The sequence below is a fragment of the Dryobates pubescens genome, chromosome 1 (genome assembly GCF_014839835.1).
Source record: "Dryobates pubescens isolate bDryPub1 chromosome 1, bDryPub1.pri, whole genome shotgun sequence".
In the NCBI taxonomy this organism is placed as follows: domain Eukaryota; kingdom Metazoa; phylum Chordata; class Aves; order Piciformes; family Picidae; genus Dryobates; species Dryobates pubescens.
In genome coordinates this window covers 64,918,294-64,989,830 of record NC_071612.1, presented here as the reverse complement: position 1 = coordinate 64,989,830, position 71,537 = coordinate 64,918,294, and the positions used below count along the sequence as shown (strand labels likewise).

Below are 71,537 nucleotides of genomic sequence, written 5' to 3'. Positions count from 1 at the left end.
ATTTCCAGTTTTCTGCACTTCATTTCTAATTTATATTAACCAATCTCCCTCCCCTTCCACACTGCTTTTACTTCTTTGTTCCTAATGATCAGCTCTTATGAAGCAGCCCTTTTCCTGAGGGCAGAATTGCAGTTCTTTGCCATGCAACGCGCTCTTCTTAATTATTAGGCTACCTAATTCCAATATTTTCTTTTCTAGAAGGTACTATCCAAGTTTCACTTGAAAAAGCATTTTACCCTGGGTAAATGATATGTTACATAATTAGTTGGGAGAGTCTTCTTTTTATTTAGCTTTCTCTTCAGTGAAATCACACAGGTACTACCAACTTCCAATCCAGCTCTGAAATCCTTTGCTCCCAGATGTACTGGGTCTGTTCAAACACTAATCAATGATTTCTTGAAGGCCATGCAGCACATACATTCTTCCACTCAGTGAGGCTGCACCTGCTGATTTGCATAACCATCATGCACTTTATCTTTTCTGGATGCAGATTCTGGGACCCCAGTTGTGCAATGTGGCAGCAGGGACTAACACGTACCTTCACCCACACCGCCAAGTGAGAACATTTTTTCTCTCCTTGGCATGCAAAGCTTCTCCCTGCTGCTTCAACTGGATGCTAGGCTTAGAGTTAGACCTTACAAAAGTGCTCCCAAAATAGACATTGAAGAAAGGGAAGCAAAGTGTCATGGCTAGAAAATAGCAGAGAGACAAAGTAGGAGCCTGAATTCTGCAGTGTGCTGATCATGATGCAGGGCAGGGATTGAGACATCACTGCCCTGGGAGACTCCAGCAAGGACAAAAAGAAAGGCAAGGGAAGAAGTTATCGCAGAATGTTAGGGGCTAGAAGGGACCTTGAAGATCATCCAGTCCAACCCCCCCTGCCAGAGCAGGGTTACCTATACCAGGTCACATAGGAAGGCATCCAGGCAGGTTTTGAGTATCTCCAGAGAGGGAGACTCCACACCACCTCTGGGCAGCCTGTTCCAGTGTTCTGTCACCCTCACAACGCAAAAGAATTTCTTCATGTTTACATGGAACTTCCTATGCTTCAAATTCCACCCATTGCCCCTGTCATTGGGCATCACCTAGAAGAGCCTGACTCCATCCTCTGGGCACTCACCCTTTACATATTTACAAACATGAATGAGGTCACCCCTTAGTCTCCTTTTCTCCAAGCTAAAGAGACCTATTTCCCTCAGTCTCATAAGGGCAATGTGAAAGGAGTAGAAGTATCTTACTGAGTATCTTTTGTGGGGGGCAGAAGCCTCCTAGGTGGAATCCAGAGGAGAAAAATAAAAATGGAAAAGGATCAAATGAACTACTGCATTTATTGAAAAGCTTTTAACTTCGAGAACCACAGATATCTCATGACACACAACAAGGAACTGTTGCTTTCAACTTTCAATTGTTTGGTCTAAGGGCTCCCTCCTGGTACCTTCACTGAGCAAAGTCTTCTCTGAGTGACCAGCCCTAACTGCACAAGATATCTCCAGCAGGCTAAAGTCAGACCCATCAACCCTTCTGCCCAAGAACCTGGGGATGTTACTGTGGGAACCCTTCTGGGCCTAAACAAGACAGGTACTTGCCCGTGTCACTTGCTAATATTCCTAAGTCAGAGTATTAAATTATTTTACAAAGTAGTTCTTTAAAGAACTGCATATTCTGGTCTTAGAGAAAGGTACAAAGAGGTAGAAAACCCCCTAGGATTGGGATTTCACTGGACTGTGGTAATGGTTGCAATAAGCAGTGTGAGCAATCTGGCAGTGTAGGCCTAGAGCCTGACACGGTGGTAGGCTGTGTCCAGCATGGGTGCAGAAGTAGCCAGCAGCATAGCAGAGTAGTGCTGTGCCTGCAGTGTGTAACCACAGCAGGACAGCGGCAGCTATAAACACAGAGAGCTATCTCAGAATAACAGGACACCCCCCTGCATCAACAGTCTTGCCTGTTATTACTGGTTTAACCAATAATCAATAGTAATAGTGTGTGGTCACTCGCGAGGGGCCAATGAAGCCATGCCAGCAATGCCCTCCGAGCTGATGTAAGTTTTCTTACTGTGCACTTTCCTCCATGCCTTTCTTACTAGCCTGTCAGCTCTACTGTCTGCTCTGTACCATGCTTTCACCATAGGCCTGAGACATAGGCCTGCAATACTGAAGCAATAAAGGACAATACTAGATCATATTGATCAGATGTATTGACTCCATTCTCTGTCATCACTAAATCTGGCGCCCAACGTGGGGCACCAGATTTAGACAGATTTGGCGACGACGGAGGTTCTTGGAATCAATACGGCTGACCAATATGATCGGGTATTGATCCTTTATTGGTCCAGTATTGCAGCCTATGGCTCAGGCCTATGGTGAAAGCATGGCACAGTAAAGCATGGAAGGAAAGGAGATAGGACAGGCAGGAAAGGAAGAAGAAGAAGTGCGTAGCAAGGAAACTGCTACAATTTATATAACCTTGGTATGCCTTGTTGGCATGGACTCATTGGTTCCCTATGAGTGACCACACATCACACTATTGTAGATTATTGGTCCAACTATGGATGACACGTGAGGTTTGTTGATGCAGGTGCATGTCCTGTTGTCCCGAGATAACTTACTATGTTTCTAGCTACCAGCGCCTTGTTTTAGTTACATGCTGCAGGCACAGCACCATTTGGTACACTGCTAGCTGGCTCTGCACTTATGCTGAGCATGGCCTACCACCATGTCAGGCTCTAGGCCTGCACTGCCAGGTTGCTCACACCGCTCGTAGCTGGTGTTCCCACACTGGACAAAATAGCGGTTGGATCTTAAAGAACTCCAGGTACTTGGTGTGTTCAGAACCAACCACACTTTGGCACTTACTGGTTAGTGTCTGTCAGCAACTGACTTAGTCTTATCTCAAAAGTCCTGTGTAAGACCCAGACAGAAACATTTCTCAACTGGATGGACCTGCTGCAAGGCAAGAAGTACTTTCCCAAAGTGAAGAGGCAAAGAGATCATCTCTATATGTTTAAGAACACATATGCCAGTGATTCCTAAACTGTGGTACTGGAATCGCCAAAGGAGACACTGTGCATGTCCCTGGGCAAACATCTCCATGAACACAGTTCAAGTCAGTGGAGATGGGGTTTGGTAGATGAAAGGGTGCAGTGTGGGTCTTGCCTCATAACAGGGAGGATGGGTCCCTCTGGGAAGGACTCTGGTCTCCTAAGGGTTAGAAAAGTGTATGATGTGAGGGTGTAAACAGGAACCTAGAGGCACACCTGACTATGCACACTGAAAAGTACATTTCCAGAGGCCACTATCTCATGATCTGCCCTTGGCCCCAGCACTGGTAATGACGGCTGCTGCTAATACCTATGGCTGCTGTTGCTGCTGCCTGTGACATACAAATCTAGGAACCCCTGGCACAGGTTACAACCACAGGCTGAATTCCTCTTTGATACCACTTAAGCCAGTCTGAGATTCTGAGAAACTGTTGCCACATGATCTCTCCATGATGCACTGCTTAACAAGCAGCTCTTATTTCGTGCTGGCTTCAGTGTCAGAATCATTTCCCTCTATGGTCCCACATTCAGTGCCTTCAAGTGGAGTGACTTGGAGCCAGGTGACTGGCAGCGTCTAGGAAAATAGCTACATGCTCCTCTACCTACGTACAAACAGGAGTAACAGCACTCAGGGACCTTTCTATCTATTTGAAATATTCGCCTACACAACAAAAACACCATGAACAATGCTCATGTCATTCAGGTCTCACTTAAACTCTCTTACCTCAGACAAATCTCATCTCTGAGACTGTGATGACAGCCTGGGTTTAGCTAGCAGACACCACTTAGGTCTAGCTAGCTGTCTGACACGTTACCCGTGATATGTCCTTACTTGCAGTGCCATCACTCTGCAAGACATGAAGGGCTGTTTTCACTGCTGGTCGGATTCACCACAAAATCACAACACATCACCTTACCTGGCATGACTTAGTTATAGACCACAGAGCTCTCTAGGAATGAAACAACACTGACAGCAATCGGGGGATTCTGTGCTGCTGCCCAGTGTAAAAAGCAGTCTTTGTGGGTAATGTTTTCTAGATCTGCACCCTAACCCTTCATCCAGGAGAGAGGCAATTAGTTTCATTGCTGTGGTAGTTTCCCTTCTGTGAAGAGGGAACTCATAGGAGAAGGTGTGAGAATGCCTGCCATAACACAAAACTTCTTTGAGAACATGAAAAAGCTTTTGTTCTCCTTTCTGGAGCCTGTCTGGTTCTCTTCTAACCAGGTCTGACGAACTTTGTGATGTGCTGCATAGTCTCCCATTTGCCCAAGCTCTCAGGAAGGAGAAGTTAGGGAAGAAGAAGCCATTTATGAGAAAAGGTGGGTTTTGTGGGAGCTCATCAAGCCTTTAGTGTATGTGACTCTTTACTTCTGCTCTAACTGTACTTGTAGTTTTCAGCAACAACAGCTATGGCCTTCCCCCCCCACACCTTTTCTTCTTTTTTCTTCATTTAAAATGACTCATTGTTACCTAAGTTTTAACTTGAAATGCTACCTGACTTACAAAAGGGGGAAGATTTTTTAAGGAGCATTCATTAACAACCCCAAGAAGTCAGGCTAAGCTTGTCACACATTGAGCCAACCTGTTCACACGGAGCTTTGCACCCTTGAGAGCGGGCAGCTACTTCTGAACGTTCTTCTCACAAACTTCTGTTCATCAGATATTTACATTACTGTTTGTGCCAGACACCCAAGGGTATTACAGCTTAAACATACAAACTCCATCTCCAGCTGAACATTATGCTTTCATTTGTTACCTATACATGTGCACACAGAATGTGCAGAAATTTAGAGCTTTTTGTGAAACTGGGAGAGGAAACTGATTTATTAAAGTAATTTTTTGGTTCCTCCCCCAGCTGCCAGACAATCAAATATAAGTACTCTTTTTGTTTATGTATTTATTTTTTAAGCAATTAGCCTTCAGCCTGTTGCCTTCAGGCTGTTACCACTTGTTGCTAGCTCCTGACTCCTCAGTCAGCTGACTGCAACCAACAGCTCCTGTTCAACCGGTATTATAATAAAGCACCAGCACCTTGTGGGTTTTGTGATTGTTCTGACTGGGAACAACCTAACAAGGCAGGAATTATAAAAATACCTTTATCTCTATTTTTCCTGAAAGCCCTGCCCCAAAAGTCTGTACAAACTGGTTACAGTTTATTTACCGGTTCTATTCGGTCCGGAATTCCACAAAGATGCTTGTGGGCAATTTTGGTTCAATTTAGAGAATTCAGAAAATGGAAGAGGCTAAGCCACTAAATAGCTTTACTCCATTTAGAAAATCAGAGGCAAGCCAGGACCTAGGGAAAAGGTGAGAGTGATGGATTTTACTCACGAGGGTGAAGTAGGAATTTGGAGATGGTCCCTGGATCTCTCCTTGGAGGCAGTCTCTGGAGTTTATAATCCAATTTGTGGATCACGCGGCATAAATCCAGAGAAAATGGAACCCGCCAAAATTAAAGTGTCTCCAGCCACGGCTCCCATGAGGCCAATCCCGCGGGGCAGCGCTGCCATGGCAGCGCAAGAGAAGCCGTACAGCTGGCGTGTTCCCAGCGGGCAGGATCGCTCCAGAGCAGGACCCCAGGGTACGCAGGCCCGGGTGCTGCAGGCTAATCTCGCCAGTCTGGAATCAAAAGCCACGAATCTAGTGGATCCCAGGAGGAGTCCGAGTCCTCTTTCCCGTCACTCATTTAGGATCTTCACTAGACAACGTGTCCAGTGTCAATACGTACTGGGCGCGAAGAGCCCAGCCAACCACCATGCCAGCTCCCAGCGCGGACTTTCCCACGCGTGAGTACACTGCGGGACTGCAGCTCCTGGCCGGAGGAAAGGACAGCTTTTTACCTTTCCCCGTTCAAGCCCGCAGGGGAAAGGGAAAGGAATTTCGCGCCTTTGTCTTACCCCCCTCAAACCTCCGCAGACAGATGCGGGGGCGGGGAAAGGGGTTTTGGAGCACCCTACGACAGTGGCGCCTCGCTGCTGCCGTGAATTCGGCTGTGCACAGAAACAGTGCTTAGGCAGGAACGTCTGTGTTTTATCCGCATCTCTGCTTCACTATCACATCAAGAGGAAAACACTTGAGGCAAGCGTGTTCACCAAGCCCGTTGTGACTTAGAGAAAGATACACAAGAGACTCAGTAAGTTTCTTGCATTATGCTTCTATTTCGGCGCCGGACACAGGTAGAATCATTTCCAAAGGCCTGTGTGCCTGCAGAGAGTTTTGGGCAAACTTTTATACAGAAAGTTATCTGTCTGTCATGACAGAGGTATGCCAATACTTCACAGAAAAGTCCAGATGCTTCCTGTCTATACAAAGGTTATCTATCTAAAAACAGCAGAAGTATACATATCATCCAGGTGTCCTTTATCTAATACAAAAGACCGTCTTGTCTAAGACTAACAGAAGTAAATCACTGAAAAATCCTGCTATTCCTTATCCATGCAGAGGCTGTCTGCCAACTCCTCTCCCCCTCCCTGCATTCCAGCATTTCAGCTAACGAGGAAAATTCTTATCTACTCTGTTATTCTGCTAATGAGAATTTTCTGTTCATCAATTCCCCCCTTTCTTACAGCCAAGAGTATATTCCTATACTATATTTCCTTAAAATAATGTCCTGTTTCCACTTCATGTCTGAGTTTATCATTTTTATACTTCTGGTAGGATTCCACACCACTCTTCCCAGTACACATAATCATCTTAATCAAAACTAACAGTAGTATTATCCAACAGTTAGAGAGATTAGTTTGCAAAGCCAATTCTTGACTAACATTTAAGTACATATTTCCTTCCCATCCCTCAATAGTATCAACCAACAAACAAATCACAATTATTGATACAACTTGAGCTTCAGGGGCCCCTGGGATTCGAGTTTCCATTCTCTCGCTGAGGTCTTCTTGACTCTGGTGTGGTGAATCCAAGCAGGTTGTTCCTTGATTTTGATGGCTGTGAAGGATGTCAGTAACACCTGGTATGGTCCACTCCACTTGGGCTCCAGAGGGTTCTCTGAAAGAGATCTGACATAGACATAATCTCCAGGTTTCACATCATGGGCTGGTCTGTCTAACCCTCTCACACTGGTTCCAATCACCTGCTTGTTAACAATGCTCAGGCTCTTATAATTCTGTTAAGCATATAGACAGGAGTGCGGTAACCCCAGGATCACCTTGATTAGTCCCTCCACAAACAAAACAGTTAGTTACTCTTAAGGCTTTGGCAATATTGTCAGCAAGGTTTACAAATAAATTCCTAGCAACAGCTGGAATCTCATGCTTAGTCCTTGTTTCGATTCCATGATAAAAAATTGAACAATAATCTTTTTGTGACGGGTCAAATTCAACAGACACTGGTTTACTGAGATTTGTGGTAATACCACTTTGCCCTATCAGCCTTCCTTTCTCATTATTAGTTCTTGCTTCTATCCACCACTGACAGGGTGCTTCTTTAGGATCATAACCGGTTATTTTTCCACTTTCATGACACTGGGCATACTCAGTCTGATTTATATAGCAAGGATTTAATTTTTTCCCCTTGCAGGCATAGATGGTATGATACACCTGCACTTTTGTGCATGTCCCAGGACCAACAAGGCTCCATATACCATCAGAAGAGGTCCGGTCAGGTCTGTGGTACCCGGCGGTCTCAGCCCTAAGGGGGTGCAGCCCTCGGCAGACCTTCTTGAGCCGCGGTACTGGTTCCTTCCTCGGCCTTGCCCTCTTCCGCTTCTTAGGAGCTGGTCCAAACTAACTCTCATTGCCCAGTTTTCCTTACCTCTTTATCCTACAAATTAGTGCATACTAACTCAAATACAACATTTTCTACACTATAACAACACCTCTACAATAACAATATCTGATTTATTATACTAAACCTGCCAGTGTAAGAGATTCCAACTGCTAAATTCCGGATTCTTTTAACCACCGGTGTATTTCTCCTCATTGCAGTTTCTCAACCTTAAACAAACTACACATTCATTTCAGGGATTTGCCAGATATTCTGGGGTACATGGCAATATTTTCTCACCGATACACAGCAATACTTCTGAGGTCAATCTCTTCTTGGCCCATCAAAGGGTCCACAACTTCATCACAATTTCCCAGCAACAGACTAATCAGGCAAGGCACATCAGTAACATTATAATCACAATTAACAATACTAATAACCCAGTTTCAACAACCAAAAGAAACCAACCAGAGAATTCCCATCCTTTACACAATCCTTTAAATCAACCTTCATTATCAATCTGCAAATGTGTTCCACTCTATTCCAGTTCTTGAATATGCTTATGCATTGAGACTGAATGATCTAACAGATTCATAGAACCCAATCCTATAGAACAGAAACTCTTTTGCTGGTTATGGCCTTGATTTCAACATGCGTCACAGCATCATGGCTGAACCATAGAGGGTTACAGCGCATGCTCAGGGCTGGAGCTGCGCATCCTCACACACGAATCAGGAGGTGTTACCACTCGAGCTGGGAGAGATGGCGACCGCCAGAGAGGATGACACCACCCTGGATCCATCTGAGATGCCAGCCAGTTCACCAATGGTAATGTTTTTCTACAGTATTTCAGTAAAAACCCGACAGTATTTCCTACCTTGGCTGTGAGGCTGCAGTGTTTTCTCACCATTAGGCTGGTAGGCCACTGTCACCCACCAGGGAGGAGGAGGCCTAGACGAGCAGTTCTTCGCCCTCCACAACAACCACAGAGGTTAATTCTGTTAAGGCTCTAAATTTCTCTCACCCTACATGGTTGATTCAAAAGAAATCAAAGATATTCCCTTTTTGTTATTTCTTCTTTTCTCAGGAGGAGAGCTCACACCACCCATCGCACCACGCTGCACCCAGATGTTGAGGTGGTTGGTCGAAGGCGGCTGAGAGTATTAGTTTATTCACTGTTCGGTGTCTCAATCTGTGCTGTTATCCTTGTTTTTGTTACTGCCATCCTTTGTTATCTCAATAATTGTTGTAAATAAGTTGTTTCCACAGTTCCTGTTAACTATTAGTTATTGTTAATTGTTGACACAGGTTATAATAAAATTTATCTGCAAAGCTCCAAAAAAACCCCAACCAACAAACAGTTGCTAGCAAGAGAAAGGTAACAGGGAGAAAGTGTGGGCTAAGGCAGGAGGGAGGGGGGAAACTGTTTTCTGCTGCAGCAGTGCTTTCTTACTTATTTCTTCTTTCCCTGACTATGTTATTGCCCCAAATATTTTACCTCCTTTTCCACAAGTTGTAATTTATATCTTGATACTTTTATGCTTTCTCTTATTTTGTCTTTCTCTTGTCGAGGGCTCATTAATGCAAGACTTAAAACCTCAATCAACTGTTCCTCCCTTACTCTGAATTCTACCTTCCCCTTAGTAAATTTAATTTCACCTCCCAATGCTTCCAACAAATCCCTCCCCAGCAATGACTTTGGGGCATTTGGCATATATAAAAATTTATGTAAGCCCCAAGTTTTACCATATTTATATTTAAGGGGTTTAAAAAAATATGCCTTCTCAGTTTGACCTGTAGCCCCTACCACAGAAACACAGCTCCCATCCAAAGGCAGCAGTGCTTGAGTTAAGACCATAAAGGTTGCTCCCATGTCCACCGGAAGTTCCAGTTTATTTTCTTGTCCCCCTAGCTTCATTATGACCAGAGGATCTGCTAGGGTATTTATCCCTAGTCATCCTCTTCTAGTTGTGCCTGTATTCTATCTTTCTTTTTCCTCTCTTTTCCAGTGTCCCTTCTTTTTGCAAATCACACACTGATCTTTTTCCAACTGTACTCTGTTCGTCCTTTCAGTCTCCTTACTTTCCTGCAATGCTGCTACCAACATTCTCCTCTCTTTTCTCCTATTTTCTTCTTCCCTGTTAGAGAATACTCACACAGTATCACAGTATAACTAAGGTTGGAAGAGACCCCAAGGATCATCAAGTCCAACCTGTCCCAACAGACCCCACAACTAGACCATGGCACCAAGTGCCACGTCCAATCTCCCCTTGAACACCTCCAGGGACAGTGACTCCACCACCTCCCTGGGCAGCACATTCCAATGACGAATGACTCGCTCAGTGAAGAACTTTCTCCTCACTTTGAGTCTAAACCTCCCCTGGCACAGCTTGAGACTGTGTCCCCTTGTTCTGGTGCTGGTTGCCTGGGAGAAGAGACCAACCCCCTCCTGTCTACAACCACCTTTCAGGTAGCTGTAGAGGGCAATGAGGTCACCCCTGATCCTTCTCTTCTCCAGGCTAAACAACCCCAGCTCCCTCAGCCTCTCCTCATAGGGCTTGTGCTCAAGGCCTCTCCCCAGCCTTGTTGCCCTTCTCTGGACACGTTCAAGTGTCTCAATGTCCTTCCTAAATTGAGGGGCTCAGAACTGGACACAGGACTCAAGGTGTGGCCTAACCAATGCAGAGTCCAGGGGCACAATGACCTCCCTGCTCCTGCTGGCCACACTATTCCTAATACAGGCCAGGATGCCATTGGCCCTCTTGGCCACCTGGGCACACTGCTAGCTCATGTTTAGTCGGGTGTCAATCAGCACCCCCAGGTCCCTCTCTGTTTGGCAGCTCTCAGCCACTCTGACCCCAGCCTGCAGCTCTGCATGGGGTTGCCGTGGCCAAAGTGCAGCACCCGGCACTTGGACTTGTTAAATGCCATGCCATTAGACTCCATGCTACACCCAAAAGTGCCTCTAAATCCCGTCCCTGGGGGGGTGACAACTTTTGCAACTTCTTTCCGATATCACTAGCAGATTGCCCAATAAGTAGGGATACCAGTTGTTGGATACCTGCTTCTGATCCGGGGTCAAGAGAGGTGTTTTTCCCCAATGTTTGCCCCCCCTCCCCGGGTTTCAATTCTTTCTGTTGCTAGTTCCAATCCATGTTTTTCAATTAATTGTTCTAATAGTAACTGGATATCATCTCAGTCTGGATTGTGCTGCCTAATCATGAATAAAAGGTACCTTAGTCCAGACTGGGTCCCCCTCAGGCCCTACTGCTTGTCATAGGGGGGCTTGAATGAGTGCCTGGGAAGCCGGGGCATTTGCTTGCTGTCCTCAGGTCCTTCTTGCCACTGGGCTTCCCTGAGCATAGCTCTGGGAACTGACTCCGGTGTCACTATCTGAATTGCTGCCACTCCCAGAACTTCCTGCATTATTTTCTGAACTCTCTGTCACTACCCCTTGCAATTTTCCTGGAGATTGATAAAATTCAGGCAGGTCCTTTAATTCCTCAAGTTTAAGACACCTCTGCCCTATGCTACACGCAGAGCAACACCTTTTCAACCGTGTCTGCCTCTTATTCTTGGCCTTGTTTTCTTTTTCAAGGGCCAAAACCATTGGATCAGAGGGAGCTCTGATACCACAGTCCCTTTGAAACTCCGGATGCTCTCGGAGATAGAAAAACATATCAGCATCTATTGTCTCATCCCATTTCTTTTCTCTTCTTAAAAACAACATCAATTGCAGTAAGGTATCATACTCCAGACTCCCATTTCCAGGCCATTTCTCTCCACCGTCTAATTTATATAATGGCCACCACCAGGTACAATATTTAATTAGTGTCTTTTGATTTGTTGACCCTCCTGGGGGGCCTCCAATTTCCCCCCAGTGGGCAATTATACAACCAAGTGGGCTATGTCTTGGGATCTCACTACTTTGCCTCCCTCCCATCTTACACAATACAACACAGTACTGTCTTTTTACAGCACACAACACAAAACAAATACAAATACAATTACAACAATAATGACCGGTCCTTAGCACACAGGTATTGGCCACACACTCAGCCACACATTCAAAACCTAAACAGTATTTCTAATACTTTGTTCTTTAGGGACCCTCTTGGCCCCTCGCACACTTAAATGATACTTATAGTTCCCTTTGGGACCCCCCTGGTCCCACACTACAAACAATGTTCATAACATATAAACAATGCTTATAGTTACCTTTGGGACCCCCCTGGTCCCACACTACAAACAATGTTCATAATATATAAACAATGCTTATAGTTACCTTTGGGACCCCCCTGGTCCCAGCCCAAGAGCTCTTTTCCCTAGGGGTGCAATAAATGCCTCTCTCCCGCGCAGGGCGTCCCCTCGCGCCTTACGGAGTTACCCCTTTTATAGAAGCAAACCTTCTCTTAGCTGGCAGTCTTGTCTGTTCCTGCAGCGATCGGGTGAGCAGTGGAGCTCTCCTCAAGAATGTCTCGGGGGGCCCTGAGTGGTCCGGCTCCTCAGCAGGTCCTGCAGCCGAACAGAGTCGTCCTGCCGCGGTCGCCAAATTGACTTAGAGAAAGATACACAAGAGACTCAGTAAGTTTCTTGCATTGTGCTTCTATTTCGGCGCCGGACACAGGTAGAATCATTTCCAAAGGCCTGTGTGCCTGCAGAGAGTTTTGGGCAAACTTTTATACAGAAAGTTATCTGTCTGTCATGACAGAGGTATGCCAATACTTCACAGAAAAGTCCAGATGCTTCCTACCTATACAAAGGTTATCTATCTAAAAATAGCAGAAGTATACATATCATCCAGGTGTCCTTTATCTAATACAAAAGACCATCTTGTCTAGGACTAACAGAAGTAAACCACTGAAAAATCCTGCTATTCCTTATCCATGCAGAGGCTGTCTGCCAACTCCTCTCCCCCTCCCTGCATTCCAGCATTTCAGCTAACGAGGAAAATTCTTATCAACTCTGTTATTCTGCTAATGAGAATTTTCTGTTCATCAATTGTATAAAACACAGACACAGAACAAAGCAGGAGACGACAGCCAGAGATGACTTCCCTGGCACACAGCAGGAGACAAGAGAGCCTTGGGCATCCCCTCACTCCTTCCTTGAACGACATTCCCTTGTTTTCCAGGCACTCTGAGGAGTTCCCTTCCAGCAAGCCCCAAATCAGGACAGCGTGTAAGGGCAGGGGCTGTGTAACCACCACACATCACAGTAGAAAGAGTCTCAGCAATTTCCACCCGCCGTGGCTAGCCCCAAGCACCGTGTTCCATTTAGTACTTAGTACCCCAAGGGATCACAGGCCTGCTGGGCCCATTAGAATAGAAAAGTGTCATTCTCTCCCCCCAGCACTGCAGGTTTTACACCTTCACCACAGGGCACAACATGTGACAGGATTTTAAGACAGGGCAGTGACTTACCCTGAGTGAAATTCACAGCTAGTACAGGATTCTGCTCGGAGTTGGGCACCACTTTGGCTCTATTCATGCCACCGAAACTGGTTTAAAGAAACGAAAAATGGGTAATCTAACTGTTTGGGAATATCTTCTTCTAGGAAAAACTGAGTCACTAAACAACACATCAGAGTTTTCAGGTGTTTTAAACTAATTCAGCGCAGGACTAGTACAGGCCCTTCCTGCCTACATGACCCAACTAACACAGACACATAATGCATTGTCAGAACAGGAGCTTCTTTCGTGAGGGTCAGTGGTAACAGGAAGATTCTTTCCACCTCAGCTGAATGACATGGGCAGTGGTTACTGCCCCTGTTCTGAAATCCAGCACGCTTTTTTCTTGCTTCTTCCTCAAAGTGAAAAGAGTGAAATACTTGTTCCTGGCCGAGGCAGCAGCTCCTGACCTTGTAGGAGCTTAGTGGGAACTGTTTGCCACCCCAAAGATAAGAACCTACTGATGTGCTGTGAAGAAGGACTTGCAATGCTTCCAGAACCATACCCCAACTTTCCTTTAACCTTCATTCTGTACCAGATACTGTGCCAGGTGAAATCCTAAGAGGAAAAACTTCCCAAGTGACATGAAGAACATACTTCTCCTGCTCAGAGCTGTGGTCTCTGCTCACTGGGACAATGAGGTCCCCTAGCAGGTAGAGTTAGTGTCTTCTGTGCTGTCACTTAATCCTGTGTATTTATGGCTACCACAAAGGCCTTTGTGCATGACACAGATTCCTGAGTCAGCAACCTCAAGAATAGAGAAGGTTTCCCCACTTTCATGAAAGTCCTACAAGCCTTGCTGTGCAGGACTGCTCAGGTGCTCTGCCTTTTGCCTTGTTTCCTTGTTCATCCACACCCTGCAAACATGACTCTAATGCTCAGAGCCACAGCTGATCTACAGATGCCTCTGTGAGAAAACAACATGGAGATCAGGTGCTGGTACATAGGGAAGCAGGACTGGAGGGGCTCAGGCCACAGTTGGATTACTCACTGGGCCAGTTCTGCTAGTGTGCTTCAGGCATGAACGCCAGGAACATAACACAGCAGCTTGTAGCACAAAGAGCCACTACCTTGAGAAACAAACATGATGTAAAGAGCCCCTGATTTTGCATGTCAGTACATCTTTTGTGCAAGAAAACTGAAACACCACCAGACCACATGATGATCATACACACTGTTGTGGGTGATACTAAGTCCTAGTGCTGCTCACCTGATTGAGCCTGCCCACATTTATGGGGCTGCAGCACTTAATCTGAACTAAGCCAAGAAATAGGTAGCTGAGTGGTCCTCATTTCATCACAGACCTCCAAGATACTATTTGAAACCTGGAACTACCCTCCCTAACAAAACATGTTTGTCTGTTAAAGCCCAGCAGCGCTGCTGAAAGAAGAGAAGTGGCTGTTGGCATTGCCATTCTGCTGCTAGGGAAGTAAGATTGGGAAGGTTGTCATACCATCCTGGTAAGCATTTACTTTCTCCTGCAGATACTTCTCCTTTCCCAAAGCTTTCAGCACAGCCCTCTTTCATGCTCCACTGTAAACTAGATCACTGTGTACCTTGTACAATTTTTGTTACATAAAAGCTGTGCTGAGCACATTATTATTTTACACACTATCCTTTCTCTTCTATATCTCTTATGAGATCAGAGAATAAAGAGTTGATCTCAGCTATCAAATAGGCATAAATGCCTGCTGCAAGTCTGAACCAGGCTGAGGTACAGATATTATACTCAGATAAGCAGAGCTCTGAGTGCTCTAAGCTGCAATAACCATTGCACAGTGAGGCACAAATGCCTAATGTGCTGTTCAAACCACAAATTAGCAATAATATGGCATGAATTCAAGTAAAAAGAAACAATCAGAACTCTGTCTTGAAGCATGGCATTTTTAGTAAAATCAAATGTTTTCACATCTGTGAAATGTAATTTTCTCTCCCAGCATTTTTAAGGGCGATGGTTATTTTTCCATTTCTTATGCAGATCGACACACAACCTTTTCTCTTTTTTTTTTAACAGATGATAAACCCCAAACATTTCCATTTTCATACACTATCAGGATTGGTCTGATTCTCCTTTCTGAAGAAAGGCCTTAGAACTACATTTAAGCCTCATCTTTCAGGCACACAAGGGAAGCTGGATTGCCTTTTAATGCACATGAAACAGTGAAACAAAACAAAACCGACCTTGTACTGATATAATTACCTTGGGAAGCCAATGCTTTCACCTGTGCTTAGTTTAACAGAGAGGAACACTAGGAAAGGGAATATATTTCAAAGAACTCTACAGTTAACTGCAACACTGAAAAATTAGCATCACACACAATTTTCCACTTCTTCCTTCCTTGCTTGCAAGGGAACAACGGTGCTATCATTTTGAATAACCAGTACAAAGTTAATGCAGCACCATTTTGTCTGCATGCTGGCACAGCCTCATCACCACTGTGCTGACCAGAACTGATCACATTGTTTCCTCTACTCAGGCATGAGGAAAGGAAGTAAACAGATGAAAAATTAATTCATGCTTGCTTTAAGACACCTTTACTCTGCCAGAGAGCTACAAACTGCAAACCAGATCTGTTAACAAGCTGCTAAATTTGCTCTGGGCAGGAGCCATATCCTTGACTTATTCCTAGCACCTGCCTAGTTCTGAGCAACACCTGCATGAAGGGCAAGCACTTAGCAGCCTTCACAGGCTAAGTAAAAAGGTCACTTGTCACAGGTGCCACCCAGTTATCGATCCAATCACTTAACTACTTCACAGAGGTCATCAATCCCCAACATGGACCAAGCTCAGCAAAATTCTGGTGGCAAAACCCAACCGACACAGGCTCAAAAATCAGAACATCTTCAAATAATCTGGTCATTGCTTTTGTTGTCACTTCAAAGGCAATGAAAAAAATCCAAAAGAATTTGATGTTCCTCAACCTATGTCACAATCCCACATAGTAAACACAGTGCTTGGCTATCCTTTTGCTAAAGTCACTGAAAAGCCCCTGAGCTTAATGTGAGCTGCCAGCTTCTAATCTTCAAACAAGATGTCTGCCAACAGAGACAAGCGATTGGAGACAAGCACCCACATGAACTGGTATGATCAGAACACTCTGCAGAGATGTTATCAGAGCTGGGCAGGCAACTGGCAGGTCATGAGTCACTTGGCAGAAGTCACACCACAATTAACCACTCCCAGTAGTATTAGGATTTGAGGTGGAAAATCACAGGTGTGTTCCAGACCAAGGCTGAATGATAGGTCACCTGCGTGGCTGCATTTTCAGAAACTTCCAAAAGGTGTCAATGTGAATGGTTCAAGTACAGTGAAGGTGTCAGCACTTCAGAAAAGTGGTAAAAATGAGAAGCACTACATCTTCATAGAAACCAATTAGAGGAGAAGCACCTCACACAAACATCGCTGTGATGTGCCATGATACTAGATGATGTCCTGTCTCTGTATGATACGCTGCCCCAGTGAAAGGGAAGGCAAGTGCCTCGTCATCTGCAAGGACTGTTTGGCATTGCTCCTCCTGGTCAACAGCAGCACAGAAGAGACCTAAGGCACAACACTGAGGCTAGTGTAGTCCCTGATTTGTGTAGGGTTTTCTCAGAGCATTACATCATGTTAGTTCACTTCCTCAAGTGGATTTCCTCTCCAGAGTCCAGCACTACTGGCCTGGACACAGAATTCAACATCATACAAATCCTCCTCCTCCTCCTCCCCCCTGACTGTTCAGCTACATTTAAAGCTAACCTTTGGGCAGCAGACAGCACAGAATGCAGACTTCCTTGCATTCAGATGTTAAAAGAGGTGTCATTATCCATGATGCTAACCAGAAACACATACATTAAAAATACATCTACCTCAGCAGCTGGACCACACTTCTCAACTAGCCACTGAGCTCTGTATTACAACGACTGGAGAAGCCCACGCCTAGCAAGGAGACAGGAAAGACAGGGGTGACTCCATTTTCCATGGCCTTTCTCCTTTTATTAATTTGTAATGCCACCTGCTCCTTCTTTTGGTCTGCTGCATCCTCACAAGCAGGCCACAAGCAGCGACTGAAGTGAGCACAGGAGGGCCTCCATATCCAGAATGACCAAGACTTGCCCCCTCAGGTATTTCTAGACAGAGTGGTACAAAACAAGGTGCTGTGGCACTGCTCACAACTGACATATTTCAAGAAGAGGCCAGAGGGATGTGCTGAGTTCCATCCTGCCACACTTCCCATCAGCCATGTGGGAGGTATTTCTAAATCCCCATAATAGCTGGCTTGTCTTTCAGGGAAGGTGGTGAGGTCCAGTCCACCAGGTGTTGGAATTCTGCAAAGCAGAGGTGGCACTGGGCTTCTATTGCCTTACAGATGATGGCAAAGCTTGTTTTAGTTCCTTACCTTCTTTGTCATGGCAGCAAGAAATCATTTCAGGGTGAGTGAACACCAGCACAAAGAACAACCCCAGCTGCCAAGCAAGCTGTGGAGACAGAAACGGCTGGTAGGAGAAGAGGGCAGGTGACGGGGTGTCTGCTATACCAGGGTTGTACTGGAACTCTAAGCAACCCACAAGTGGGGAATGTATATCCTAGGCTAAAGATGTTTTATGATTCAGTGCAGGGATTTTATCCTTTTCTTGGGAGGAACCTTGACAATCATGAGAGCATTCAGACTACAGGGAAACTGTGGCTGGGCTTTTGTGCAACATGCTCCAAACTCGGACAGTTTCTTCAGTCTGAATTTATGAACACACTCTTTGGGATTCACATACTCCACTCTTCATTACTTACTGTCAGACTGAAGCAACAAGCTCTGAAGAGGTTCAAGAAGTACCTCTTTGTAATGACCCTCACCACTGGCCCAAGTAAGTGTGAAGAATGAAACTCAACCTGAGGAAGGTGCTGAGCATGTCATTCAGTCAGGATAAGCAGGACTACATTTGTGTGTAGAAAAAGAATCCTCTGATTAGAAAAAAATGGCTTGGAATGTCTTTCAACCCAACCATCTCTGCTAACTAGCAAACACCGTTCGACTTTCTTGTTGGCAGTCTTCTTGGGTTGTTCCATGGATGGCTGCTTTTCCATCCAGCTGAGGATGGGGTTTGCCACCCACTGCTTTTCTTCACAAGCTCTCAGGTCTGCAGGGCAGCCCTCGTGGCTGTGTAAACCAGGCTAAAGATGACTTTATGGCTAACTCTTACAGGCAGCAGACAGTAGGTGTAGCAGTGACACAGAGTAAAAAGACACAGGAAACATTTTCTAAACATTTCCATTACCCCAAGGGCACTGCCATTCTGTGTGGTCCTGAGCTGAGACAGATCCTGAATTTACAGGAGTATATAGACTCTTGAGGAAGCCTGCCCTAAGCTTGTGAAAATAAAACTTTCAAAACCGAGCACAGACTCAGGGCAAAACTCTTGAGTTTACAACTACTCACGTGACAGGATTCTTTCAGTCCTTATTTACATTCACTGTGAGATAGATTCATCTTAGTTATGGGTTCTTAAGGCTTTTGGCTTCTTAGTAAGCAGCATTTGTTGTAGTCACCTCTTCTATGTCCCAAGAGACAAGACCATGAGCTACTCAGCATGTAGCAGGCTTCTTCCAAATATCTCTATGTTGCTCAAGAAAACATCCTAAGACAGCTTGAAATAGAGATGCTCTTGTCAGATCTCAACAGGCATTGTTTGGACAACTGATGACAAAAACTTTTGTCTTTACAGAATAGTAAGTCTCTAACTCCATTTTTCAAATGTGGCAGAAAAAGAATAGTGAAAGAAAATCTCTTTTTCCTGCAGACTACAGATCATGGTCTCCTGGAGTCCAGCCACAGCTCCTAACTTTCAGAAAACAGACAGAAATTCAGACTTGGAGTATTTAACACCCCAATCATTAGACGAATGAGGTAATATTGTAGGAATCATTCCATAAGCAAATTCAGATCATTTAATGTTGATAACCATCCACTGAAGAAAGTCTTAGCTTATTGTGCCACTCTACCAGTAACTTTTTCTGACCATCCAATTCTGTTTTGTAATGTCAAAGGACACTGATGGGGAGAGTTTGGGTAAGATTGTGCTCATTTCTGGACAGGATATGGTAGAATTCAGTTTTGAGCAACTTTTTGTCTTCGTTTTTTAGTAGGTAAGACCAGGATTCAATCCTGATGTCTCTTCAGCTGTCAGGTCAAATAGGGAGAAACATCCCTCAGTCAACAGTGTCTGCAGGTCATGCACCCCTGAGGCCCGGCTTTAATCATACCACTTCTCTGCACCAAAAGATGAATATGAAACCAAGGTGTCAAATCAGGATGTGCAGAGGACACTTAACTTCACCGTAAGTAGCCCAAATTGTCCAAAGGCACTGAATAGGTGTAAGCTAAGAAGAGCTCAAGCCTCTGTGTAAGGACTATGGGTGCCAAGCTGGGCTGCAGAGGAGGAATAGGCTCCTTGTCCTTGTCAATGGTTAAGATTGCATGGATGTCAGTCCCTCAGGATTGCCCTTCTCTCTGCAAAAATTCCTTGTTGATTTTGTTTTGTTCAGTTGAAAGTGCAAGGATAGGGTGCTTTAATGAACTGGAGGGAAGAGAGTCCAGCCTCTTTTGAAAGACCTATGACTTCTCACAGAAAAAGCCTCCTCTGGGAAATGCCGTTTTGATATCCACTTAATCCCTCCCATGCATTGACTTCATTGATTAAGGGCAACTTTCCAATGCTCTGCTTAGTTTTAGTGAAAAGTCAGGATCATGAGGAGGAGCAAAAAAAATTCTGTTAGTAAGAGAAAAATGCTGCACAGAAAATCAAACTCAGCAGAGCCACACCATGCATACTGTGGCAAAACTCAAAGCAGCAGCAGATTCTTTTCTTCAGATGGACAATCATGCTCCTCCAGCTTTCTGTCACGTCTCTGGTGTTCTCCAGGTCTGCATCCAGAAGGAATGGGAAATAAGCTCTCTTTGCCCTGACTGCTTATGTCTGATTAACAGTTGAAAAGAGAGTCTTGATCTGCCTTTCATACTGTCCCTTTTTTCATTCCTCACCCTTCTGTCCAGATGCAACTTTTATTTCTTGGTTGCTTCTTTTATTCTTCATCCCAATTCCAAAGAACTGCAATTTCCATGAGTATACCACCATTAAGAGCTGAAGTTGTTTATTGGTTGGGTTTGTTTTGTTTCTTATCTACTTGCATTTTCCTCTCATTTTCTAGCCTGAAAAGTTCATCCTGGCATTCCTCTGTTCTGATCCAGGATGACATTGCAATTTTCAAAACTCTTTGAAGAAATTACTTCATGTCTTCTGAATGCAAAAAATTCCTGAGACCATTTTAACAAGCTGGCTTACAAAAGGATCCCAGCACCTCCTCTGACAAAGGCAGCTCTGCTAAACTTTGCTAACCTTCCTTCAACAATCTCTTGCCAAATTGTTCTCTTGGGAAGTCTCCAGCAAAACTGGAGACATTCTAAAAATATGTCCTAAAATATATCCTAATCTTTCATTAATGAGGGGCACAGAGAGAAAGGCGGCACAGGCAAAGACAATTAGGGGCACAGAGACAAATCTACCCTACTAGAATCACAGTGTACCAGAATGGAGCAGAAAATGGCTGCAACTGGGAAGTGGAGGGGGAAGATTTAGCATAGTCCTGCTGTGCAAGTTTTAGTTCTAAAAGATGCTGTGAAAATGCTCTAAACTTAAGCAGTTTGGTCTCTGTTCCTTAACACAACACATAGCTAAAGCTGGGTATCTGCACAGCTGAGCTATCCTGAAACTTCCCCTCTGCTGCAGCTGACTTGTATCCTGGCTATCAATTCTCAATGACAGCTATTGACTGCTGCTTCCACCACCTCCTGGAACTTGCCGTCCTGCCTAGACTACTGGGTCAGGCTGTCCATAGCATCAACATGCATAAAGTAAAAGGAGACCATGTGTCAGAGGTTTCATTTACTCTCCCTTTGCTACTACAGGCTCCTCAGGCTTCTTTACAAAGCTCCTCTGGTTTCAACTTCTGCCTTTGAGAGACTGCTCCAGAACCTCACTCCTCTAGTGGTTGAAAATCTAATTTCCAAGCTAAGTTTATTAACAGTAAATTTGTACCAATTTGTCCTCATTGCCAGAACTGATCCTTATAATAAAGACCATTTCTTCATCTCCAGTATTTACTTTGCATTGAAGTGTTTACAGAGACATCACATTCCTCTCCCAGCCTTTGTTTTGCCAGGCAAAACAAACTCATCTATTTTAGCTTTCTCTCATCTGCTGAGCTTTCTGTCCCTCGCTCATCTTCCTGGCCCTCCTCTGCACCTGCTCCTGGGTGAGTGCACTTTTCTGACAGAGCCGTACACAGTGTTCTTGGCACACTCTTGCTTCCTGGTTTGAAAGCTCCTTATCTGTAGCAGGACCGTATCCTTGAAACTATCCTACGACCCTATCAGCCCTGACGCTTCTCCACCATATGCTCCTATTGCTGTCAAAGTACCTCTGCTGCTTCCATCAGCCTCCTCAATGCTCAGCTCATTCCCTCCCCTACTTCCACCTTCCAGCTCCTGGTGTACACCATTCCTACACTGGCTGAGGCTCCAGACAACTTCAAGCTGAGTTGTCAGTCCCACACTCACAGTATCACAGTATCACTAAGGTTGGAAGAGACCTCGAGGATCATCGAGTCCAACCTGCCTCCACAGACCTCACGACTAGACCATGGCACCAAGTGCCACATCCAGTCTCCTCTTGAACACCTCCAGGGACGGTGACTCCACCACCTCCCTGGGCAGCACATTCCAATGACGAACGACTCGCTCAGTGAAGAACTTTCTCCTCACCTCGAGTCTAAACCTCCCCTGGTGCAGCTTGAGGCTGTGCTTCCGTAGGGCCCTCCCATATGCACTGCATGTATCAGTTGTTCTGCCCTGCTCCTTCACTTAAAACTGGAAAACTCCCACAGAAGACTCCTGATCCTATGCCTCCTTCCCTTATTGGTAGACTCTTCTGAACACCACTGACCCTCTGGCTTTTAACCCCCAATGTTCTGTGTCTCAGTCAGAGGTCACAGAAGCACAGGGCCTCCCTTAAGTCCTTAAATCTAAGGCCCTCTTGAGAAGCACACAAGCTTCAAAATGCAGCCAGACAACCCCTTCAGAATGGCCAGATACATCCACTGAACCTCTCATGCTGCCTTGAACAACAGGAACACCCATTTCTTAACATGGACCAGTTCTCCTCTGGCTTCCCCGCTAGTGAAGAGAGTCCAATGGCATGGCATTCAACAAGTCCAAGTGCCAGGTGCTGCACTTTGGCCGCAACAACCCCATGCAGAGCTACAGGCTGGGGTCAGAGTGGCTGAGAGCTCCTAAACAGAGAGGGACCTGGGGGTGCTGACTGACAGCCGCCTAAACATGAGCCAGCAGTGTGCCCAGGTGGCCAAGAGGGCCAATGGCATCCTGGCCTGCATTAGGAATAGCGTGGCCAGCAGGAGCAGGGAGGTCATTGTGCCCCTGGACTCTGCATTGGTTAGGCCACACCTCGAGTCCTGTGTCCAGTTCTGGGCCCCTCAGTTTAAGAAGGACATTGAGACACTTGAACGTGTCCAGAGAAGGGCAACAAGGCTGGGGAGAGGCCTTGAGCACAGCCCTGTGAGGAGAGGCTGAGGGAGCTGGGGTTGTTTAGCCTGGAGAAGAGGAGACTCAGGGGAGACCTCATTGCTCTTTACAACTACCTGATAGGTGGTTGTAGCCAGGAGGGACTTGGTCTCTTCTCCCAGGCAAACAGCACCAGAACAAGAGGACACAGTCTCAAGCTGCACCAGGGGAAGTTTAGGCTTGAGGTGAGGAGGAAGTTCTTCTTTGAGAGAGTTGTTCGTCATTGGAATGTGCTGCCCAGGGAGGTGGTGGAGTCCCCATCCCTGGAGGTGTTCAAGAGGGGACTGGATGGGGCACTTGGTGCCATGGTCTAGTCATGAGGTCTGTGGTGACAGGTTGGACTTGATGGTCTTTGAGGTCTCTTCCAACCTTGGTGATACCATGATACTGTGAAACACTAGTTCCCTGCTCATGGGCAAAATTCCTCCTGACTTCATTACATTGGGGTTTTCCTGTAGCTTCCAGTGTCAAACATGTAGCTATGATGTCTGCAAGATGACAGCCTTCTGAACCCAGGCAGTGCAAAAATGGCAGACAAAATATCATTTAAGATCAAGTAAAGGCATTTTCATACTTGCATAAAGAATCAGTTTGGACACAGCTAAATCCAGATCTTAGCCTAGGGAATAAAGGATAATTCTGTTTTACAACCCTCAATCTAATTCTGTGAATTGGGGCAACCAGGGACATCTGTTGTCTTGTGGAAATAAAATTCAGAGGAGCACACCCATGGGAACTTGTCCAATGCTATTTCTGTGGCACAGTTCCAGAAACTGCCCTCATATCCTGTCTTCACTCATGCGCTGCTCCCAGATCCTTGTGGAAATAATGGCATTAAGGTCACACAGCACAAAGCAGTTAATGAAATCTGCTTGCTCTACACCAATTATAAACTCCCACTCATCCTCTTATTCTCTGCATTTGCAACAAAGCTGTCAGCATCTTTATTTCTGACTTCTGGAGAGCTCATCCAGTGTCTTTAAATCAGTGGAATGAGGTGAAAATGGCAGCTATATCTTGCTCAGGACAGAGCAGTTTCAGCAGCACGCTGCTGACCCTTGCTTCTCTGCTGAAACACTTTACATCTCAGAACTACTGATGCCAGGATTACCTACCAACTGCTATGAAAACATCCTCCTCACAAATCCCATTGCCACTGCACTCCTCTGCCATGCCACAGCCCAGATCTGCTCCTCCAGGATGCTATTCCCAAGTTGAATTTGTTTGCTTCAATCAAACCAACATGCTGCTTCTACAGTTTATTTTAACTACAGCTGCATGGATTCAGCATATGACTGACAAACTCTTCACCTCTACTGTGAGCCACACTGGAATTTAGTTCCCCAAGCTATGGCCTCCCACCATTGTCTGCAGTGACAAATGATGAAAGGTAAGCACAGAAACACTGCCCTCCACAAAAGTAGCAAAAGCTCACCCACTAGTCATCAAATCTCAGTGCAAAGCATGACAGGAAAGGGAACTTTGGCCCTGTTAATTCTGTGGCCTCCCTGTCATGCAAATTATTTCCCTGTTCAGGCCATCCTGCGTTTTATTGGAACTCCTTTGTGTTGCTTGCATGGGCAGCGCCTTGGAAAAGACCAGCAGGCATGACAACACTTGCCATTGCCTACACATGGAGGGAGGCCTCCATGGAAGAGCTCCAGCACTGACAGCACACTGTCCTTTCCCCGTGTGAGGAGCAGGAAAGACAGCAGTTGTTTGAACAGCATGCTCCTGCCTTAGGGCAAGAAGAATTATTTCACACCCTACTTGATGTGCTACAAACATCACAAAAGCAGTGTGGGAGCAGAGAACAGCAGCTTGTGGAATGAAGAAGGTTTCAGGATTTTCCTTATGGAGACCTGGATTTAAGTCCTAGTGAGGAGCAGATACCTAAGTCTCCACTACTCACAACGGCCAAGACGCACAAGTAAGAGTGCCTTTGCTGGGCGAGAAAGCCAGCCAGTAGACAAGCACCACTGAAACATCCACTGGGGAAGGGCTTCTTTTAGAATAGAATTTTTAAATTTGTTTTTGAAAGAGCACTGAATTTGATAAAGGTTCCTGCCCAGGCTCCTTGGAACAGCTTTGTTTCTGGCAGTTCAGAAGCTCCGTTAATATCAGAACTTCCAAACTGTATGTGCTCTTCTCCTTTTATCTCACATGCAATTGTTACTACCTTGTCCTAACATGACAGAAGTTATTACTTTTTACATCATCAAGATGAATTGCTCTCTCCTACCTATTGCAACCTTATCTGCTTTCCTAGATGAAGGCATTCCTGGGTGTTGTAATGGTAGTGCCAGACCTTCATTACATTGCCAAAAAAGGACTTCTTGTTCTAGAGAATGAGATAAAGGTTTCAGCATATTAAGCAGCACCTGTTCCTATGGGTTTAAAAAGAAAGACCTAACTACCTCCTGTGTTGTCTTACAGGTCACAGCATGTATATTACATTATTAGTCTTTACTTAGCAAATCAGCAGTGCAACTTAAAATGGATCTAACTGCAAACACAAATTCAGAAATCCCCAAGCAAAACATGTCTAAAATCCAGGACACAGCATCCTCATAGGAAATGCAAAAAATAAACATGTAATTCTGATTAAAGGGGGGCAGGGAGTGAGGAACAAACAAGCTTTACACTGTCAGAACTTCCCAGGAAACAGCAATTCCATGGTGAGGCTAACAAGTGTTAATTCAGAGAAGCCTGAGCAGGATTCTTTCCTAGGAACAAAGTCCAAGAGGATCAGTTTGGAGAGAATTCTGCAGAGATCAAGAGCACAAACAGCAAGGTTATGGGAAGCCAGGAGCAGCTGGGTGTGAGAGCACTCCAGGGCTGAGTAGAGCTTTGGTGGAAATGTAAAGCACTACCAGATCAGAAGAGCAAGGAAAAAAAGGGATGGTCTTCCCTCTTCCACCCACTGCCTGCACAAAAGCAGCAGGTCAGACCTTGGGAGGGAGAAGTGTCAAGCTCCTGCTACCCATTAATGGATGCTCCAGGCTCTACTGGCAAGTGCCCACACCTTCTAGAGGGGTGCTCAGACATACCAGTGGCAGCGGGATTGGGCCTCCCCTCTTGCTTTTCCAGACTCTGCAGCAGCAGAGCAGGGTATCAGCAAGCACCAACTGCTGCAGATGGGATTTCAAGTAGGGAATTTTGTGCTCAGGGCACCAACAACAGGTTCCAGGGCATTCATCTGGATGCCTTCATCTTTCAGTTTTTGTTCTCATGACTCACCATCTTTCATCCTTACAACCTGCCCTGGCCTTAATCCTGGCCCTACTTATTCACGCTATTACTTAATTAAATAATTTAATGACTAATGTCATTAAGTCACCCAGCTTTCACAAGTTACAAAGGTCATCTCTCCAAAGACAAAATTTCCACTCTTCAAATACTGATGCACATTTTCTTTCCCACATAGACAATGATAGATGAAGAAGCAAAGAACTAACTACTTCCATACCCTGGGCTTTATTGCTGGTCAGCAGGGCAGAGAGTTGAGCCCTGAAGCAGAACAGATGATTTATTCGCTGGGCTTATGGAACTTACCCTGAAGCTCATTGCACAATTTAGGATCTGCATCACGTGTTTGTGTGTGCTCTGCTGAGGTGGAAAAAGTTGTGGTGCTGAACAAAGAGCTACTGTCTGCTGACACAAATGAGACCAAAAAACCCACTGACCTAGAAGTTCAAGTACAGCATCTACTTTCAGCCTGAGTGCGCACTGCCCTTATGCATTAAATGAAGAACCCTTGTTTGAGCCAAGTATGATCTTAATCTGCTGCTCTCAATCAAGGAGGGCACATGCCAGAACCATGACTCCTACCTCAGCAACCTACCTCAGCAGCAGCAAAATCCAGTGAAGGACAGCACAAGACTAAACTGCCTTTTAGATTAGGATTTTTCTGTTACAGGGTTACCCCAAATTACCCAGCACAAGGAATTTATCCATGCAGGCCAGCAATATTGGCAGGGGGAGAATTAAACAAGATACCAGCAAGGGAATGAAGTACTGAAAGTTTAGAGACATGGAGCAACCTGTGAGAAAACCTAAGCACTATGACAATACAAGCACAGCATGAACTACAAAAGCTCAGAGGACTTCCAGAGAAGCAGCAAGTTCACAGGCAAAATCATGGTGAGAAGGTCACTCCAGGTAAGTGGCACAGCAAAGTAGAAAAGGAGAAAAGATTTATCAGCTTAACAACCTCCAGTGCCTGGAAAGGGATGCTTGCTTCACAGAATACAAATACCATGATTCACTGGATGAGCCAACTCCAACCCAGCTGCAGTGAGTGGGATGACTCCATCAAGGTCAACTGAGTTGTAACAGCTTACTCTGGATTTAGAGCTGGAACATCACAGCTCTATGCAAACCTTGGTAATTAATCATAAGCCAACTGCCAGGCCAGGAATTTTGTAATAATTCAAACCTCTTTCAACAACCCAAGCAATTGTGTTCATGTTCTTAACAGTCTTGAACCACTATTTCAGATAACCAGTGAGGATTTGATGGCAGAAGCTACTCTTCTACCTGGGTCCTACAGCTCCTACAGCAGCTCAGGCTGCCAGGTAAGGACTCCATTGTAGTGGGCACTGTCACTGTCATTATCAAGCTGATGTCTTTAGATTAATCTCATTTAATAGTCACTCCACCACTCCCTTCCTCCCCTATCACATCTGTTATCTGCATACATCCAGGTCTCACAGTGTTTCAAAAGGGCTGTGCCAGTAACCGAGTGAAAACTACCCTGATGTCACTTCGCAAGAGTGAGGGTCACAAAACTGAGGATTTCTCTGGTCCCACTCTTCTATCTTGCCTTCATGGAAACAGGAAGCAATGACAATAATTACATCCTACTCTGGAGGCACTGTCACCCCAAGTGACAGCTGGGACAGATATACTGTTTAAAGAACCAGTAAAAGGAGAAACAATTGCAGCTAGAGCTAGGTTACCAGAACTGCCATCAAGAGCATTCTAGCCCTTCTTACCACTCTGCCATGGTGTTTCCTTTGCTGTGCCTCAGTTTCTCACCACACCTGTTGGCTCAGGGAGGTGGTGGAGTCACCATCCCTGGAGGTGTTCAAGAGGGGACTGGACGTGGCAATTGGTGCCATGGTTTAGTCATGAGGTCTGTGGTGACAGGTTGGATTTGGTCATCTTTGAGGTCTCTTCCAACCTTGGTGATTCTGTGATATTGAGGTCACAAACTCTTCTTTGCTCTGCCATGTCTCCTGCTGCTCCCAGCTATGGACAGGATGGTGTCAGAACATCCCAGCTATCACAGAATCAAGGACGAAACCTGAGACTGCTGGTGCAGCCCCTTGAAGCAAGCTGAGCACAGAGCAAATGTGAAATGGAGACAAGGCCCTTTCCTCCCCAGGCACTAGTTCATTCACATGCAGTGGTTGTCAGGCTTTCTCTCCTGTGGTAACCTTGCTCATATAGCCATGGTTATCATCTTTACACTGACAGCATAGCTGCAACTGAAATGACATGTTGATGCCCACTCTGCCCAAAGCACCAGGATGAGCGTGTAAGAAGAGGGACTGTTCAGTTTTGCTGGTGAAGGAAGAAGATGAAGCAGATCTTTAGAGCTAGAAGCTGCCACTTAACACTACAGAAGTTCTGACATCAACCACATAAAGATGACAAACCATGGAGACCACACCATGTTGCAGCACTTCTCTCCACCTGTCTGCAATAGCAACATATCTGATTTTCCCACACTAAAACCAGCAGCTACTTTGTGAAGAGGCTGCAGTTTCTCAGCACTCTGCAGCAGGCTGCTCTGTCTGCACATCATACTTCCTGTAGAAAAACTAGTGCTGGTACTTTGGCTTTCTCCCACATCCTTTGGTTTTGGACAGGCAGCACTGGAAATGAGCAATGCAATCTGATTGATCGTGCTGCAGCAGGGTGGTGTGCCCCATCACCAAGAAGCAGATGAGTTGCATTTCATAAAAGTTGACTCATTGCTTGCATGTAATTGAAGAAGTTGCCACAGTTTAGTCGTAGTCCTTTCTGAAGTAACTGAGTACTCCACATCCTCAATCTAAGCTATTCTTACAACGGTCTGAAAGACAGCAAAGGGACATTATTGCAATCCTCACAGCAGGGAAGAGAGTAAACAATAATACAGCCAAGATCAGGCCTGCTGTTCGTTACACTGAAGGGAATCTGAATCCCAATCTGTTGAATCCCAGTACAGGAAGGATCCACTGGCAAGTTTCCAGCAAGCTCAGAATTAAACATCCCAAAGGGAGCAAAGTGGACTGACAGCTTACTCACCTCTGTCCTAGCCATAGCAGACGCAGAAGACAGTGCAAGTCACACCTGCTTTTGGGCACAGCTGGAATTACTCAGGCCTTGAAACTACTGCAAACATGTTTCTCCTTCTTTGTTGTCCCTACCCACTCTGTCCCCACACTGAAATTCACAGGCATGTGGATTTCTTTCCTCAAGCCAGAAGAGAAAAAAAAAATCTAAAGCAGTTTGCTCAGGAGCGTGTCCCTTGCAAAACAGTGGGTTTGCAAAAGCTCCACTGCATCTGCACACATCATATTCCCCAGCCCACAAGGAAAACCATCCTGGTATTCAGTTCAGCACAGCACAATCACACCTCTTACTGCTAGCATGCTCCTTTATCTGCTCTTCCTTCTGCCTAGTGGGTCACATAATCTTTATGTACCCTCTCCAGAGGGTATCAAAAACCCCAAGTAACATAAGCAGGCAGTTTAGCAAACCACTTGTACTTCTATTCTGCCCTCAGAAGGCTGCTCTGTCAGACCCACTGTGGCAGTGACAGGCAAGACCAAAGAGCTCCAGGGCAAAGAGATCATACAGGTGAGGATACCACAGGACACCACCTCCTGCTTGCAGGCACATTTACAAAAGACTGCCCCAGGCTGTAGGGCAAAGCCTTGGAACAGCTCAGATACAGACTCTGAAACCTGGGCATTCAGCTGAGCAGCACTCTGAACAGCCTAAGCCCATCTGGCACAGCCAGAGTTGACTGCAAGGCAAGAGAAAGCTGGGTGTAGGTCTGGGGCATGTTTTACATAGAATAGAATACATACATACATAGAATAAACCAGGTTGGAAGAGACCTTCAAGATCATCGCGTCCAACCCATCAACCAATCCAACACCGCCCAAGCAACTAACCCACGGCACCAAGCACCCCGTCAAGTCTTCTCCTGAAAACCTCCAGTGATGGCGACTCCACCACCTCCCCAGGCAGCCCATTCCAATGTGCAATCACTCTTTCTGTATAGAATTTTTTTCTAACATCCAGCCTGAACCTCCCCTGGCGCAGCCTGAGACTGTGTCCTCTTGTTCTGGTACTGCTTGCCTGGGAGAAGAGACCAACATCCGTCTGTCTACAACCTCCCTTCAGGTAGTTGTAGAGAGTAATAAGGTCACCCCTGAGTCTCCTCTTCTCCAGGCTAAGCAACCCCAGCTCCCTCAGCTTCTCCTCGTAGGGCTTATGTTCCAAACCCCTCACCAACTTTGTTGCTCTTCTCTGGACTCGTTCCAGCAAGTCAACCTCCTTCCTAAACTGAGGGGCCCAGAACTGGACACAGGACTCGAGGTGCGGCCTAACCAGTGCAGTGTACAGGGGCAGAATGACCTCCCTGCTCCTGCTGGCCACACTGTTCCTGATGCAGGCCAGGATGCCATTTTACAACATCCTTGAGGCTACAGCAACTTCTGCTACCTGTCCCAGTTGCAACAGCTGAATACAGAGCATGCTTTGGCCATATTCTCAGGGCTGCAGGTTGGCAGCAAGTAAACAGCTTCCTCTTTTTACCAAGGACTAGATGGACCCCACTGAGATTTGCAAGTAGCTGCTAGGCTAAATAGAAGAAGTATGACATGACCCTCTGCAGGGAGAAACATCTGAAATGTCTAACTCAAAGTACACCAAAGCATCTGTATAAGAGGAATTAGGCTGGAAATTGGATAAAGCCTCTCTTAGTACCTCACCATCTCCTTGATTGTAAGAGAGAAATCTTCTCTCGCTGGGTATCTCTCTCTTTGGATGCAACCCAGAGTAGAAATAGTAGTTTATTAAAACTTAAATACAGCTTATGAAAGCTTGCCCAGACAAACAAAATGTTAATGCAAACTCTGGCTTGGTCTTCAGTGTTAGGGAAATCACTCCCACCTTGTAGTAAGATGAGCTGTAGCAGTTCTGTTACTGCTCCAGTCACTATAAGCACAAGGATCACCTGCAACACGTCTGAAGCAACACTGCCCTTCAGCATTGCCACTCCCCCTTCACATTTCACAAGCAGGGAGGAAAGGATGTGCAAGCAGCCTACAGAAACAAGACAATATTGATGTTCTTTCTCTCAGAAATGAAGACTGGGAGGAAACATGAGAATGGACTGCTACATGGAAGCTGCTCTAAGGAGACAGTCAGCTGTTCTCCACCTCAGGACAGGAGAAGTAGTCAGTTTTAATGACAGCAAGGAAGAGTAGGTATAAAAGACACCTCTAGCAGATAGAATAACAAATCACCAGAACAAATTGCATGCAAAAGTCCTTACCAGCACTGGAAGCCTTTTAGAGCAAGCTGGGTAAATATTTGTCAGGAATGATGCAACCCAAGTTGATTCTTACCTGTACACAGAGGTTGGTCTAGATGACTGTCAAGCTCTCTTCCAACCCACTTTGATCTATGGCCCTGCATCAAAGGCCTGTGTGCTGACCAGTAATCCACACACGTTTGGTCACCTGGGGCCCCAAAGATCTCTTGTATCACTCTACTGGAATCATTGTATGTCTGACAGCTCCTCACATGGAAAGGAGTCTCAGCCCTACAAGAGCACAGGCTCAGCTGAGAGCACAGCGCATATAAACACATTTCTTTGACTCTATTAAGCCCCTAAGAATGTCCCTTTCATCCCACATCTTGTGTGCAAGAATGAAAGCACAGGTGATACTTGTACTTCTGGGTGCTTACATGGAAATTGCATTGAATCAAAACCAGTACTCTCCCAAAGTCCTCCAGACTAGAGACTGCCCAAACCCATGGGGCCTGAAGGCCTAGGTGGGGCCCTGCCAGGGGCGGCTTCAGGCCTCCCATTAAGAGCATGAGGTACAACCTCTGTCCTGTATAACAGGTTGTGAGGTCCCCTTCCAGCCTCCCTCCATGAGCCCCATGCTGAAGCTCTGTTTTACTGGCACAGAAACAGAGGCCGAAGCCCCACTGCACTTGCAACAAAGCCATCCATTGACCCCAGGCCTCTGACAGGACTGCACCACGCCTTGCTCCTCAGGCAGCCTGTGGCAGGCCTGCTCTGCATCATTCACACAGCTATGGTGGGACCACAGCACCACCTGCAGGGCTCTGCCGAAGACCAAGCTTTCACCAACCCCTCTTCAGGCAAGGTCAGCATTAACCCAGTAGGTACTCCAAACCTGGTTAACTCTCCAAAACACACACAAAACCACACTCTCCAGGGCCCTGGAGGAAAACAAAGCTCCTTTCTGAAAGCCTCGCTTCAGGAAACAAATCACTGTTCTGATACAGCTCCCAAGACTCAGTGAGCTCTCAGGAAATCAATGTGTGTCAGAAACTGGATGACGTAAAACGCCAGCTGAAGCCTCTGTGGCTTCAGGGAGCAGCTCTGCCTCTGCAGAGAGTTCCCATGCAGTGCACTGCTGCCTCAGCTGAGCCTCCTGCTCACGGGCAAAGACAACACAGTCAGGGCTCAGTGCCTTAGAAAGGGCACAGGGAGTGCCTTGTGGTTCCTGGAACCACCATCACCAGAGAGCTTTGCAGCTCTGTACCCAAACAAGCCTGGGCCAACCCGCACAGCGCTGTGCTACACCAGCATGGCCCCTCCGATGTGTGGCTGGCAAAGAAACCAGCCCCTGGGGAGGAGGAACAGTTTTTCTCCATGCTTGTCTGTGAGAAGGTCAGCAGGATCATGGGATTCTCCAAGACATATAACCACTACACAAGGCAATCCCACAGAAATGCCAATGCTTTTGTTACTGCTTTAGCTGTAAACACAGGATTTTAACACTTGTCCTACTGGATTAGACTGCCAGTCTGTCTCACAGAGAAAGTGTCCTGCTCAGACCTCAGACAAGTGATGGATGGATGCTACTCAAAGAGGCAGGCAGCTCTCTGCAGCCCAGCCACCACTGCTCTCAGAAGGACATCCAGCTCCACCCTGCTGCAGGGAACCAGACTGCCTCCTGAAGAATGCTCTGCGATGCTGTTCAACACTCAAAAGCCAGCTTCTGAAGCACCCTTCTAGAGCAGCAGGAAGCTGTGTGTTGCTGTTTCAAGCACTGCTAACACCCAGATGAAATCTGTGTACCCCTTTCTATAAATGTCATCTGTAGAGCGAAGTCTAACAGACTGAACTTACACCAGACCCTAAACTGCTATTATAAAACCAACCCAAACACACAAAAGAACACCTTTTTGACTAGAGCTTGTATTCCCAGCTCCAACACAACAGCCAGAAAATGCCTCCTGGATCTTTATTTCCAAACCTTAGGTCAAGTGCACTTGAACTGAATGTTTTTAGTTCTCTCACTCCCTAGATTCTCTCTGCTGTGTTTAGCCAGGGCAAGTACTGCAGTCCAGAGCAGGCTCATCCCTCCAAGTGAAGAGTGCATGGGACGTGGCAAAGTACTGTGGCGTGCAGAGCAGGGAGGAGGATAAACAGTGTGAGTGGTATAGCGGGGTGGAAGGCCAGTCTATGAATAGAGTTCTGAAAGCTCAGAGAGTGAAGAAAGGATGCAGCTGGACACCTGAGTCCTGGTCCATTAGAGACATCTCTGTTATCTGTAGAAAAGCAGGGCCAGTGTCAAGAGTTACAGAGCCAATGGAAGAGTGAAGAGTGTGAGTGTGGGAGACGTTGAGGGGAAAGGGACCAGATATATCAGTGCTCACATAAAGCCCCCTGGGTCTGCTGCAGCCTTTCAAACTTCCAAACAGATGCAGTCCTACCTCATGTTTCTAGCTATGCACTCCCAGCTGAGCTTGGACAGAGGGCCTAATACACCTCCCTGGTGCACGCAGACTCTCTGGACACTTCCACTCCTATGGAGTGCTCACCTTCACTGTCTCAGCAGCAGCTTCCATTCAGACTGGTACACTAGATCTTTTCCTTTGCTTGCTTTCCATCTTCCCCCAGCTAGCTGTGCTCAGGAAGGGACCATGCAAATCAGGGCACAGCACCAACAAGCAGCAGCAGCTGGAGTTGAATCCTGACATTATTTAGAATGTCACTATAGTGACTGTCCATTTCAGGGCCTCCTCTCCATGCTGTCTCAGGTAGCCCTGCTCTGAGTCACCCTTCCCAAAGAAACAGACCTCAGCTATTCCCACAGCTGTCAAGTGTTTAGGTCCCACTTCAAACTTAGTTTGCTGTCAAATTTTGGACAAGTCATCCACCTCCCATTTATTTCAACTTCTTCATCTACACAACTGGAGTATTGACCTTGGCCCTTGTTGTAAACCCTTGCATTTAATTGTCTTACACAGAGCGTGGGCATTTCTGTTCCTATCAGAAGCAATGTGCAGGTGCCAGATATTCATCCAGGTCTGCCAGCATGTTTGAAAAGGGAAATGCACAGCAGTAAGGACACTGATCTCAAGGACTATCCTTATCACCACATTTTAATTGTTTCTGAAAGCATTCACCAAGTGTCAGGTGCTGCAGATTCAGAGGGTGTAACACGTGCACTGATCATTTACTGACATGTGCCTTGGCATGACTGGCAAACAGGCTGCTTTGTTGTTGGAGATCTACTCCAGACCACCAGGATCCTTCAGTGCAACTCAGTTTGAAACATACAGGTCAGTCATGTCCCATATAAGTCAGAGTTTGGATCTGTCATCCAATCTGGTCACATTCTACAAAAGGTTGTCTCAAAGCCAAAGGGAAAAACAAAAGATAAATTCTTCCCAGGTAAATGGGCAATCTGACATCTTGAGTAGAGTTCTAATGAAAGATCTGGAGCTGTGAATTCTGCCATACTGGGTGCTGAGATTAATGAGTCACTTTAGCAGGGCAAACTAAAAAGCTGCATGCAGCTCCTTGAGGAAAGTGAAACACTTCCACACTCTTTGCTGAACTTCTGCATCTCTGGAAGAAGTCTGGAAATGAGGGGGGTCTGCAACTGTACAGAGTTCAGTGCACTGAGGAATGCAGTGGAGATTCCTTTTGCCACGCAGAGTTTTCAACAAGCTCTTCAGCAGGACTCACCCACAAAAAGCATAATGCAGGAAGAGTTATTTCTAGTACAGTTGTCATCTGCTTTGTTTTTGGATGTGCAGAAACCTAGGCCTGTGGGGAAAAGAATGATCAGAGTTTAAACCATGTTAGTGAGAACATGCCTCTGCCTCCATCCTCTAAAAGCGGCAGTTTCCCAGTGGTGACAACTGCACCAGAACTTGGTCACCCCATCAGAAGTCACAGAATCACAGTATCACCAAGGTTGGAAGAGACCTCAAAGATCATCAAGATCACCATAGACCTCATGACTAAATCCAGCAGAATTTCTCACTCAGAAACACTTTCCAAGCTATCTCAGGATATGAGAAGCTTGAGGTACTTGAAGGGAGCCCCTGTTTTGTTAAAGACTACCTTCAGCTACGGCCTAGCTCTGTCTGAGTTAATTCAATACATCAGGGTGGAAGGATGCAATCTGCAAAGGACACAGGCCTACATCTGAAGAAAACATCTGAAGGTAAAAAACTTACTTGCCACAAAAGTCCTTGTGAACAGCACGGAGGACAAGCAGCAAGTTGGGGTGTGCCTGTAGCCAGTTCTCTACCATATTTGGGTGTCTGGGATCCACTTCCAGAAACACACTCCTGAAAGGACACATTTGGCAGTAGAAAGTGAGGAGATGCACATATTTAGGTTACTAAACTGATTAAAAAATAAGGTATTTCTGGATGATTCCTACCAGTGCAGGAAATAAGGAGGCCAGCAAAAACATGTCAAGCCAATAATTCTAAACCAGATAACAGCTGTCCATTCAAGATGCAGATCCCCCAGCTGCCTCCTTCAGGGGGAAAAAGTGTTGATCTTGGGGAGAATTCTCATGGTACACCTCTTTATGAGCAGTTAAACCCTTGTGCTGAGATGTAAGGATCCCTTTTGAACCCCATGCAGAGATATCACCAGCTTTCTCAAGTCCACAGAAATCTAAGTCCACAATGAAGTTCTATGATGTGAATGAATGAGCACTGAGCACTGGCCTGGCAGCACGAGGTTTCTCTGTGTAAGCTGTCTGACATTAAGTCCCAGGAGTGACAGTCATAAAGTCCAAGTTAGTGCACACATTTTCCCACAGTTCATGTCTCCATAAATCAGTTATGAAAACACCACCAGCATTCAGACCTACACACAGGACTGTACACAGTAGAGTGCAGCAGGGATAAGGGAGCTAATCAGCCAACTTCAGTCGGCAGCACCAGGACTGGGCCTGGACACTGCAGGGCTATTTCCATCTCTGCTGCAGCCAGGCTTTATGACACCAGCCTATTTCTGAGTCTCCAGTCTCGCCACAAGGTAGAACTGGCCCCAGCTTGCTAGCACCTGGAAGTGATGGGACTGTTTACAGGCTGTGACAGTGCAGCAAAATACAGTTTTAGTGGGCAAAGAACACGGGCCAAGCCTCAATCATATCCTCTCTTAAGAATTTCTAAAAGGGCCCACACTGAGTACCAAACTAACTACAAGCTGGGTGTGGATCACATTCCTGACCTTAAAAAACTTCCACTCCTCAGTGGGGGCTCCACCTTACAAAATAAGCAAAAATGAAAGGAAAAAACCCAATCCTAATGAAACCCCCAGGGGACCAGTCTCTGTTGCTGGGAAGTTCTAAGGAGCCTCTTATGCTTTTGTGGTCATGCAAAGCATGAGGAATTAATTCTTCAACATGCAATATGTCTCTCAACATTCCTCTTCTCAAAACAGCAGACCTCTCTTATGCTGGTAAAATGTCAGGAATTTTCAATAGGACATGTGAATGCCCTGGCACAACAGACTCTTAGTTATCAGCCTGTTGATCTTTAAGCACAAAATTGATCCTACATGAGGGGGAATAGGTTGGACACGATGACCTTGAAGGTCTCTTCCAACCTGGTCTATTCTATTCTATTCTATTCTATTCTATTCTATTCGCCTTGAGTATTAACCATGGAGAAATGTAGTGTTTAAGAATCTATCCTCAGCTGATCTTCTTTCTCTGTGATACTCAGCATTGTATTCTGGCACAATAAGCAAGTTTCTCCTAATTAAAGGGTGTGGGGGGGAAGTAGAGGTCTACATCCATTCTCCAGAGTACTATATTGTTTCTCTTTCAATCAGTTATTCTGCTTAGAAACTTGCTGCTTTGACCTGTGAAGATTCTCACTTCACTAATGACTAAGAAATACCACCACTGGTCAAGGGAAGTTCATATCTCTTTATTAACCAATTTCAAGCTAATTTGGCTTATACACATGACTTTCTTAAAGTGTTACTATTAAATGGGAGGGGCAGCACATTTCTGTAACTATCCTCCCTCTGTACCTTCCTGTACGAAAAGCAAACAGAAATCACAGAAGCTAATGATGGAAGACATGAAGTTCAAATAGAGAATAGTGCTTACCCAGAATCCTTCAGAAGAGAAGGAGCCAGAGCCAGAATTGTTTTGATGACTCTCATCCCATCATCTCCCCCATCTAGTGCATCAAGGTCCTCATAGCTGGAGTGTGGGAATAAGAAGACATTAAGAGCAACTGATGTGGCTGGAGCCACACCCTTGAGGATGTACTGCCCTACACTCCATGGAGAAAGGTTCAACTGACCCACCCCAGCTCAAGCACTACTATAGTGGGTGACAACCTTTGGATTTTATGTTGAAAAACAGGGAATCAGAAGGCAGCTACCACTAGGCTGGGAAACTCCATGTTGAGCACAAGCAGAAAACATCCCCTGAAGTCTTCCTGAAAATTATGAGCCAGCTGCAGCCAGGGTCACACAGCTCCAACACTGCTCTCTCTGTGCCAGCGGGACAGGGTGTGAGTGGGTGGCACAGCAGGGGATCATCTGCTTGCTTTCAACCATGCCAACAGCCAGGCTGGAGTGCCTTCTGAACTAGCAAAGCCAGTTGGGATGCAGAAAGCTCAGATTTCAGACTCTGCTCTGGTGGACATCATGCACAGAGTTGGGTGCAGGACTTTGACCTGACACATATGACAATCAGTTCTGAGGAAGAACCAGCACACACAAACTAGTTCCATGTCCCCAAAGACCTTATTCATGTTTGTGTTGGTTGGTTTGTTTCAGACAAGTACTAGGATGAGAATGGCTTGCAGCATTTCCACCCAGGGCTGGTTTTGCATCACAAGAAGCTGCTCAGATTATTTGTACTTTCTTTCATAAACTCACACCAATTACAAGGAAAAATACAAAGTCTAGAGGGAAAATGTGCTGAAAGAGTTTTGAATTGGAAGCTTGTTAATTTCAGAGTGTATGCTTTTCCCATTTTTATAAATATTTTCAATCCCTCAATGCTGTTTCAGACCAGTAAGCTGGATCAAAGTAACACTGTGCTATATGCCATATAAGCACACCTGCACTATGCACATGTATGCTTTTTGAGTAGCCCTGTGTAGTATAAGGAAACAAACAGAAAACCTTGCTGCAAGGAACAGGAGGAAAACCTTTTTGTCTGATTACCAGAGGATTTCTGTGTCCAAGGAAGCCATGTCTTCATGGAAGACATATGGGGGATTGCTGACTATGAAGTCTACAGGGCCCCAGAGCAGCAGCTGCTTTGCAGAACCTAGAAAATAAAAAGAACCACAACTAGGACTCAGACATAGCAATTTTCCCTATGAGCTCAGGGTCAAAATCTTATCCAGCCCATGTGTATTTGGCTTGGCTTTTCTCTAATAAAATTGTGTCCTGTTTGTTTTCTGCGATAGCCTGACCTGCTCACTCTTTCATCCTGAATGCAAGGGCCATACAAAGCTGAGAGCAGGCAAAGTACCATTTTCTCCTATCTGCAGAACTGCTTAGCCAAACATGTTACAAAGCAGAGGACCCTGATGCTCTGCAGCTCTGTGCCCATCTGGATCTAAAGCAACAATTGGAACTTAAGAGAGCCCACAAAGACCTAAGTGGGAGCTTGGACTATCAAGATGTATATCCTCCTTCTCATGAGAGCTGCAGAAGGACCTCTAAAGAGCAGGAGAGCCAGGCCCTTTCTGCAGCATCAACCATCCAAAGGTTGCTCTTCTGCAAACAAGATTCAGCTCGCTGCGCTCTTGCTGCAGCTCTGGAATCAGGTGACTGTGGCACTGTCACAGAATCATAGAATGGTCTGGGTTGGAAGGGACCTTCAAAGGTCATCTAGTTCAACCCTCTCAGGCCAACCTCTTCACACAGGGCTGACCCATGCAGGTGCAATGCCAAAGGCTTTTGGACTGGAACAGGATGGCTGCTGTATGGAGTGTGGGCAGGGCAAGCTCAGACTGGCAGACAGAAGCTTGTGTAGACATACCCCAAGAGGCAAAATAGTGTCTAAAAGGTGCACTCATAAATCCACAATGCTGAAGCTCCTGGCTAAGAAATAGCCATGTCATATTTCCTCAGCTGGGTATGCCTCAAGAAATGACAGTTTTAACTGGTTTCAGCCAGATCTGGGTACAGGTATCCTTCCCTGGTTCGCTCATCTAATTTCAGGTGAGTAAGACTGGGTATTTAATCTAAGCTAAGTATCTGGGCTCCCTCTAACATCACTGAAGAGAGAGGCACATACACAATTAGCTAAAGCAACCATGTCAACACAGAATGAATTACACTGTATATATTTGCCTCTCCCCAGTAATACTACAGAACACCTGGGCTACCAGCTCAGACGCAACCTATGGAATCTCTGAAGGGAAAAGCTTCATTGGCTCACTTTTTACTGACCTTTTTCTGTATTAACTTCAACACCTTCCTGACACCTCCATCCCAAAGGAGTCCTCTGACTGTCTCTCATACCTGTCACCCCCCATAACAGTAAAAAGGGAGAAAGACAAAGGGGATTATAACAGTAGAAAGACTTACTGTATGAAACATCATGGTGGAGAATGTGGATCCTCTCCTGGAGCTGCAGCCTGTAAAATTCCAGATGCAAGAACAGAAAGATTAGGAGGCATGTTTGTGTGAATTCGTGAGCAGCACTTTCTACAAACAGATCACTATGTCATGTCTCTTATCTGACACATGTATGCTCTACCCCACTGACTGCAGCTGGTTCCTTTCAAGCCACAAGGGAAGCTTGGGATCTGCCAGACAGACTGCCAGACAGCCGCAAGGCTCCATAAGGGGTAGCAACAGGAACCCTTTCTGAGCCTGCCCTAATTAATGCCTGGGCCCCAGCAGTTACTGAGGATATAAACACACCCTAGAGCCCTGAACCTCTTACAGTGTCCACAGAGACCAGAGACTGGGATCCTGGACTCAAAAGCATGCTGAGATTCAGCTCTAGGGTCTGCTATGTTAGTGACAGTCCAGAATTAGCTGAGTAAGTGAAGCCACTAGGAAGGACAAGGTCAACTTCTTACAGATTTGTCCTGACTTCAGGCACAAGATGTTTGATTCAGCAGCTCTGAGCATCCAGCCACAGCACAGGTGTCACCCAAATAGTACAGGATGCAGCAGCACCATTCTCACGAAACCCAGGACTGCAAGGAAGATGCTGAGAGATGCCACACTAGCACATCAGAGCGGCAGGGCTAGTTCAACATGCAAGCTTGTATCATGAGAAGCAATGACAGGAACAAGCCCAGTAATAGCATACAGGGAGCCAGAGAGATGAAGATTCAGGTTATGCTTGTCCTTCACCCTCTAAGTGAGGTATACATTCTTACTATCTGCTGCCTTGAGTTTCTCAAGTTCACAGAAGGGATAAAAGCAGTGACCATGAACACTCTGAAAACCCTTGGAAGACAGACAGCCTGTAAATATTATTTCTTTATTTCAGCTGCTGTCTTTGCAAAGCACATTCACAAGACAGAAAACACTCTGGTAAATATAAGCACTTTCCCCCCCCCCCCCCCCTTCTGAATTCTTACATGCTTCAGGAGTAAAACCATTCACTGGTTTCCAGTGGTGATGAACATGAACCACGGTGCAAGTATTGAGGACTCTTGGTCTTTCTCAACCAACCATTTACAAAACAATGGGTAATATGCAGGCCCATACCTATGTGCATTCTCCCTAGTGAGATCCACAGCAGCCTCCTTTTTATCCATGGCTATCACCAGGCTCTGCAACAGACAGAAAACCAAACATGAACAAGTATTACAACAAGAAGGTTCCTCAGCAGATGTGCTCTGCCCAAAAGGACATGCAAGATAAAACTGCCAATCGAGTGCTCACATATGGCTCCCAAAAGGAATAGCTCATGAGGAATGCATCTCAGGGCATGGATGGGATCACGAGTCACTTCTAGCACAGCCTTCCAAAACAGACAGGCTTCTGACCAGACCAACTCAGCTGAAAACAGTGGAGTCACTCTGACTGTCACATTCATAGCTCACAGTAGCGTGAGAGACACTGGCTAGCCTGCAGCATGCATAGCTTAAAGGAAGATCATGTCACAGGCTTCTCCTCTAATGGGGACAGAATCCCTCCCAGCATTAACACAACCAACCTGGATGGAGGCTCTGGCATTTTCCATCTGCTTTGCAGACACATTTTGCTGTGGCAAAATGCACTCCCTTGCAGTCCTTACACCAAACTTGCTGCTTGAATTGACTGCATGTACTTGACTGTGTGTCAAGTATTTGAGAGTCCTCCAGTGTAACATTAAGAGAAAGGACTGCACAGAGATTTGTTTGACTTTCCATTCCACCCTGGGAAAAGAGCAGGCAAAGGCCTGACTTGTTTTTGCTTCACTTAATGTTTGTTTTAAACACAGATGTGTGCAAGTATTTACACGGAGAAAGCATGCCTAAAGAAAGGAATTTGCATTTGGAAGTGAGGATGTGATTTGCCAGCCCTCCCAGGGACATCTAATTACACAGTCTGCAACCAGCACCTACACTCAAGAAGCTGACCCTTAAGGGAAAGACACAGTTGAGTTGCTAAGTGAAAAGCTGCTGTTGTTTCCTCACCACCCTAATGCCAAATTCTGCCTCAAACACTAGAGGGATCACCCAGAATGTAAACTCCACTTAGCTGTCTGTGTGGATACCACTAAGTCTAATCAGTCAACATTCTTTATTTCTCTGGGCACAGCACTTCATGTTTGCCAGCTGGGAAAGGACTGTTACCAGTTACAGGGACAGATCAACATGGCTCTTTAACTTAACAGGCAAAGAAAAGAGCATGAAGTACAGCTCAGGAAATCAGAGTAATTATACTTTCAAGTCGGTAAGCTCAAGTATTAAGGTCACTGGGAGGAGAAACAGAAGCATCAACCTTTAATTCTTGTATGCCAAGTCTTATACTTCTATAAGAGGAAGGGCTGGCCACAGCAATTCTCATTCATGAGGAGGATCTGGCAGGTCTGTAATTCTGAGGGAAGGGGGAAATTTTCTCTAAATCACATGCAGTGAGACCTTAGATTTGTTTCTCTTTCTGTTTACCAACTGTATCTCAATGAGCATGTTACATGCTACAATAATCAGGGGTAGGAACAGCTTTAGTCACCCAGCTCTGAGTCCCCTTTCTGCTCTTTTCTCTCTGTTCAAGAGGTGTGGGTTCTTACTAGGGAACAAAAGACTTCAAAAATGTGGCTTGGCAGTTGTGGCACTGTGACATATGCTTGTCATATTGATCCCAAGCACTGACAATTCTCTGTATTCATTTAGTCTTCAGTCTCCTAGAGACAAGATCTGTTGATTCACAGCAAGGTGATTTTTAGAGATGACTGCCCCTTAAATTGGATTAATAGAGTGTGTGCCCATGCCTCAGTCCCTCTTGTTCACAGCCCAGGATATTAGCTTAAACCAACACCCACCAGTGCTTCAAGCTAAGGTGATTAATAGTGAGCTGTGACAGATGAAGAATGAGCACATTTGCTCCTTTCTTTCTGACTATGTCTCCACTGTTTCTGTGGACAGCTGGGGAAAGCAATTCCTAAATATCCTTCTTCTACATAGCATGAACTTCTAAAACCTGTCAGAAACTTTACCTGCTGAAGTCCCATCAGAGAAAAGAGGTTTACCTGAGAAGTCTCAGTGAAGACTGGCAGAGTGGCATCTACTGTACCATCTGCACTGAAAAAAGCTCACCTGTGGCAGTTTGCACAACAGACTCAGAGCAATTGCTCCAGAGCCACAGCCAATCTCCATGATCACAGGGTGGGGGACAGCAACTGGGAAGCAGAGGTCTGAATTCTTCTCACATTTCTGAGACTCTTCCTCCACAACTAAGGAGACAAGATCCTAACAGAAAACACACAAACAATCAATCAAACAAAAAACCACCTAACAAAAAACAACGACCACAAAATCAAAACCAACACAAACAACCATTTTCTAAGGAAGCTGTTTGGACTAATACCTTTGTGCCCTAAGGAATGGAGTTTTAATTTCTTGACTCTGTAGCCAAATTAAATGTATTTTTGTTCAAAACACAGATGTCAACAATGGAACTGACATGCCAGAAGTCACTTCAGCCCCATCTTCCCCACAGGATGCTTTGATTAGTAACCAAATCCTCAGGACACAATTTCCCACAGATCCTCTAAAAATCTCCTAACACTGGCAAAAACAATAACCAAACATCTGGAGCACATTATCTTCTGCAACATCATTTTATTTACTCAAAAAATTCCAGCTTTCACAATTTGTAAGCTTCAAAATGTAAGACTTCTACACTGTCACAGTAGGGTCTGTAAGCTGCAGGCGGAGGTACAGCTCCTAACACCATCCAAGCCAATAATCAAACCTGCAGATGAAAAGCAAAGGCAATGAATTACTAAATGATTCAAACGAGCAGCACTCTGGATGGGTTTTAGATTGTGGACTCCTGATATGTTTTGTTGTTATAAAGTCACAGAGAAAAGATTTTCACCCACGGTAAAGAGGTTTATCCATGCTCCTGGATCCATATGCCATTGCTGCCTCCTCCCTCCCACCAGTTCTGTCACAATTTCACATAAAATCCCACACAGCAGCAGAGGTCTCAAAGACAGACAGTTCCATGGTTCACGAAAACGAGGGAGCAGACACGTGGCTCCCTCGGTCTGCAGCATGAATTTCCCTTGCTGTGCGCTGGAGAAAATGGCAAGACAGAAACCTTGCCACACCCTGAGTGCATCAGCAGCTTCAGCAGGTGCCTGCAGCTCCTTGTAGACCTTGTGCTTTCATGGCACAGCAGAACAGAAACAAGACCCTACTGCCCAAGGTGCTCTCGCCAGGGCTAGGTCACTCCCCTTGAGAGGTCTGCTCTTGCATGTCTCCTGTAAATCCAGACAGATTAACAAAACAATAATTGGCTTGATTTTGCCAGCAGTTAAAAATTAAAGACATTCACAGGAAAATCACTGACCTTCCACTTTACAGGGAATCATCCATGTTCTTGGCACAAGCAGGAATATTTAAAAGCAAGACATCCTGGAAGGCAGGTCAGCTTCTCTTTAGTAAAGCAACAGTCTCTCAGGGGCCTGAACTGGGCAGGCTTGTACACAACGGATAAGCCTTTCCTTGGATGCATCACACCACCTGGGGTGCAGTGCCTTGTGCCAAGCTGCAGTTCTAATGAAGATATCTGTTGCTGTTGCTCATGCTGCAGATGCAAATTGGCCTGGCCTGAAGGAAGTAAGTAGAGAGGATGCAAACAGGTATAAAACTAAAGTGTTAGGGTAGATGAACTTCACCGAAGCCTCCCAAGCAGCAGAGCATGAGACATAAGCTGTTCTGTCAGAGTGTTTTCTAAGGTTTCCTACAATACATGAACTGTGCTCAACAGGTTGAAGTGCTGAGACCCTTCATGCAAGCACACACTCAGCACCTGGAGATCAGAAGTGAAGCCTGCACTACTTCACATGGATGGAGAAAGAGGCATATCATAGCATCATCTGAGCCAAAGCCAGGCAGCTTCAAACCGCTCACAGAATTGTCAGGGTTGGAAGGGACATCAAAGATCAAAGATCATCCAGTTCCAATCCCCATGCCATAGGCAGGAACACCTCACACTAGACCACACTGCTCAGAGCCCCATCCAGCCTGGCCTGAGAAACTTGGTTCTTCCTGCTGAAGAAGCCTGAAAGCATAAGTAAAAAGGAAAGATGGGGATTATTTGAACTTGTGAACGCTCCATGTTTCTGACAGTAACATGATTTCTTCTTCAGATCAGCTTTTCTAAGCCTTTGCCATTTTCAACTCAGCTGTGTTAGGCTTTGTTGCTTCTCCAGCAGTCTGCCTCTGCTAACAATAGCCTTCTGAGAGCCACTGGCTCCTTTACTTTCTTCAAGCTGCTTTTAACAGCCACAGCCTTTGGAGCCCTCAGGGACTTTTTAGCAACAAGAACTTTCAACTGTTTTCATTGTTTTCTCTCAAATCTTCTCCAGTTGTTGAGGTTGAGCTGGAAAGAGCCAGAGATGCCTGTGTCTTTGCTCACCAGATACTCAATGACAACAACCTTTGTGCTTCTCCAGACCCTATTCCTCTGTCTTTCACTGCTCCCAGTGCCTCTCTGCAATAAGCTCAGTCGAGCTCGTACCCAAAAGCCCATGACAGAGGAAGAAGCGGCCCACAGGCTGGAGAGCACTATTCTGAGAGGCCTTCACTGGAAAGTTCAGTGATTGACACCTAAGCTTGCCTCAGCCAGGTACGAGGAACCACACTGCAGTGCCCTACCCTGCTTACCATGTCATTATTGGCACTGCACTTACACATTCCTTGATTCCATTCCTAGGCAATTATGGAGGAAAACATTTTTACAGACTCCCAACATGACTGCCAGTGCTCAGCAACAGGGGAAAATAGCCACCTTAGCTACCCACTTCTGTGTGCAAATGGCTGTTGCCTTTCAGCTAACAGCTCCAGAGGAACTGGTCTGAACACACTTCTACAAGGGAGACAGCCAGAGATTGTAACTGCAGCTGGTGTTGGGAAGCAGGTGCTGATGAGTCAAAGATCACAGACCAAAAGCCACACAAAAAATTCTGCTGGGCCATAAAATCATTCTTTTAAATACCTGCCCTTTCTGGTCACTTACAATATTTCCAGGAAATCTCTGCAGTCACTCAGAAGAACCATCTGTCTCCAGGGCTAATCACAGGGTGGCTCAAGTTACTGATCACAAATGTCCAAATGTAAATTTCATGCAGTAGAACTACTGTCAGCATTTATTAACCGCTTTAAGGTTTATCATTAGTAATTCCAAGCTTGGGGGTTTTAATGGTTCTACTTTACACAATCCACAGGGAAAATATTTTTAGAGAGCTTTCCAAAGCTCCTACTGAAATGTGACTGATTTGTGGGGTTTACCACATGTATATTAAACAGGGATGTTTGCACTACTTAGGCTTTGCATCCTATCTCCTGCCTCCCTTGCCTTACTGTCTTGCTTGTTTCATACACTCCTTACTATGGCAATGGCTAGTTCTTTCAAAACACACATGGTTATCAGAGCAGTTCAGAATTAAAAGGTATTAAAAATGTGACAACCCAAACAAACTCCATTCATTTCCAGACATTAGTATCTCACAACAATCAAAAAGTTCAATGATTATGAAACTAAATCCTTTTGTGAAATAACTTTGATTGGCAAGCAAAACAGAAGGTGTATTCTAACTGGCATATTAGGAAAAGAAACCACGAGATTCTTTGATGCTGAATTCAGCTTGCAACTATGTATGTATCAAAAGCAAGAAATCAGGACAAAATAGAATGCACTGGAGTTCAGACATGTTGTAGTTCTGCATGAACTGGCTGTGATACCATGGTCATACAATCACAGAATGGTTTGGGTGGGAAGGGATCTCCTAAAGTCATCTAGTCCAAACCTCCTGCAGTGAGCAGGGACAGCCTCCATTAGACCAGGCTGCCCGGAGCCCCATTGAGCCTGACCTTGAATATTTCCAACTACCTCCCTGGGCAACCTCTTCAAGTGTTCTACCACCCTCATGTTAAAGAACATTCTCTCCTAACATCCAACCTAAATCTACTCTAATTTCAAACCACTGCCCCTCATCCTATCACTCCAGCCCTTTGTAAACAGTCCCTTTCCAGCCTTCTTGGTGCACCCCCTTCAAGTACTTTCCTTCACTTACAGCTTTCACATGAACGCCACATTTCCCCAACATCTACAGAAGTACCAGAAAATCCCAGCACCCATGATACAGTCATTGCCACCAGGCTTGCTTTTCAGACATCATGAATTAAGTCATGCAAAACTGCTTCAAAAGAGTATTCTTCAGAGCCTTCTTAGTATTTGTCAGCTTTCAGCTTCTCCAAGCACACCACCACTTCCATGATGTCACTGCTGAAAACTGATAAATCACATCACTTTGCAGAACCCCTTTCAAATCTCACCTGGAGAGAGGAGATGTTTCTGGCCACACATTCCGGTGCTCACACAAAGACTACAAAACATCCTGCAAGACATGTTCCCTACCTCTGTGCAAGAATCTGAGGAGACCCACAGATGGGAAAGAGCACCAAAGAGGAAGAAGGTGTTAAAAAGAGATGCCAGTCCCAAGCACAGAGAAACTGGGACAAGGGCAGATGGCCAAAACCTTTGGTCTTTGTGTGTGGGATATGCCACATCTTCTCAGGCTGAACAGGTTCAGAGCACAAACATCTGCTAATACAATGCCATCATTGCTAAAAGCCACCTTCACTGTCAGTTTGATCACCAACTATAAAGGCTGAGAGACGAAATTACAAAAAGGTCCACTGGGAAATAAGAGAAAACACTTTGGCAGCCTGGCTAATTAGCTTTGGAATGTCCCAGGTAAGTCCTCCACAACCTGGCACTCCCAACTGAAATGGCAGGCAGTTCCAGAGGGTTTACTGCCACTCACAAACACAGGATTCAATAAATCAGAGAGAGGAAAATGTCCTTCACTACAAAAAAAACCCAAAACCAAACACAAAACCCCCCAACCAACTAAACCCCCTCTGTTTGGGATGAAACAAAGACTTGACAATCACGGTGTCTTTATTGTCTCTAAAAACAGGAAAATTAGTTGGCTTGCTCAGGTGCCTTGTCCCTGCAGCATGCTGAGCACTACCTTTTGCATCTTTATCCTCACAACTCCTATTTTCCAGATGAGCAACTGTAAGACAGTCACCACTCCAACATCACAGAAGACAATAATGGGAGATCAGAGCATTGAACCCAATGCTCCGGAAGCCACCTTCATGTCCTTCCAAAGACACCACTTCAGAGCATGGAAACAGATCCCCCAAACCCAAGCTGAAAACAGGCAGGGCTAGAATTGTGCGAGGGCAACTGACCTCCTGCAGCAAAGCAGAAGGCACAAAGATCAGAAGCAGAGTCCCAAATCAACTCAACAAACAGTGCCTGGCTGCTCTTGAATCATCTTTCTGGTGTTACTGTTGTAGATAAACCCTCTCAATACAAAACCCCATAACAATCCAAAGTGCTGGATTAAGGAGCAAGTAGAACCATAAACTCAAGGGGCATCTTTGAAGTGTGACCTGACCCCACATTTCCCATAGCCTGCTAGCCACTGGATACAGGACAAATGCTCAAGTGTGAAGTTCTTAAAATTCAAATTCCTGCTTACAGTATGTGTCACTATTGTCAGGAACAACACAGCTGTCGCTGAAATCTTGCTTAGCAGTGCTACAGGTACTGGCCAGGACTACTTTTATCCTGTAGAGTGGTGCACACATACATGGGTATAAGAGTGAGTGATTTTTGTGTCAGAGTCAAGAAGTGGAACATTTTGAAGATCTTTTCTCCTGTAGTCCATGCAAGAAGATTCTTCTTCCCAGTAAAAGCTACTTTTGGAAGGAGTGGAAGGACTTAATGGCAGGCAAAACCACAAAGAAATTCCAATCTGCTGTTGCTAGCAATGGCACAAAGGTGGAAGGGAAGGAGGGGCCTAGGCATGGCTTGGGTAGCCCCCATAACTCAAGAGCTGTTATGGCTGCTTGCAGGGGGAGACTGCATTTCATTCGATAGGTGGGAGCAGGGCCAGCTCACAGCTCTGTAGTTACTGGTGTGACTAAACCCCAACCTCTCTGCATGTTGCAAACTTCTCCTGCACAGCAATAATCAATAAACTTCCCCCTTGCTGCCATTTTAAAAGATTTTGTGGAAAAACAGAAGTATTCACAAGGATATCAAGAGCACAAGCTACCTCTGCAACCTGTGCATTCATGGTGAAGGTAAGCCAGGTGCAAAGCAAAGCATCCAGAAGGGTTTTTACACTGCACCAGGCCGCAAGTGATGCAGGTACCAAGTGAGGGGTTTTCAAGGATCTACTTTCTGTGGTTTAGCACAAAATGCTAATGGGGAGAATATATCTAGACCCTCTACATCTTTCCCAAGGGAATTTTAAAATCTACAGGGGAAAATGCAGGACACCCTTGAGAGGGAGAAGGGTATCTGGCTCTGATTAGCAAAAGGAAGAGCTTGCAAGGACTAGAAGACACCCACTGCCTGTGGTTCCTTATACAGAGGACACAAATACTTGCTTCCCATGCTACTTAATATCCAGCACTCAGAGGTTCTCAAGCTTTCATCTCTTAGCCAAGCCACTCACAGCACACTCTCACCTTGTGATTCCAGGAAGTCTTGCTTCACTACCAGATTTGCCCTAAGTTCACACCGCCATTTATTTGGATTTTCCCCCCTGCATCTCCTCTGCTGAGTGAAACAAACACTAAGCTTTGTGAACACCTCCAGCTTCCCATGAGCCTCTTTCCTCAACCTCCCACCCACAATCCCTGTTCCCCAGCCCCCCCCAGCACACACTCATGTTCTGACAGGTTCTTGGTATTACCTCCCCCTCCCTGTGGCCAGGTCTCTAGTTCACTGTATTTCTTGGAACTGCAGCTGCACAAAGACAGCACAAGGACAGTGTCTGCCAGCACCCAAACCACAAGCTCCACAGCTGCATGGCTCCAGCCAGCAGCCAGCATAGGGTCAGGCAGCTTTCAGCACCACAACAGCTGGGAGGAAATGGCAGATTCTTGCTGCTCCATGGTGGCTACAGAGCTGTGTGGAAGGCCAGAGTTGGGGCAATCAGTCTTACAGCCCAGCAACACTGAATTACCCATCCCACGTTTCTGTGATTAAAAGTACAAAGCTAAGAAAAACAACAGAAGAGGAATGAGAATAGCAAGGATGGAGGTCACAAATTCACACTTCATTTCCTAGAATCACCCTTTTTTTTTGTGCCCCACACGCTCAGTGGTAAGCAGGCAAGGCAAGGTCTCAGAGCTACAGGTCAGGGTGACAAGAAACTCTTAACATCTGACGTTAGCAAACAGGGCAAGGAAAGCAAGAGACCCAGGAAAACCTGGGTAACCTTCTCCCTGCTCTCATACACTTCCTGGGAATGTTTTAGTTATTTGTATGCTTTCCAAAAACTTCTGTTCTCAGAATCCAGGGCTCTCCATAAAGCCTGATCTGATATTAACCAAATCACCCCTCCCCTCCTGTTTGCCCACTTGGCTGCCAATCAGCACATGACCAAACACTGGGAAGCCAAGCTGCAAACCTAACCCCATGGCAATAGCTCTAGAAGATCATTGCCATGTACTCTCCTTCCAAAACAAGCCACCAAGCCAGCCCAGTGCTTAGTATGCAGGTAGGGCATTTTTGTCCTGGGCCCTGCTGCCTGTGAGGAGAAAGCAAAGATGTTGCACAAAGTCTGTGGGACTCACCTATATACATATAAAGCAAAACACCATTGTAACTCCAGAAGGTGCTACTGAAAGAAAAGGTGGCTTTAGACAGAAGCAATGACAGACAAACAGGTAACGGCACACACTGAGAAGGGGGTTTGGCTTCTCTGTCACACAACAGAAGCAGCTCCTGATGTGTCCAAGCACATGCCAAGCACTCTTTCATCTGTTGGAGGAGAGGCTCTGACAGCACCCAGAAATGACTTTGCCAAAAGGCAGCAACCTTTGTAACCTGTATGTGCTAATGCCCAAGAGAAATTACCACACTTGTCATGTCCAAACTTAGCCATGTCCAAGAGGGGCAAGAAGAGTGGATCAGAGTCACTGTAAGACAGCTGTACCTTGGGTTTCCAGCTCAGGTCTGTCTAGGTACATCTCTCCAGAAGCAGCTACTGGTACCAATGACTGCCAGACACAACATCTGGTCCAGCTCACTAATCCCTACCTCTGAAATTCTTAAAGGTCTGAAGGAAGCCATGAGTAGGAAATTGATTTTTCCCCCCTGTTCACATGGGAACCTGCTGGAGTTCCATCCCTCCTGTCACAGTCATTCTATAGCTCGTTTTTCTCTAGTTCTAGTCCTAAATCCTGCTCTAACTGCTGTTGTGCTAAGCCACTTAGCTTGAATCTCACAGAAACAGAGACCCTCTTTCAATCAGAAAAGGGAGATTAAAAGCTTTTTAGAGGGGTTTTTCTTAGGGCCAACAAAAATTTTAAAAGTCAAAGCATTAACAAGATGGAGATCTGTGAGTAAGTCAGTATAAATTAACCTGGGGAACAGGTTTGTACAGGACTTAGAAAGAACAGCTGTTGCCTTCAGCACAGATTTTAGCTTTAAATCTGTATTTCTGATTCTGTCTTGGAAATCACCAACTTTGAAGTAATCCTCTACACTAGTACAGCCTTTTTTTTTTTGTTGCATAGGAAGCCAGGAGAAACTACTGCCATAGTTCAATCTTGGCCACTCAGCCAGGAACAGCTCTGCTTCTTCCTCCATCTCCTTTTGAATAAGAAATCTGTCCTGGGAAAACATCCTGTCCTCATTTGGCCAGCAACAGACTCCTGCTGAGCTGTTTCAATAATTAATTACCTTCTCTGTTAAAGATGTGCACCTTTTCTTCTGGCCTGCATTTATAGTGCTTGTTATATGCACTATATGAAACTAAAGGGACTTCTGTTATTAAATTTCTGCTCCCTGTGCCAGGTAATTAACCCCTAAGCTTGCCTTTGATGAGCTAAACAGTCTTTCACAACAAAGCAGATTTTTCCAGCTGCTAAGCCACCTGCTGGTTCTCCTCCAAACCCAGTTTTCCATTTCTTTCTCAACTGATCAGTAACATAACTGCACATAATATTTTTGCAACTATTCCACTACTGTCATACACAGATTATTTAATCCTGCTACTTGTACTTGTCAGTCCCCTGTTAACACCCACAAAGATCACATTAGCCTGCTTGGGCAGCCCACTGAAAATGGGTGCTCATGGCCAGAGCCATCTGTAAGAGTCCCAAATCTTTTTCCAAGCTATTTTGGCAGCAGAAGTCCCTCAGCCACAAGGCACAGGCTGCATTATTTTTCTCTGCCTCTGTTATCCTATTAAACACTTGTACCTAGCTCAAAGGGCAATTCCCACTGCACTACAGCAAAACCAGCCTCCTTTCAGAATTCCCATTCCCCAGCCTCTGTGCCACAGCCCACTTTCACAGAACAGTTTTCTTCCAACAATAAAATATTGATGATAGAATGATAGAATAGACTGGATTGGAAGGGACCTACAAAGGTCATCTAGTCCAACCCCCTCTGCAGTAAGCAGGGGCATCCTCAACTAGGTAAGGCTGCCCACCTTGAATATCTCCAGGGATGGAACCTCAAGCACCCCCCTGAGCAACCTGTTCCAGTGTTCCAGCACCCTCATAGTAAAGAACTTGTTCCTAACATCCAATCTAAATCTGCTCTCCTCTAGTTTGAAGCCACTGCCCCTTGTCCTCTCTGCAGACTTTTGTAAACAGCCTCTCTCCATCCTTCTTGCAGGCCCCCTTCAGGCACTGGAAGGCTGCTATTAGGTCTCCCCAGAGCCTTCTCTTCTCCAGGCTGAACAACTCCAGTTCCCTCAGCCTGTCTTCACAGCAGAGATGCTCCAACTCCCTGATCATTTTTATGGCCCTTCTCTGGACTTGCTCCAACAGATCCATGTCCTTCCTATATCGAGTGCTCCAGACCCGGACGCAGTACTCCAGGTGAGGTCTCACCAGAGCAATGTGGCAGAATCACCTCTCTGGATCTGCTGGCCATACATCTGCATCAAAGATGCAGCCCAGGATTGCCTATCACATTGTCTAAATCTGATCTATGTGAGGCCACAACAGCAACACTCCAGCTTGAGCACGTTTAGTTACAGCTACGTACTGACAGAGCGCAGTTAATTTTTGACCCATTAGATAATGCTCGGTTGCATTTATGTTCAATGTACTTTATAGGAGCCTGTGTATGTTTCAAGAAGGGACCTCAGGTTGGGTACAAGTTAAGGCAAAATTATCCTTTTCACTTCCCATATTGGGAAGTCAGTGACACAGAAAGGAGAAGCAGCTTCCCTATGAAGAGAGAACTGGTCAGAGAGAATCATGAAAAAAAGCCAATCTCCTGCCTCCTGATCAATGGCTGTACTCACTAGACAGTGCGACCCTTTGATCTTCCCCAAAAGTAAACATCTGAGACAACGAAACTAGGGAAATGAAAGGCAAATTTACTTCCTTTTAGCACTGATTAAAACAGAAAATGTGTACAGGGCTTTGACACAGTGCTGGAGAAAGGCTCCACCCTGCAATCCCTGTATTTGCATACACATGCCAAGAAGCAAAAATTCTCCCTTCTCTGTGTGCTTGATCTTCTTGGAAAGTTAATCATTATGTTTAGCTAGAAGGAAGGTGAAACTTCACAAACAGTTTCTCTAGGCAAATCTCTGCCTGAAGTGCTCTTGTGGAGCAGCCCAGCACAAGGACTGCCCTTCAGCTGACAGATGCACATGAACAGCAATGGCTCCAGTGCATCCAGCATGTGGTCACAGGAAAGGCACAATTCTGGGAAACAAGTTGAAAGCTTAAAAATCATAGGAGAAGAAAGAATGATTAAACAGCAATGGGACTATAAATTACAAATGCTGTAGAGAGCATGAATGGTTTATGTTTTACACATAAGAGGCAAGGTCCTTCCTGTTAAATGAGCAGGCAGTACTGTAAGCAACTGAAATAGTTTTCCCAGTTACAATACAAAATTAGAAAGATTCACTGTCAGATGATGTCATGCAGGCTAGACACAGCCAGCCTCCAAAGAGGATTAAACAAATTAATGGAGGACATAGCCATCAGTGATTATGAAGCAAGATGGCCCAAAATCCAGCTTTGACTAAGAACAGTCCTTAACTGTTGTCTATCAAAAGGGGGTCCTTCCATGCCTACCTCTTCCCCTGCATATTTTTCCACTCATCTGCTACAAGCCCTCATCAGTCACAGCAGATTGAGCCAGATGGACCAGCAGTCTGACCCACTAAGCCTTTAGCCTTGCTCTTGCAGCAGATTATAGCTGCTTTTTTGCATGACCACTGAAAAATATTCAACATGGCACAGAGTTGTAATTTCTTTCCCTAAGATGTCTCCCAGGCTAACCACACATCCTCACCCTGCAGTGTCCCCCCTTACAAGACAAAGGACTGTTTTTATGACACAGCCACCACAACAAAGCCAGACACAAAACCAAACCAAACCACCACAGGAAAAAAATAGGTCTGAATTCAGGTCAAGGAGGTGTCACCAGGGGACTCGTATGTGGCCTATGGGTTTGAGGGGATGGCAGGACTGTAACAATCCTCCCAAGCAGAACTGGAGCCCTCCTCCCAGCAGCTTTCTTCCAGCAAAAATAAAAACTCAATGTCCAAGAGCCTGACTCTACCCACAGAGCAGCTGCAGGGGCTTAAAGGAGACTATTTTCTTAATCCACTGAACAAATAAGCCCTCATTTGCTTTAAAACACAGCATCTGAGAGAGGAGGCGATCCGAAACACCAGAAATCCCATCACAATTAATGCAGAATAGAGCCACCGGGAGCTCCGCCAGCCTGAGCCTGCAGTGCCCTCTAGGGGTGACAGACCGGTGAGTCCCACACCCCACACCACCTTGGAGAGGTCCTAGACCAAACCCAATCATTCTGCCTGTATTTGCCAGGACAGGGAAAGAAATTAAGTATGCACGGTTTGCTGAGTCCTTCTCTTTGGTCTGCTTCTCCCTCTGATCCACATGGCTGCTGCCCGGGTTTCAGGCCTTGCTTTGGGAGAAGGAGTTTCTTCTCCATTAACACAGTGACTGAGCAGCGTTGAGAAAAGGATTCTTGGGCATTAGGATAACAATCACTTAGCAAAGAAAACTCACAGGACAGGGCACACCCTGCGCTTTGGCCCCAGACTCCTCCCCAGTGCAGAAGCCCGGTTCTGGTGGTCACAGTGTATGGCAGGACACTGGGCTCCACAACAGCTTGCCTGCAGCAGTGAGTCTGAAGCTTTACTCCCAGAGGGCCAGGTAACTGAAGGAAGGTGAGGCAGAGGACTACTCAACAAGGATCTCCTCCAATGCAGCATGTCTGTGCTCACAGAACTATGAGCCCTGCAGCCAAAAAACTATGAGTGCAATCAGCTTAAGCTCTCAGAGCTTAAACAGGACCTGCTCTTTTCCTTTTGGCTGGTGTTCCCTCCCAACCCAGATTCCCGTGGAACAGAAGAATGAAGCTGCATGTGCTGAATCAATACTCCCAGAGGGAGTGAATAGGATAGGGCTCAGCTACCAGACAGAACCAAAGAAACTACTAAGGGGCTGATTTCACACAGGGCAAAATTCAGCAGACAGCTGAGCTTCTCTCTTTGCATGTGTCCATGTCCCCAAGCCTGAAACAATGCTGGTGGTTTGTGTCACACTGCATTGGCCTTCATGCCATCACAACATGTCTGGGAGAAAGAGCTTTGCTCTGTAACCATAGAATAAAATGTGCATCACAGAGATGGCTGCTTTTCTTCTCAGGCTTGGAATCAACAAGTAGGAGCATTTGCAGAAACTACATAAATACAAATAGGAAGCATATTTGGAACTTATCTGCACTAACAAGTCAATTTAGGGAGTCACATTTACTCAGCCAAGGACATGTGGCTTGTGTATGCAGGCACAGGTAAGCAGCTTGAACCTGGGATGCCAATGTTGATCATGAACTGCTTCCTAAAGAACTAAAGGATTATTTACAATTATTAGTTGTAAAGCACTACTGGTTTTAAGAATGCTGCAGACAAATCCTAAACAGAAAGAGAGCAACAGATGCAACCAACAAATATTTTTGAGAGGAGATATTTCCACTGCAGTTGTGAAGTCTGGAAAAAATACTCTGATGAAACAAAACAAAGGCAAACTCCAACTGAAAGCCATTCCACAAAGCTCTGAGTCAGAGATGACCAACCTTTCCTCTTCCTAGCAGAAAGGAACACTCTGGACAGCAGCTCACTTTGTGCAGCTGGTGACACACAGTCTAGGATTCCAGGAAGCTGCACGTGCCTAATGTGCTGCTGGCAGGTGCTGCTAAACAGCTGGAGCTTATCCCCGTGCTCCTCCTGTCTAACTTCCCATTGCCAGATCACAGGGAAATTCTCTGCTTTCTACACAGCTCCATTCCTGAGCTATCACCATAAACTTCTGGCCTTCCATAATGAGTCTGCTAAAATTGTGCCTTCCTAGTAAGCAGACATGAAATAAAATTTTCCCAGAGAGCCAAGCTTTGGGTTACGCTGTTTATATTTTTGTACCAGGGTATGTTAAGTGGTTTCAAACACAGCAGATTACACTGCACTGCATTTCAGTTTGAGATGCTTTTACCAAAATCACATTTGTAGGCACAATTAATGATGTTCTCAGGCATTAGCCACTGTGGCTTCCACTCCACACAATAGGCTTTTGTTTGAGGCCTGGCACTGCATGGAGAGAATTAGAGAACAGCACCAGAGGAAGCCTTGCCAGCAGATGTTTGGACTTGCAGAACAAACAAGTTCTCCCTGGTTTCAGTGCCCACACTGCATCCACAAATTAATGGGCAGTCAGAGGTTGGAAATACTCTCTTGAATCAACCAGAGCAGAAATACTGTTGACAACAATAAAGCTAACCATTGCCGGGCTCCAACTGGCAAAAGCCATTCCTTAGATCCCTATCTCCAAACTTAATCACCACAGAATGGTCAAATCCAGACAGAGAGAGCTCACACCTTCTCTGAACACAGAAGTCATCACTATGATTTAGGGCTCAGCAGGCTTTCATGAGATGCTGCTGATGCCTCCCCCCCCCCCCCCCCCCAAATCAAGACTCTGGTTCTGAATATTCTTCTACAAGCTGAGATAAGAGGGTGCCCAAGTGTGGGGGGGTTTGTGGTGGTTCCCACTCGGTTGTCTGGAACCCTCTCCTAGATTTCAGTAGCACCCACTTCTTCAAAGGGCACGAAGGAAGCACATCTTGTCTTTGCCTTTTAACTTTTGCACAATAAAAGGTGTCAGCTGAAGGGCTCTGCATGCTGCGTCCTCTCTTCAGTGAGATGCTTCTTTTTCACATTCCCAATCCTGCCTCTTCCCCAGAAAAAAGCAAAGATGGTATTCCCACCTCCAAAGCCCACTCAGACATTTGCCTCTCTTCTGATGCTGTCAGTAGGGCACATAACTTCTGAATGAGCCTTTTCATTCTTTTTACAGCACAGGTCCCTACTTAAGAGACCTGAGCAGAGGGCCAGCAGCAGGCAAATAACTGAAGAAATGGCTACTGGGCTGAAACAAATTCACATTTCTGGGACGCTAAACAGACAAAACTGTGGAGGCCACTGCATCCCCAAAAGCTAATAGTTCCAAAAGAAAACAAATTTCAGAAGAAAAACAAACATACAAAACATCCACCCACCCCAAAACAACAAAAAACCCCAACCAACCAACACAAAACTACAAACAACACCACAGGAAAAAAAACCCAAACCAAAACACCAACACAAAACACCAAACTGAAACAATAAAAACCACAACAAACAAACAAAAAACCAAAACAAACTCCAACCAACTACAAATCCCCAAAACCTGAAACCTCCTGAGGACTAGCAAACAGAAAGATTTCCTTCCCAGGCTGGATCCATTGAGCTGAAAGCTAGGCTACTGTCAGAGAAAGTGTCACCACTGCATTCTCAAGCTTTTCCCTACTAGCAGAACACTGGGGAAAATGGATCTATATCTTGGTCATGTATGGCTGTCCTTAAAATTCTTATGACTGACATTCATATTTCCTTCCAGATCAGGTCAGAACTTACCCTTCAGTTTCCAGTGTTTGTTTTGTTACTGCTCCGTAAACAACCCTTCAGTTTCCAGCGTTTGTGAAGACACCGGACAAGTGGTAAGTGCCATTTCCTGTCAGCCAGCAGTGACTTAGTCTGCACATGGACAAACAAGCTCCAGTATCCACTATTACTGCAAGATTTTGCTAACAATCTTTGGACAACTTGGAGATTCTTACCCTTGTACCAAAATACTAAGCCACTGGGATAGAGCACTAGCGGTTTTGAACTTCAAGGAGTTGCTGCCACAGCAGAAGTAAGGAAAAAAGCCAATGCTTCCATCAGCAGAGAGAGCTCTGTGTAATTAAGTGACATGTTAGCTTGCAAGACCTTTTGCTCTAAGTCAGGAAGCAAAGTGCACCAGTGTCAATTCTAGACCACAAGCTTAGAATCCTCCTCTGTTCTAAAAGCACTGATCTGACCTCTTCATCACTACAAGCTCACACTATACAGGGCACCCTCATTGCAATGCTGTGGCTGCACTGTGTTATGTGATTTGCAGACTCAAGCCCACCCCAACATTTCCCACGTCCATACCTCTGTCTCAGGCCGAGGAATAAATACTGGGGGTCTCATCTTCAGAGTCAGGTCCTGAAAATCCCACTCACCAATCACATATTGCACCGGCATTCTGTGGCGGGCAAAAGTAAACGTCAACACTTCAGCACTACAATCCACACCACACAAAAGCTGCTGTGCAACGTGCCTGTGCACTCTGAGGGAGCTGGAGGAGCTCGATGCCCACAGAAGAATTTGTTATCACTGGGCCCAGGGAACTAGAGGCTAGTCAGCCTCACTTTGATACTGGGGAAAATGGAGGAACAAACAGTCTTAGAGATCATTTTCAAGCAGGCTAAGTGTAGGAAAGTGACTGGGAGTAGACAGCATGGATTTAGAAAGGGGCTATCATTCCTGACCAACCTGACAGCCAGCCATGGCACAAAGTGCCCTGAGGAATCAATACTGTTTATCTTGACCTTCCTAAGAGTTTTCATAGTCTCACTTAACATCCTCTTGTACAAGCTCATTAAGTTAAATGAGGTGAACTGAAAACTGACTGAACTGGCAGGCTTGGAGGGCTGCATTCAGCAGCACAAAGTCCAGCTGAAGGCTGATCACTCGTGGAGTAACCCTGGGGTCAACAGAGGGGCAAATATAGCATAACATCTTCATTGATGATCTGGATGAAGGGACACAGAGCACCCTTGACATGTTTGCAGAGGACAGAAAACTGGGGGGAGTGGTTAACAGACCATATGGGTGTGCTACTTTCCAGAGGGCTCTCAGGAGGCTGGAGAAACGGGCTGACAGGTACCTCATGAAATTCAGCACAGAGCAACATGGAGTCCTATAAACTGGGAAGGAATAACCCCATGTACCAGTGCAGGCTAGGGACCAAGCAGATGGACATTGGCCTTACAGGAAAGGCCCTGGGGAGTGGGTGGACAAGTTGACTGTGAGTCAGCAGTGTGCCCTTGCATTAAAGGCAGCCAAAGGCTTCCTAGGCTGCAAGAGGCAGAACACTGCCAAAAGGTGGAAGTGGGCATCCTTCCCCTCTATTCAGCACTGATAGGGAGCATGTGGAGTATTGGGCTCCCAGTATAGGACATACATGGACATACTGGAGTAAGTCCAACAAATGGCCGCTAAGACAATTAAAGGATTGGAGCTTAGAACATACAAGGAGGGTGATTGAGAGGGGAAACAGTTTAGCCTTGAGAAGGGAAGGCTCAGGCTGTGGGGGCAAGAGAGGGAAATCTCATCAGCAACCATATGTATCTGATGAGATGGAGTGAAGAAGATGGAGCTTGACTCTTTTCAGCAGTATCCAGTGAAAAGACAGGCCAAGGGCACAAGCTGCCAGCCAGAAAAGTCCATTTGGACCTAAGAACCTCTTTATTATCTTACTATTATTTTTAAACACTGTGAGGGTGGTCAAACACTGGAACAGGATGTTCACACAGGCTGAGTTGTAATCTGTACCTGGTTACAATAAAAATCAGACTGGCCATGGCTCTGAGCAACTTGCTCTGGCTGATCCTGCTTTAAGCTAGAGGGTGGGCTAGACTCCAGAGGTGCCTGTCAATCTCAACGATTCCATGATTCCATGAATTTGAGGCCATGTTTTCAGCTGCTGTGAGGCACCATACCTCACTTCTGGATGTTAAGCAATGCTTAAGATAGAGCAACTTGCAAAGCAGATGGCCCTAGGAATGTTGCATTTCTGCTTGTAACACAAGATTTAAGAACAGCAGGAAAATTTCAGGGAAGACACTCAGATCCTACAGGCAGTAACCACTGTCAACACACTGACTCCCTGAGAAAACTTCCTATCCTATCCTGTGTAAATCAGGGCAGGACTAATCCACACAGCAAAATGAGGATCCACATCATAACATACTCACATAAACAAGCAGGAGGAAGCCACCTCCAAACATACTCCCAAGGATCAACCACCCTTCCAAATGATGTAAGTTCCTGAATATTTCCTCTCCCCACATGCAACTCCCCAGGTAGCTCCTTCGCACCACACCCATTTCATTTTTTCCTAAAAGATCCCCTCACATACAGCAAACAAATGGAGACCTAAGCTTTGGCAGCCATGGACACCTCTAAACAGCAGAGAAATCCACAGCAGGCAATGCCTAGAAAGGAAAGCACAGCAACACCACAGCCCAGTGTAGGACTGACAGCTGAAGAGAAAGCCGAACCAGTACAGAAGAGCCAAGGCTTAATTTTGTAAGCCCAGAAGGGCTCAGTGAAAACACACCCAACTCAGGAGCCACTACTGACACTTTCCTGCTCCTCTGCAATGCACTTCACTCCCAGACAGGACAGACAGGTGGTTTGCTACTGGACACCAACCCTGAGGGACCAGCACAGTACTGTTACCTGACATGTCCACTGCTAATTGTCTTCTGCCTTCTCTCTACTTCCATTCTTCTGACTGTTAAGGCTGTAGGAAAACACTCCAAAGACACAAATGTAACAGGCTGCTCCTACCTTTCTAATCGCTTGTAGCTCAGCTGCTGGATGTGCTCCTGCTGCACTGCTGTAAGTGGAGTGTGGAGGCTTTTGGAATTCAAGCTCTGAAACTGAAGACAAGGTCACTTTAAAACCTGCCCATCTCTGACACTTGGGTGTCCTCTGTACCCTCCCGACGGCACCTCCCAGGGAGGCCCACCATGCTGACAAACACATATGCCTGGGACTGTTGGAACCATAAATTACAACCCATCTGCATGTTTTAAGCCCAGCCTGTACAACTGTTCTTCTGCTACTTTTCAGGGCTCAGAAAAATAGGTACAATTAAGAAATGTACCACCAGGCAAGTTAGGGTACAGGGTCTGTGTACAGGTCATGGGTTAACATTTCATTTTCTGCAAAGGAAGGCATTGAAGATGCTCTGAGTGTTTTACTGGCAATAATAAACTATGGCTCACCCTTTCTGCCATCTAGGGATGGAAAAGCTGTTCTGCTTCCTTTAAGTGAGGTAAAAAGAGAGGTAAAGGATTCAACCCAAACGACAGAGGCACGCACAAAACTTATTCTTTTCTTGTTACTTAACTGTTTTTGCTCCCAGGACAAATGACACAATATATTCACTGGATTCTTGTGCTTCAGGGACCCCATTGGTCTCAAACACCTTCTGCCAGTACTTGACCGCATCAGTGGCAGTCACAAATCCAGGTCTTTCACTGCAGCTCTGCCTCAGAGGTGACCATTTCAGATTGAGGATAGGACTTTGACTCAATTCCCTCGGCAGGCACCAAGATGAGGGACCAAACAACCTTCTGAGCAGCGCGTGGGTGAGGTATCCCATTGTTGTGAAATCAGTTCCTAGTTTCCAAATGTGTTCCTTGTTGTCATCAGACCATCCAGTCAATGCTGAGACTCACAGGACACTCGGTGCTACCACAAGCCACTGTAGGTAAGCACCAGCTGACCACAGCCAGTGGATTCTTCTCAGGGCAGCATAGGAAGGACACCGGTTTGCAGCTCTTCTGGTCTAGAAAACAAGGTAAGAGTACAGCCTGAATGCCTCAGGATAGCAGAACACGTTCCCCTCTGATAGAATGCAGATTGCTTGCCCTAACCCCAGCCCAGCTACAAACCCAACCAGTCACACCCTAAGAGTAACAAAGCATTACCCCAAGAAATTATTCAGGTGTCAGCTAACCAACTCCACCATTGCAATCGATTTCTTTGCAGAGCTACCCACCCAGCCCAGAGCTACCAGGAGGCTAGTCCATGTCAGTGGCAGGTCAGAAGCCAGCATCCCTACACACAGGCACAGAAGTCCTGCCAGTCCTTGGTCCTAGAAAGCCACAGACATGCCAGCCTTCAGCTCCAGCCCTTGGCCCTCCAGCTCACAGGTGGGTCACCCGGGTTCCCCGAAGGAGGATCTTCAGTCTTTCCTAAATTATTTCTTTTACTCCTCTTTGCTCATAAACCACAAGCCCTAGGTGAGCAGGTGTGCTCACAGAAGACTTGACTTCAAGAGTCAAGAGTCTTCCACACTGTCACCATTTCCAGAGAGCAGACAAGAGGACACAGAACTAGGGCTGAGCTGTTACGAGCAGAGGAAGAAGAAAAACTCAAAGGGCAAAACTAGAGGGAAGAGAAACACTTGCAAGATGGAAAGGCCAGAAAAGGCAAACCCTGCCAGAGGGCATCAGTCTCTCAAAGGAGAGAACAGGCAGACCCAGACAGAGAGGGAAGACAAACAATATGACTGCAGGATACAAAGGAGATGAAACTTTAGAAAACAGCAAGTACATATCACACTTGGAACTGTGTGAGACAAACAAAATAGCAAGGCCAATTTCCTGCTGTGATCCATCAGAAATGAGACCCTCCCTCCTCTCTGACTCACAGCCCCTGGAGCCACTGCCAGTTGCCCCGAGCACCCATTCCCATTCCTCTATTGATGGCTGCTTTTCATCACTGTCTGGGAGACGCCACAACTTCCCCTTCTCCAATTCCTCCAGAAAACCACCACACAAACAACTAAGTACCTCTTCCCAGCAGCTGGCAGCACCCAGGGTGTGTGGTTCTCTGCCTCCTAAGAGTGCTGCTGCAGGGCAGTCTGGGGAGGCTGGGTCAGCTGGGCAGCCACCGGTACTGAACCAGTGCAGCAGCCCTGGACCTGCTGCATGGGGCATCAAGCAGTATGGGGCTTGCCCTGCTCTTGCTGTACAGTAAAACTGTGGGAAAAGTCAGGCTTCCACTGCCCTCCTCCACAAAATCAAACCAGACTCCAAGGAAGCAGCAAGGGGAATACCCTGCAGCAAAGATCTCAGAATTGTTTTACCTGCTACCTTCTGGCTCTAAGAGTCCAAGAACCCTCTTCTTACCACCTTCATTATCCCCAGCAGAGACATAAGCAAGCAGCCCCTATGAAAAAGTGTCTTTATGTTATGCATGAACAGTCTGACAGCTACGGGTTTCACCCAAGCTCCCCACTCCAAGGCCCTATTTCAGGGATGATGCCACAAGAGGAATAAACACGAACCACCAGTGCTGCTAGGGAAGCAGGTAAGACTTTGACTGGCCATGGCTGGAGCAATGCTGCCACTACTGTAATTACTGATTACACCCAGCAACTGATATGAGGTCCCTGCTACTTCTTGGTGCGAGTATCAGGTAGGGAATAGACTTTTTTTTCCCTGGGGTTCGTGGTTTGGTTCATTCAGCTTCCAATTCCCCACTCACTACAGGCCGAGACGGCCTGGCCCACTCTCGGCCCCCGTCCTGTGCTGTCTCGATCACAGGCTTGGGTAGGCGCAAGGGCTTGTTCGGCTCCTTTCTACTGCTAGGCTGGTGGCCAGCTGAATAAGCCCCCATACAGCCTCGCTGGCCATACTGGGGTAGGGGGCATAAGTCGCAACTTCTCAGCCAGAGAGCTGCCCACGCGCGCCTCAATTCAGTGCCCGGGCGGCTAACCGGCAGCAGAGGAGCCCCACAGAGCACTGCCGGGGCCGGCGCGCCCGCAGAGACGCCTCACCTCACGGCGGCCGCCACCGGCGGGGCTAGACTAGGCAGCCGACTCCCGCTGGGGCCGGGGCAGTGGGCAGCCACCTCCCGTAGCTCACCGGCGGGGCTAGACTAGGCAGCCGACTCCCGCTTGCGGCCCGGGGAAGGGCTGTGCAGTAAACGATAGGGCCCTCACCTTCCCGCCGCTCACACAGCGCCGCCACAGCGGCCGCGTGCCTGAGTGACACACACTCTAGCCAATTGCGAGCCGAACCCTGCAGATGTCTGCCAATCGCTAGGGCTCGGGGAGGCCGTGGGCGGGGCTGCACGGCGGTGCGCACGGAGCAGAGCGGCTCGGCCCGACCCGGCCCGCCCCCCGCGGGCAGCGCTGCCCAGGTCGCGCCCCCCCTGGTGGCCCCACCGCCAGCGGCGCTCCGGGGGGACCGGACGCCTCAGCGGGGAGCGCTCAGTAAGTGCCGGGCCCCGGCGGGTAGTTGCCGCCCCGGCGCGGGGGTCGCAGAGCTGAAACGCGGCTGCCTCCGGGGAGGGGCGCGGGGCTGGGCCGCAGGGGCGTCCGACCGCGCCGCCCCGTCCTGTCCCGCGGGCGCAGGCGTTGGCTGCCGCGTCCTCTCGGCGGCTGGGAAGGGCGGGTGGCTGCGCCCCGCACTGTGCCGGACCCCACGTCCGTCTCGGCCGCCCCGGCGAGGCCCGGCTAGCCCTGGCAGGGCCAGGCGAAGCGCTGCGGGCGGTGGGCGCAGGCAGCACTGCGGCTGGTACCGGCTGCGAGCTCCGCCGGTGATCCGCCACCGCCCCAGTAGTGCTTGGGAGCGGGAAGGGCCGTAGAACCCGTTATCCGTCTGGAAACTTCTCCCCGGGACGGGCAGAGAGTGACCTCCTGCAGGGACCGAGTCCCTTGACAACTGGGGGGGGACGCAGCCCGGAGAGGGATGAGGGGGGTCAAGACGAGTGCTTGCGTTCCAGTTTTCTGTCAGGGCGGAGTCAGAAGAGTGGTGAGACTGCTGTGGCGTGTCCGGGGTGGGATGGGCCCCTGGCATCTTTCTGACAGCTGGAGGGGGACAGCGGCGGTGTCCGGACAGTGGCCACATACGATCGCGGCTTTCCCCGGGGCCGCCCCGGAGCCTGGAGCAGAGGGAGAGAGAGCCGTAAGTTCACGCACTGGGAAGGCACAGCCCACGGCCACCGCTGACCCAGTGCTGCTCCCAGTACTAAAGACACTTGGCCTTGGTAAAGTAATGAAAAAGAAAAATAGTAGTTACTATTTGCCTCTGCCTCCAGAGACCTCATGGCCCATCTTTATCCCTGTGACACAAACCTTTATTCCTGTCAGACCCAAGGGGAAACTGCAGCACAGAGAGATTAAAACCAAGACTGAGATAAACCAGCAGCCTTAAGGTAGTGCCCGATAAAATGTTCTGCAGCTCTTGAGATTTTGTCACCACAGCACCTATCAGAGACCAGTTTGGAAATGGTGGTTTAGAGAAACAAATGTGTTTTCCTATTCCCAGACCTAACCAAGCCCAACATAGGGCTCTCCTGGCTGTGTAAGAAGCTCTGTTGGTGCAAGCAATGGAAGAATGCCAGCTTGCAGCAGCTGAGGATCTGGTTCCTCTTCTGTTTTGTTCTATTTGTGCATGAACTGTGCCAAAATCTACCAGCAATAGGTAGTAGCTGTCCCTGGCCCCAGAACAGCCATGAGAGACTTGGAGTACATCCAGCCTGCGGATCACACTCCCAGCACCAGGGTGACAACGGAAGGGAAGGTGGTAGGAAAGATCATCCACCTCCAGCTCTGCTATTGCAAGCTGTGGGTCCAGGGCCATACTTACACTCAGCACCACCATCTGACCCTCTGCAGCCTGGACCAGAAGGGCCTTGGGAACAGAAATTCATCTGGATCTGGAACTAAGCCATGTCACAAACCTTTTCATAGAGGATGGTTTGAGAGCTAGGTCTCTGGGCCTTCAAGCATGGACAGGACTCTGACAGCATGAACAAGAGCCCCCATTCCCCCTTGACCAGGTTTTCAGGTGGCTAATTCTAACCTAGCCAAATTTGTTCAGGGGAGTAATGCACAGCAGCACAGTCTGTAGTCCATCCAAAAGGGGTCTTACCCAAAGGCTTGGTGTCAGCTCCAGTGCATTGATATGAAAGCCTAGCCCCTTCAGATCCAGAGCTGTACATTGCCAAGCTCTTGGGCCTCCTTCAATCTTTTCACTTAGGCTCTTTTTCTGCCTTCTGTTTTCTTGGTGGTGGCTTTTTTTCAAATGTGAGGTTTTGTCACAGAGAGTTTCCCCAAATAGCACAAATCAATGATTCTCTCTAAGCAGCTGCTCAGTTTGCCCAGTACCTGCTCAACAGTTCTTTCCCTGGTGGGTTGTAGCTGCAGCAACCCTTCAGATTTGTGGCATTTCAAATTTGCTATCTTTGTGTTTGAATGTCTCCTACTCCTGAGCTCCACTATGGTCAGTAATGGCTGTGGAAATCCAGCTGACACATGGTTTAAACTACGCATGGATGGTTTGGTGGTGGGTGAAGGACACAGTCCCTTTCAGCTGCAATGAACTTGTGTCTCAGCATGGTTAGATGAGACCAGACAGGAAATGCTGTCTCCACAAGTCTCCAGAAGTTCATGGGCATTTGACAGCTCCCACAGTCTCTCAAGCACTTCAAAACCTACCAGCCCCTCCTCCTTCACCAGGTTGTTCACAGGAAGCTGAGAGACAGATCTTGCATGCATGATGAGAGATTTTTACCTGCCCAGGACGATGTAAGACAAGTGCTGTGCATGTCAAGGTGGCCACAGGGCGACACAGGACAAGTGCTGTGCAAGCTGAGGTGGCTACTTATGCTGCCCACTAACCACAGGGTAGCCTGGTACTGTTTGCCTGGTGTGATGTCCCTGCTCCAGCTAGTGACAGATGTTCATCACACTGCTTCATACAGTTCTGGGCAGCAGGGAGGCAGCAGGGTAGTGGGAATGGTCTGATAACCTTGCCCAGAATAGAAGAGCAAAGCAGAACAAAGGCTCATTTCTCTTTGCAGGCACAGCTTTTTCTGTTGAGATCTCATTAACCTCTGTGTCCAGGCTTCATTCCAGTCCAGACCTGTAATGTCTTCTAAAACTGCAGAGACATTATCAGAAGACTGCCACAATTCTTGAGGCTGGCATTGCTCTGGTCCAGGGGTAGCTGTGTTTTCAGGCAAGCAGCTGGTGAACCAACGTTATATAGAAAGGGTTTATAAACAAAGTGCAAAATACTTCTCATAGGCTCATCCCCTGGTGTGTTGCAACTCCTCATCATTTGCATAACAGAACCATGGAGCAATTAAAGCCTTTCATGTTTTCAGCATGAACAGATCTATCAAATTTCACAACTCCAATCCAAAACTGGACTCATTTTAAAATTAGTACTGATAATTAGCAGTGCATGACTAAGCTTGAGTGGGTGCTTTCAGGGGGGAATTGTGAAATACTCACTGTCTTTCAGCAGCAGATGGGGCACAAATGCAACCCCCTGCTTGAAGGAAGCTGCCTTTCTAGAGCACATGGAATGAGCGACGGGGGGCAATGGATTGTGCAGTGAAAGGAAGACCTATTTTAGGTTCAGTTAGAATCATCCTGAGATACAGATCCTTCACAGCTGATACTGGATGTGTTTCTGCTGATCAGGGGATCCATGCAACATTCCGAAAATGAAAAGCAAGAGACACAAGCAGGAAAATGCTGTGTCTTCCAGGGCAGATAGGGGCCACCTGCCTCAGTCTGGAGTAGGCCAAAGACAGGAGTTCTGAGATTGTTCTCACACAGATCTACAAGTGCCTGCAAAGAGGCAGAGCTGGAGCAGCAAGGGCAGTGTATCACTGACTTCAAGAGAACTAGGCATGACTTGGCGGGGGGGGCTGTCAGTACCCTTGAAATTGATTTTTCTTAATTTGAGTGAGCATCTGTGAGCTGCCCTCAAAAACTGTACTAGTGAATTTGGAAGCCTTGGAAAAGATTGTGCCTGTCTCTTAAGAGCTCTGCGCTGCGCATTTGTTCTCCTTCTCTCCCAGGCAGACACCAGCGTGGCTCCTATGAAGAAAATCCATCAGTGATGAGCCACAGGACAAGTCTCACATGAGGGTCCTTGATACCAGCCTCTGTAGCTGATGGGTGAGGACGACACCTTGGTGACAGGAGCTACCAAGAGCTGTCAGGATGAATTACAGTTCACCCTCTGTGCATGACTTGTATCACAGCACCACGGCCAAGCCAGACCCCGGGACAACTCCAGATGTGACTGTACCAGAAACAGCTACCATAAGCCCTGAGACTACCAGTTTCAACAGCACCAAAATCCCAGATGTGGCCAGCACTGGACCTGGCATGAGCACAATGCTGCTGTCTTTTGGAATCATTACTGTGATTGGGTTGGCTGTAGCTATGGTAAGAGACTCCTGCTAAATATTTCTCTGTCTCTTGAGGCTTGAAAGGGGTTCTAGGACTGATTTGGGTTGAATAACTTATTTGTATTCTACTAAAAGCTTGCCCAGAACTACTGAGAACTGAGAGTTCCTGAGATCCCTGTCTTTTAAAAGTTTTTATCCAGTGCTCCAGTATTTCTGCAGTCTCCCTAAGGTCTAGTCCAAATGGGATGCCCTATGTAGTATCAATGTTTATTTTTAATAGCAATAGAAAAGTTAGTTAAAACAACACAAAGCAGATTCTGTTCTGACTTGTTAACTGGAACAACTGTATTGATTTAAACCTTGTCAACAGGGGGTCCCTGCCCAGAAAGTTCATCCAAATTAACTTTTAAAGCAGACTGTTGAAAGCATGTTAATCTGCCCAGTGGCCATGCCTTTCTGAATTAAAGTGACCTGAATCCATTTTAGCTGGACTCATTCTGGACTGCATTTCCAAGGTTCTTCTTTCTGGGTATCAGCAAAGCCCTTGAGGATTTGCTGTGTAACTGACTCTGCCACTGATACTGTAGGCAGAAGCTCTCAGTAAGTATAGGTCTAGGCTTGACACAGGCAATGCAAATGCTGCAGTTCTTCTGATATATAACCAGATTGTTTACCTGCCAACAGAGAACAGAAGGTAGTGGCAAGCTCCCATTCCTCATATGAGGAAGAGCTTTGCTAACACAACCAGCAGAAGAGCCTACAGAAAGGGACTACTGCAAAATGTCATTGCAGGCCCCAGGAGGAGTTTTTCCAAAAGCCCCTAAGAGAACCTGGAAACATTATCCTGGAAACTTTATCCTGGAACCGGTCATAAGTTCCCAAGAGCAACGTCCAGCATTCACAGTTCTCAGAACAAGGCTCTGGAGGCCAAAAGCCTCCCTTTCTTCCCAGCACAGCCACTTTTACAGGCTGACATGAGGCAAGTCACTGAGCATGCCCTCTTTGCTTCTTCCCTTTACACTGGGGAGGGGGTGTCAGCACTTCCATGCTGTAGAAAACTTACAGAGGAGAAGCACAAAGGGAAGGTTCTTTAGCCTCTCCTAAATCACAACATATGCCTTGCAGCCACCAGAATGTGCTGAGCTACACATAACAATCCACCTAATATTCTTACTACTACTAACACACCTAATAACAGGCCACTGGAGCAGACAATGTGCTACTGAGCTTCTATTGATGCATACAAAATTCCATTTTGGTTGTCACTTCTCCCTTCCCTCTGCTTTGGTGAGCAGTGACACCAGACTTGCTACACCTCCTTTCTGTGTGCTCTGTGCCTAAAACTTCTCCTCTCAGCTGTTGCCCATCCTAGAGGGCCTATTGTAATGATGGTTTCCTTTCTCTTTCAGGTTCTGTACATCAGGAAGAGAAAGAGGTATGAAATGTTTGTTGTTGGCTGAAGGGAACTTAATGCTTCAAAATCCAGAGAGAGAGCTAGGAAGGAACAGGGAGATAGGAAGGACATGAGGGATGGCTAACAAGACTGTGAGAAATCAATGGCATGTGAATGAGGCTAGGGATGCTGCACTCCTGGTGTTGGCCCATCTTCTAACACAAGACCTTCAAAGACCTCTGGAGCTTTGGGAAGGAAAACATGGTTGAGCAGGAGGAGCATAGGGATCCTGCAAACTTCATGCTTTACCTATGAGCTGCACTAAAACTGGACAGGACTGTGAATGTATAAAGAAGCTGGGAACTGTCATGAGAGGTGTGGATCTTGTGTTTCAGCCATTCCCATACCCCTCTGTTTCCTAGCAGCTCAGGCCAAGGACATTGGCCTTGCAAATCTGAAGGCATCCTTAGCTGCAGTCACCGCAACTGGCAGCAGCACAGTGCAGAGATGCAGATTTCTAGCTCAAGACTACTGTCTTAATTTCCTTGTTAAGCTCCTGGCTGAAAATAGAGAGGAGAGCAGCACTCAGGGAGACACACACCTTGATTCTTCTGTCTCTGATAGCTGAGACATTGGTGAAGATGGATAAGACATGATACCTTCTCCCTCCCTGACTCCTTATGGCAGGCTTGGCCATAGATTGCCAAGAAGTGCTGGCGCTGCCCACTGTAAAATTTCCAAGCCAGATGCTGAAGCCCAGGTCTGGGTATTGCCACCAGAGCAGCTAATGCTTGGCTCATGAGCACAGCACTGCTGGAGATAATGGTTGTGTTGGCAAACTCACGTAGAAGGAGGGAGGGAATGTGTCATCATGACACTTGCCAAAATAGATATTTGTGGTAACACTGCCAGTAACAGCTTGTGTGTTTCCCTCCCTCACCCCCAAAACTCAGCTACAGCCTAAGGCTCAGTGTTTTCCCAGGGGCATGCCTACTCATCTTCCATCTCTGAGCTCCCCAGTATTTTGGGAGATCCTTTAGGGTAATATTTTATAGCACTGTCACTTGGAGCAGTGATGCCAAAATAAGAGCAGCCTGTCCACAGGCATCAGCCTCCTATGAGAAACTCTTTCCTATTCCCTATTTGTTACTCTCTGTTTGTTTTTATGTACTCCAATGCCAGAGTTGAAGTACTAGTTGTGGGCCTCTGGAACTAAAAGTGGACTTCTGCTGGCAGGCGTAGCATGATGGGGCAAGACTGGCTGTTGTGGAAGAAGTCACAAAATACCTAGCCAGTTGGTGCCACTCTGTTTTGTCCCACCACATAAAGCTTGATCTTTCAAGGTTTGGAGGATCTTAAATCCCTGTGGTTCCTCTGTGCATAATGCTTGCCAACAGAGATTAGTGGTGACAATTAATCCCTGTAACTGTACTCTGGATCTCTTCCACTCCTGCCAGCTGTGGGTAGTAGGTTCTTACCCTCATCCCTGCAGGACAGGACTTGACCCTTATCCAGCAAGAGCGAGAAGAGCAGAATCCAGGTGCAGCAGGAGGAGCAGCCTGCAGAAAGCCTCAGCAGTGGGGTGGGGAAGGCAGCCTGATCATGTGTCCTTCTCAGTCAATGCTTTCCCTTTCCCTCTCTCCTGTGGGCAGGTTGGAGAAGCTACGGCACCAGCTCATGCCCAT

General features: G+C 46.5%; 2 protein-coding genes across 7 annotated transcripts in view; one reads left to right on the top strand and one right to left on the bottom strand.

Moving 5' to 3' along the window:
• Nucleotides 1-34,049: 34,049 nt before the first annotated feature.
• HEMK1 (HemK methyltransferase family member 1) lies at nt 34,050-62,073 on the bottom strand. 4 transcript variants are annotated; one of them, XM_054167518.1, is made up of 11 exons: nt 61,642-62,073; nt 61,077-61,168; nt 58,611-58,704; nt 43,084-43,236; nt 41,048-41,112; nt 39,908-39,957; nt 38,531-38,636; nt 37,458-37,553; nt 35,557-35,670; nt 35,060-35,140; nt 34,050-34,620 (listed from the first exon to the last, which is right to left on the bottom strand). In XM_054167518.1, the coding sequence occupies exons 1-10, from the start codon at nt 61,894-61,896 to the stop codon at nt 35,104-35,106; spliced, it is 1,062 nt and encodes a 353-aa protein (XP_054023493.1). In that variant the 5' UTR covers nt 61,897-62,073; the 3' UTR covers nt 34,050-34,620; nt 35,060-35,103. The 4 variants fall into 4 exon arrangements, with proteins under 4 accessions (XP_054023493.1, XP_009898977.1, XP_054023505.1 ...); XM_009900675.2 differs by having other exon boundaries at nt 34,050-35,140; XM_054167530.1 differs by lacking the exon at nt 35,557-35,670.
• A 2,321-nt stretch (nt 62,074-64,394) lies between these two features.
• C1H3orf18 (chromosome 1 C3orf18 homolog) overlaps nt 64,395-71,537 on the top strand; it is a 10,768-nt gene continuing 3,625 nt past the window's right edge. For all 3 annotated transcript variants that reach the window (XM_054167485.1, XM_054167492.1, XM_054167500.1), the window contains exons 1-4: nt 64,395-64,518; nt 68,124-68,496; nt 69,869-69,894; nt 71,505-71,537. The exon at nt 71,505-71,537 is cut by the window's right edge and continues 97 nt beyond it. In XM_054167485.1, coding sequence (XP_054023460.1) covers nt 68,269-68,496; nt 69,869-69,894; nt 71,505-71,537 — 287 coding nt within the window. In that variant the 5' untranslated portion in view covers nt 64,395-64,518; nt 68,124-68,268. The remainder of the gene's footprint in view (nt 64,519-68,123; nt 68,497-69,868; nt 69,895-71,504) is intronic.

Excerpts from the sequence above, each read along its gene's own strand:
- HEMK1 (XM_009900675.2), bottom strand. The coding sequence starts at position 61,896 with ATGGGATACCTCACCCACGCGCTGCTCAGAAGGTTGTTTGGTCCCTCA. Across the intron at positions 58,705-61,076 it reads AGCTACAAGCGATTAGAAAG|AATGCCGGTGCAATATGTGA; the intron begins GTAGGAGCAGCC and ends TGCCCGCCACAG. Across the intron at positions 41,113-43,083 it reads TGTTGTGCAAACTGCCACAG|AGCCTGGTGATAGCCATGGA; the intron begins GTGAGCTTTTTT and ends TGTCTGTTGCAG.